This window comes from Bactrocera dorsalis, chromosome 5 (genome assembly GCF_023373825.1).
Source record: "Bactrocera dorsalis isolate Fly_Bdor chromosome 5, ASM2337382v1, whole genome shotgun sequence".
NCBI classification, from domain to species: Eukaryota; Metazoa; Arthropoda; class Insecta; order Diptera; family Tephritidae; genus Bactrocera; species Bactrocera dorsalis.
This window is the reverse complement of record NC_064307.1, coordinates 11,209,280-11,280,856: the sequence shown is the minus strand read 5'-3', so window position 1 is coordinate 11,280,856 and position 71,577 is coordinate 11,209,280. Positions and strand designations below refer to the sequence as shown.

The following is a 71,577-nucleotide window of genomic DNA, read 5'->3' as shown; positions in this document are numbered from 1 at the left end:
GGCAGCTGGACCATGGAATCCACAGTGGTTGAAGTGGGTTTTACCGCTGCTGATTTGCCACAAAATCAAAATATTGTCGAAATGGTACAAGATGCAGTCTCAGCAGCGTTACGTCGCAACAGCAACACAAACGTAACTGTAGTGCAATTACCCACAGTCTTTGGTTCCAACGAAGGTGAAGCTGCCACCGCGAATGGTGCCGAAGGTGTGGCAAATATGGATGCAACTGAGAGTACTGCTGCTGTTGATGCGGATGTGGATGCTGATGGCGATGCCGACGCTGCTGCTGCTGTTATTATAGAAGATGTTATTGATGATGCTTACGAAGGAGTTGCTGCTAATCTTAGCCTTGCTTCCGACACTACTGGCACTAGCTCTACTAATAATACCACATCATCTACTAACACAACATCTGATGCATCCACAACAGACATCTCGAGTGCATCAACAACAACAGGTACAAACACGGAGGAGAATCCTTCTCGTCGCCGCACCAATACACGAGTTTTGGCGGAAGTGGTGGAACAAATGCGCACTGTACAGACACGTCTCAATCCTTTCATACAGCAATTCTACGAATTGTTAAATAATGATCCAACATACGAGGAAGAGGTGTGTATTGTTTATAGTTTCTAATTAAAAATTAAATAAAATGCTATACTGATTACTTTATTATAGAATACAACCGATCGCGATAATGCACAGCGGCTTTACAATCGCGTTTCCGAGGCGCTACACTATATGTCGCATGCCCAGCATGCCATATCCGATTTGATGTTGGACGTTTCACAGCCAGCACCGCGTTTTCTCACTTGTCGCCCGATATTGGTTGAGCAAAGCGGTTATGTTAGTTCCAATAATTATTTATCAGCTGCTGCAGCGGCTGCTGCTGCCGCCGCCACTGGTAATAATCAACAGCGTCCTCGTTCGCGCACCACCTTTATATCACCACGTCGTGATCATGCTGTCACCATAACAACCCTTTCACCACCTACCACTGCAAGCGGTAATGCCAATAGTACAGCAAGTAGCAATACTGCTGTTACTACCGAAGCAGGCAACAATAGTGGTTATGTTAGTTCCAATAATTATTTATCCGCTGCTGCAGCAGCTGCCGCTAACGCCGCCACTGGTAATAATCAACATCGTTCACGTTCGCGCACCACCTTTATATCACCACGTCGGGATCATGCTATCACCATCCTCTCACCACCGACCACTGCAAGCGGTAATGCTAATAGTACAGCAGGTGGCAATACTGCTGTTGCTGCCGAAGCAGGCAGCAATAGTGGTGGTAGTAGTAGTGCTGGCAGCGTTGGCGCGGATGGTAGCGCCGATAATAATCGTAATAGCAACAGCACAACTGCAAGTGCAAGTGGCAGTGGCAGTGGTAGTTCCATTGATGATCCGGTTGATGAACCATTAACTAATCCGAATGCAACGAGTACAGCGGCAGCAGCGAATGCGGCCACGCAAAGCAACGGTAAGACTAAGTACAGTTTGGTTAAACGCAATATTTGGTATTATAGTGTACATTTTACATGCATTTTGCAATTATTATAGATGATAGTGCCATAGAGATAATGCTCCAACCAAGACGCGGATTGTATTTTGGCAGTAGGTTTTGTTTTTTGTTGTTTGTTCAGTTTTATATTTTTGATTTTGTTTTGAGTTAATGCATTTTCACTATTAGTATTTAAATTTTTTTTTTTATTGTTTTGGGACCATAAAATCGGTGTGTTTGTCGTGCTATTTTTTTTTATCAAAATAAAGCGAATAATATTGGGTTTGAAGCACGTATATAGGTTTGGTAAATAATGGTTTTTTCCATTTTTCGAATAGAAATCGGCACTTAATAGGCACTTTTAAATTTACTTTAATTTCGATTAATATTATATATACATATACATATATTTTACTATTACTTTGTGAGCTTTTTGAGAGTTTTATTTATTCGATTTTAAATCGATAAATTTTTAAAGGAAAAATAAAATAAAAAACACCTTTTTTATATAAATATGCATATTATTATTTTATTGACATATAAATAAAAAAATTTCAGTTTTTTTATCGTAAAAAGTGAAATGTGAAAACGGCTATTTGCGATTGGAAAAGTAAAGCTCACAAAATACCGATTATTTTCGACTAATTTTGAAACTCACACATCTTTTAATTGTTTATGCAATATTTTTGTTAATTATATGTTATTTTTTTATAACTTATTTAGCATCTAACTCTCGAAGTTACAAATTTCGTTTTAAAAAATTTTAACCAATATTCATGCATGGCGTTGCGTTTTGCACTAATCTCAATTAATAACAACTGTTCGTACCATTTTGGCCTTGAATTTACAGTTTTGTATTTTTCTGAAAAATTATGTAAAAACTGCGTTTTCTTTTGTAGATAACCCGCAGGTGCAAATGTCACGCCTAATCCAGGCTATGGTGAATTCCGCGCCCATTAACACCGAACTGCATGTGCAAATCCTACCACCCACCATATTAAGTGTGCCAGTAAATGCGCGTGGTGGGAACAATGGCAATGGTGAGCAGCAGCAACGTGCCACCGCTGCCACAACCGCAGACGCCACGGCAACAGCTGCTGCGAATAATAGCAACAACAATGCAAATGCCAATGCCACAGGTAGCAGCAGTGGCAGCGGTAGCAGTAGCGGCGCTAATGCCAACAATAATAACAGCAACAATGCAGCACCAGCCGCTGGTATCGTTCTGAATCCTAATAGCGGTTATCGTCCTGTTTCCGCTTCATTGGCAATTGGCACGCTGCCAACCACTTCCACACAAACACGTTCAACATCGCGCCCTCAATTGCAGATCGGCGGCCTACCGGCCAACGGTTGGAATGGTCGCTTTATACCAGCCAATATGATGTCGTCGTTCGATCGCTTCCTACCATGCAATAGTCACCACATTCGGGAGCCCGAGAACGGTAATAATAGCAACGCCGCTAATGCCAGTACCCCTTCGAATGGCAACGGCAACGCCAATGCAAATGCTTCCATGAATAATGCAACGCCGCACATAATAAGTGAGTACAAAGCAAAAGTGAAATGATATACTAAAAAGTGGTGGAAAGTGTATGTAGTTAACTACTAGCTTTTTCTTCTATTTTAATAAGATTTCTTTATTTCGCAAACTGGCTCACCTTAACATAGCTTTTGAGTTGGTTCTTTTGCCATTAGTAACAATAAACTATTTCCACCATTTTTCAAAACCTATTTCCCAAATGGAAATTTTTCTAACCTATTAGCCACGAATACGATCAATCCTCACTCTCTACGCGCATTTGCCGATCTCTTGCCAAATGTACGTTCCACACCGACAGTAGGCGGTGCGCCCTCAGGTACAACACGCACCAATGCACCCCCACCGCCACCGCCAATGCGTCCAGCCAACCATTTCTTCTCGTTGCGTAACTTAATATCAGGACAAAATCGCAATACTCCAACGGCACCAGCTGCGCCATCCACATCCGGCACCGCTGCAGCCGCCGCCGCCTCCTCCTCGGCTTCCTCCAGTGCTGCTAACACCGACAACTACCGGCAGAACTTGCGCACTCAGCTACTGAATTTCGTTAATCAGCGCATCTTCGGCGGTGGTCCAATCAACGAGGAGACCATGTCACCGGCGGTTAATCGCGCCGTCGACTGGTTTGGTGAATCACTGGAATTGTTGCCACAATATGAGAAGCCCGAGTATGATTCACGGCACTCGGTCGTGAAGCTTTTGCGACATATGTTGCCGCTATTCATCGAAATCGTGCGCGATGAGCAGAGCAATCTGGCGGCGTTCGAGCAGCGCATCAAACGTGCTTGCGAAGACTTCGTTAAACGTCTGTACAGCGTTCTATATGTGTGTGTGGGCCGCAATAATGCCCAACAATATTGGGTCCAATTGATGCGTTTACTCTGGGTGCCGACGCGGTCATGTAAGTTCTTTAGCCAGTAGCTGTCCGTCAAATTGAATAAAGTTTATTTTAATTTTATATATTTAATTTTAGACTTCCGAGGTGAAGCACTACGTTTCTTAAGCATGTACATTAATACAGTGAATCCATCCAACACGGACACAACTGATGTACAACAATATATTGTACATAGAGATGTACCCAGTGTGGCGCAAACAGATGCAGTAAGCTTCTCATTTCTCATTTATTTTCTTATACTCACCATAACTCACCAGGAGTCATTCGTAACTCCACCGCAACCTTTCAATTTACAGCCCCTGGAAACCGATGTCGAAATGGTCGAAGTGGCGTCTACATCCGAAGCAAACCCGCATAGTCAATTCTCAATAGACATCGATGACGATGACGACGATGTAGAACTCGAACTTGCGCCTGCCGAACCATTACCCAACGTTAGCGCCGGCTCCGAGCCGTGGCATAGAAATTTCCCCACTGACTGGTTGCCGATCATAACACGCGATCTACATACACAAAGTGCAGTAAGTAACCGTTAACTTTTATGCGACCATATCCATTAATGCATTTCGCTTGCAGAATCCGCCAAATCAGACACCGTTCTCGGATGCGTACATATCAGGCATGTCGGCCAAACGAAGGAAAATGATACAGAACAACAAACCGCCAACCGATATTAACGCACTCGTAGCACGCAGTGTGCGCAAAGCCATACAGACTGTGGGACCACGCGCGTCCACGACAGCCGCAGCGGAATCGCTAACGGCCGATGAAATCACAGAAGCAATCGCCAACGATGCGACGGTACACACTTCATTTAGGGATGCGGTGCGTACGAATGTGCGCGAACGCTTGCAGAAAGACACCAATTACAAAGCTGAGAAATTTCCGCATACCGCAAAGTTCGTTAACAAATAGAAATCATAGTTTGGTGCTTCGTAGGCAATGAGCATAAATAAACACACACACACACACTATATTTAAACATGAAAAGCAAAAGAAGAAGAAGAAGAGAAGGTGAAAAGCAAAAAAACATTAGCATGTATACGCGAATTACAAGTGACTCAAACGAAACTAAGTTATATAATAATAAATCTTAATGACAGTGACAATGAACGATGAGGCAATTAATAAGCAGTTGCTGGTACTTGTTATACAAAAACAAAAACGAAAACAAAAAAAAATAATTGATTGTATGTAACTATATTTTATTTTTATCATTTTTTATTTAAGTTTATGCGTTTACTTATTGATAAATTATGCATTCAGCGAAACAGGTGGAAAAGAGAACAGCCGTTAGTGGAAAACAAAACAAAAGAAAATACTAATTAAAAACACGAAAATTGTACTTTATACGATATTAATACATATATTATTAAAGAAAAACAAAAGATAAATTGAAACACTAAGATTTCACGCATATTGAGAACTAAGTTTAATTAAGGCAGACAACCCACATTTAGAGAAAGCAAAACAGACGCATAACAAACAACTATAACAAGATTCACACATTTATGTATAGTGCATATAAAAAATAAGGCAAATAAAATATAATCCAATGCACTTGTATGTGCAAATAAAGTTAATGTCTACCAAGTAATTTCAAAAAATTTCAGCATTAAAGCAAGAAGGGAAGTAGCCCAGAAGGTGCCACTTATATTTCAAAACAAAAACAATGTAACGAAAAGCGTGAATGAAAATTATCGCGACAGTTAAAGGCTGGTTTTCTTCTTTTCTACAAAAATCACAACTACATAACTGGAATGGTGGCGATTTTAATACGGCCAAAGACCTTCAACACAAAATTGTTTGGGAACTAAACAATCTTAATTTAGAAATTTGTATCTAGGAAACCGAGACAAACGGTTATATATATATATGTACATACTACTGTGATCAAATTGAAAGGTTAATTTTGTCCATTTCATCTCCTTCAAAGTAATCCCCTCCCGCTGCAATACACTTCTGCCAACTAATTTTCCAGCCATTATAGCACTTGGAAAAATCCTCCGTCGTGATGGCCATCTGAGCATTCTTCAATTCAACTTTTATTTTCTCAATTGAGTCAAAACGGTGTCCTCGGTGTGGTCATGTGAATTTGCTGAATTGTCAGTAGTTACGCGAAGGAAAATCAAGCGAATGCGGTGGTTGCGGCACGATATTAGTTGAAAACGTGAAATGATCACGAATAACCAATCCAGTATGAGATAATGCATTATCGCACTTCTTTGTTCAATGAAGAATTCACTTTTAGAGCCTCACAAAACGATTTATGCTGCTACTTAAGGTTTTTTCTTCGCAACAATACTGATATCTGCAAACGCTGATTGTGTATTATTTAAATAACTAAAAATGCTGGCTGCTGCGGCCTAAGGTATGCTATAATATTTTAAAATTTAATTAGTTCATTCCAAACTGTAGCTCATTAAAACATTCCCGCCTCATTTTTCAGCATAATATCATTAAGACTTATTCTAACGAAATTCCATCTAACAACTAGAGAAAAGTTATTTTATGACTTAATAAAATAAAGAAGCCCAAGGTAAGTCAAAAATTCTAATAGAAGTTTAACATTTAGAGGTACAATCGAAGTTTATATTTTTTGTTGTTGCTGTTGTAAAGGTTATCTAGTCCCCCTTCAGAATGCTAAGGTTCAGATAAGTTGTCATCGAGGTGCATGGGCATGCAAAGAGGTGTTTGGAGTCATGCTAGACATAGGCATGTAAATCATATACATATTGTATATAAATAAATATAAAATTTATATTAGTCACTTCTAACGTCACACCCTATCAAATATTTCACTTACAATTTCGAAAGCACGACTCCATATCAATCACGTTTTCGGCAAAATCCGCCTGCATTAAATAGTCATGTTATTGTTCAAAACGCTGTTTATGACGTGAATTCCTGAAGGTGTATCAGTACATATTTGTTCCCTATCATTTAACGTCTGCAAAACATTTAGTTATCCGCTAATTGATCAGCAAGCTTATCTCATTAGACCGAATCAGATGATACGATTTAACGTTCCCACGAACGTTGGTAGCCATAATTTTAAAACGGCTAAGGTCTGTAAACTCAACTGCATGCCTCCATATTACTTTAGTAATGTTTTATGCCACAATATTTAATTCTTTTACCTCTCGTTCGGGGGCTCTATTCTGTAACTCGATTCGAAAAACATTCCCCAAATCGTATTTTTGGTATTCGCTAACTCGATTTTCGCATAATTATAAGATATCTAGATTCGAAATTCAAATAAAACACATTTTCGAATCGAAATACAGAATAGGGGCCCTGAGACTCTCTTCACTTCACTAGCGATTTTCATCTATAACAATTTCATAATATGCATATAAGCGATATACATATTTGGCACACATTTTGTCGAAAATTTATTAGAAAACCGTCGGCATGTTTCTTTTCTCCGAAAAAAATTCGAAAAGAAAAAATTACGGACTACTTACATCCATAATTATTGATATGACTGCCATTTAACAAGAAAATTTTAACTTTTAGTCCCAACAAGCGGTATTTTAATGCTTTCAAAAATCAATCGCTCAAATAAGTTCAATAAATTATCTAGGAATCCATATCATAAATAGCTTAACATTTGCTTTACAAAGTCTCTCTAACATCTGCTGATGTCTCTCGATGGAGGCAATGCTATTATTCGCATCCAGCGGCTTTGACATAGTGCAATCAAAAAAGTTAGGCCTACGTTTAGGCGCAAAAATAGTGAAAACCTTTTCATAAAGACCTGAACAGAATATATTATGTAAGTTTGCCACCAAGTTTGTAAGATTCAGAAGAAAACATCGAAATTATACAGTGTTGGAAAAAATCATAGCAGCAAGCTGATTGTATTCGTGTCTTCAAATATTGCGTAAAGAACTAAAATAATATTTATTTAATTTTTGTTTTTTTATTATAGATAAGAGTATACTTCATTATAAGGAACAAAAGAATTTGTTTTAAATTTGAATTAAACAAAAAAAAGAAATACGTTTGATTTTCCCTTTCGAACAAAACACTTAAAACTAAGTAACACCGATTTTTTTTTATAAAATACATATTTAACTCATTTTTAATGGTGCAGCCTTAATTTTTTAAAACTGCATAGCACCTTCGAGGCATCGAAATAACCAGATTGGCACAAGTTTAAATATCAATTGCATACTATTCGTATTTCCCCATGTTTGACAGTTTTTATGGCGTGTTTAGGATCAAAGGCAGTATTTTTTGACCGTCTTACATATGTATATTTTTCCATCAGAACCGAACAAATTAATTTTAGTTTTATCAGACCCTAATACGTTATTCCAATTTTGATGGGTTATATGTCGCTCAATCTTTTTACGATATTATTTTTGCTTTAAAGCGGAACTTACCTAGCTGAACGTGGCGTAAAATCCCTCTCAATTAGTCTACGTATATTATATATTGTTCGGTTGAATCGTTTAATGAAAAATTATTGTTTTTTGACCTACGAATCGAAAGGTCCTCGAACTTCTGGGATGGAGCTCGCTTCCTTCCCCGTTTCTCCGTCTGTGTCTTTAAAATTGTACAGCAGAATCAGGCAACAGTTTCAGGCAAATATCGGTCAATGTGGGATTTAGCCAGACTACTGTCACAGATTTTATAAAACATTTACTTTTAATCGCATTCGGCAGACAAGTTCTTTTGGAAAAAATGATCTGGAAGGGTCTGATAGACGAATATTGTCCAAGACATCGCTGTAAATCCTCGTCAGATATTAAAAGGGACTTTACTGATGCGACAAAAGTGATGATGGATGTCTCAACGAATCGTCGTAGAAAGGCAGGATTCAAAAGACAGGTATGTATGGGCTAAAGAGAACGAAAATCGGTCAGTGGTTTACTGGCAGACGGTAATTTTCTCGGATGAGTCCAAATTTAATATATTTGGATCTGATGGTACCCACCATATATATAATATCTCAAAACCTGACAAAGAAATTTTTAAATTCCTAAAAGATAAACTTAGGCTTAACAATTGCTAGCTCCAAAACGGTTTTAGACTCATATTCCCTTTGACAAAGTTTTTATTTTTTTTTTTATTTATTTTTTATTATTACTATTTTATTTTGTTTTTATTTATTTCTAATTTCTTTATTATTTTTTTTTATAAATTTTTATTCTTTTTTTTTTAATTTTTGATTTTTTTTTTATTTACAAATACTTACCTTCAAATTTCAGTTTGTTTTTTAATTCTATACCACCATTTACTTTGTTTCGTCCCACTGTGAGTACATACCCACTTGTGTGCCCACAAAATTTATAAAAATAAAAGTATTTCACCAGCACCAGCCCTAGTTCATAGTATAAAAGCGCAAAACGTAATTGATAAATTCATTCATTAAATTTGTGGCATTTTACTTTTAATCGCATTCCAACACTATCACCGGCACATGATGTGATGACGACAGCAGAAGATTCCATTTCAGCTATATGTACATATGTGCACATATTGATGGTATTGACGTCCAACTCTAGGAATTCGGACTAATTTGGCTCAAGATGCAAATGGCCAAAATAGAAATTTACCAAATTCAATACCAATTTAATTACCACAATGGCGCCCGTATACCAATTGTTTATCACAACAACACCAGCAACATGAAAAGGGAAACAGCATTTGACCAAAAAGTTAGCCGGGCACTTAACGCCGCACGGAATTACATACATACATACATATATGAATAGGTATTAAGAGTATTCAAATGACTGGCGGTAAGAGAATGGTTCAAAGGTTGGAAAGCTTAATTAAATTAAATTAAATGGTATTTTGCATTACATACATACAAGTATGTGTGGAGATACATATGTATTTACCTATGTATAATATATATGTATATGTACTTGTATATTAATTTATTATCTTAATTCCAACTTTTCGGTGGCAATCCTTCAGAGAACTCATCCTATCGGGCTAGAGGCTAGGAACTTTCGTACCAATGTTTGTAGAAATATGTGTATATCCCCACATACGTACTTACTATTTGTTTTGATAAATTAGTTAGCATGAATATCAGGAATTTATACCCAACACACCATCATCACTAACAAATCAATTGACATGTTGTTGATGTCACTACTGCCCACATATTCATTCCCATCAAATATTTATCTCTAATGGCATACCTTAGCTGTCACCTACAACAATTTATGTGCATAACTACATACATACAAACATATGCCATACATATGTATGTTAATATAAAAATGTCAACACGGTTTGTATGATGAAGTGGCTCATTAAAATGAAATGTTATATTTAGCAATTGTGCCAAAAATTCAAAATAAGCAAAAGCCGTGGAATAATCAAACATGTTTATATATTTAAATTGAGAAAAAAATGTCACCAATTAAAAATAAATACATAGGCAGTTCTATAATATTTTAATAAAATATGCAAGCAGAAGAAAACAATCGCAGAAAATATGAGAGGGTTGGATATGAGGTGTGTGGATAAAAATAGCTTATCACGTAATTATTTTTATTTGCCGTTTGATTTAAAATAGGTATACATATGTATGTATATCCTCCAATTTACATACGTACTTGCGCTTGTAGAACCGTTTGTTCCAGAGTGGGATGATTATGAAATATGCTATTGGTTGGGACTTGGATACAGTAAAATACCATATCCAGGGCACTTTAACTAATTTAAAAAAATAAAAATAAAATAAAATAAAATAAGAATCATTTGTATACCAGTCTTCGTAATTAACGATATGACGATCGATGTCAAGCATAAAATAAACGAACCAAATTAAAGGCGTTAAAAAGCAGACCTACGTAGGTTATAAAAGGTGGGATTTGGCAATGCTAGTTTGGCAATCTGGCAACTCACAACTTTATCGTTAAGATTGACATTTTTGATGACATACATACTCTGACTGTTTTTGACCAGTACTAATTGTGTTGTTTACAGTAAGCTAAAATATTCATCTCGGCCAAAAAATAGAACTAAATCACTAACATTTTCGCGCGATTACGTTTTACAACTTTCGACGATGAACTTACCATAATTGATGTTTTGAAGATGAAGCACCTTCAAAGACCATTGTTTATCGATAGTATGGTGAATTCAATCGAGGTCGTTGATCAATCCAACACAAATTTCGTGAAGGTCGTCGACAATCATTTGTTCTTCCGGATGTTTAGCGTAAACTGTTATTGCTAGATCGTTATGTGAACTATCGTGAGATTGAGACAAATATGGGTGAAGATGCATCACTCTTCACCACGAAAATGCGACTTCTCACACATCGACTGAAAAAAACTGTATATTTGAGCACTCAAATCATCGATTCATCCACCGACTTTCGATTATTAATATTTGTTTTGGTGCTTTAATACCGAAATATGTATAAAACACAATGTACATAGTATCATATTCTTTTATAATTATTCCTTCCTGATTTACATAAGTAAAAATGTTTTTTGATACGAAATTTTACCATGGTAACCTTCAAACGATCAAAGAACCTGAACGATCAAGTAACCTGATTAAATTTTTTTTAAATACTTAATTTAAGGAAAATATTGGTTTTCCCATCAGATAATATTTAGCTTATATTGACAAAAATAAAAAAGTTTCGCGTATTTTAATAGTACAAATTATTATTCTGGCATTCAAAATTGGCCTGAGCTTATTATTATTTTTGCCTATAAGCCTTGAGTGAAACCGGTTTTCAGCGAATTTTGGTTTCGGCTCATTTTTGGAACGCTATTCGCTAGAATGTGGGACATTGCGTTACCAGAAATTATGCGTTTGATGAACGTAGGATCTTCAACTACTTTGTGAAGCATCCCTTTCGTTTATACACAAAACATTAACTAAATTGTGTTTGTATTAGGTCAAGCCTTTGCTAGTTTTCTGATGTCAACCAGTCGATTTTCAAGCACTATTTCTTTAATTTTTTCGATAGTATTGATATTAATAGAGATGGAAGGACGACTCGCATGATGCTGCCAATCACCAATTTCCAACGATTCCGTTCCCCTGGAAACAAAAAATCTCAAACGCACTCGTAGGTTAATTTTTCATTGGCAAAAATGCCAAGACGAACTTTATGGAGACCAAACATCATATGAACATAAAAGAGCTCAAATAAGTTAGTATTAATATGAAAATTTCATAAATGATTTTAAGGTATGCTGTTATCCTTATCGAAGCACTAATCAAAAGTTTATAAAGCATTGGTTGTAATAGCAGTTGTTGTCCAATTACAAAATGAAATTAAAATAACAACAACTTGATCAACACTTAACTGTGACTCAACTCAACAAGAAAAGCTTTGTTGGCAAGATTAATTGAATTGGGCGCTTGTTTTGCTCTCTTTTGTGACCTCCATGGGGCAACATGAGTAGCGCCTAATAGCGGAGGGAACACAAGATGTGCCTCAGTTATTGTGGCACGCGCTCACTTATGTCAGGGACATTGTGGTGAGTTGGTTCATTAGGTGGCGTGCTACATAAATGCACATTCACCGTTCTGATATTTTCAACCGTTGTACCCAATACTCGCTTTTTAGGAGTAAAGAAATTGTAAATTACTTTTCGCATTTAACACTCCTTAGGATACAGCGTTACTAAATATCTTCCTAGAACCCCAAACACCGATGTACTGCAGTGATCAAATTGAAAGGTGAATTTTGTCTATTTTATTTCTTTCAAAGAATTCCCTCTCGCTGCAACACTTATGCCAATGAATTTTTCAGCCATCCTAGCACTTGGAAAAATACTAAGTCGTGATGGCTATCAGAGCCTTCTTTTTATATCCACAATTGAGTCAAAACGGTGTCCTCGGAGTGGTCATGTGAATTTGTTGAATATCCAGAAGTTAGTACATCACTTCACCACCAAGGTAGATCAATAAGAAGGTTGCAACTTTTGACTTAGCACCATTAGATGGACGTTTTTAACTTAAAATTTAAAAGCTATTTTGTTTTTAGGTTAGGTTCGCGAAGCTCGTATTTATAGACCGACAACATACAGGAACTTTCATCAGCAATTAATTTTTGTATTGGCTTAGGTTCCGACTTTTTGACTTAAGATTTTCTGGTTAGTTGTCCAAAATTTGTGATAGGATAAAAGTAAACAGACATACGTTTTTTTCCTTTTTTTAAGTGAGTTATGTAGTATTATGTCTCGAACTTATAGATTGAAAGTTCAATAAAAGACGACTTCAGTATCTAGAACTCATTTTATATAGGTTATGTTCGATCTTTAAGTTTATATAAGCATATCACTCTTATAAGATCTATAGGTTCAGATTAGACTTAATCTTACGTTTAGAAGAGACCTTGAACATCGTTTTTTTATTTAAGTGGTGTAAGCATAGATTAATCTAAACATTTTATTCATTTATAGGTTATGTTTCCAAGTTCAATAACTAAAACTCATTTTTTATAGGTTATTGATACCACTTTTATCATCAGTACTCTAAGATCTTCACTTTAAAAGTTAAGTTAGAGACTTGAAAATCCACAATTCGGGTAAGAAGTTACTCTTAGTATCCTGGCAGTATGTCAACTCTTGCGCCTTGGGTTTAAACTATTCGGTGGAAGCTGAGGATCATTTCTTGCGTTTCTTTTTGTGTTTGCATGAAACTCGTGTTTCGTTTTTCGGCTTTTTTTGTAATTATATGAAAATCGTATTTGCCGTTATGCATCTCCTATGTATGGTTGCTTGAGCACACTCCTGCAAAAGATCGCTGCCATGCGTACGCAAGTCTGTCACTTGGCGACACCCAGTTAATTACTCATTATGCGCTCTCATTAAATTAAGCGTAAGGAATTTTCAAGTGCAGTGCTGAAATGATGACGGGCGCCTCGTCGCCAACATTTCTCGCTGTCAACACTATTTAGTATGAAAACATAACAATGTACATACAGCCATATGTATGTGGCTACAATGTACAAGTTATGCTGCATGCAGTAACAACAGCACTAACACGCTGGTAAATATTGTTTTGCACTAAAATGTAAAGGAACTTTACGGAATGCGTAAACGAAGGAATTCGCAAGCAGCAAAAGATTGGCTTCGCACCATGGGCAACGCACGCGGAGCGCAGAGGCGTTAAACAGTTGGCCAGTAAAGAATGATGCCAGCAGGAGGGACATATGTGTGTGCATGCCAAACCAACGGGTATATCCAGCAAGAATCTGTGCCCATTTTGGAAAATGTCCACACTCGCACAAAACACTGATTGCACACATATGCACAGGCATACACGCGAAGTAGTCTTCGGAAGAATGTTTTGATTCGTATGCATGTGGCCCATATGATGCACCCAAAAATATCGAAGGGAAAAGTACTACTTAGACGCACTTGCTGGCTTGCTGGCGGCAAAGTAGGCTGGCACGCTGGCAGGCGGTGAGGCTGCGCGGCCGTGTGACAGCAGGCATCACTCACATTCCATTCATTCGGCATTTGGAACGTTGAAGAACTGCTAAACGCGACTACTGACGCTCGTTATTTGGCGCCAATGAAATGTACGTTGTTATTTTTATTGTTGTCTTGCTTTTATTTTCGAAAATTCCTTAATTAATACGGCGAGTAACAAATAAAATACGTTAATTCCACCAAGTCGGCCACGAAATACGCTCAATTACCGCAAGGGGTAATGCTGCGTTGGTCGGTATTGATGGTGCAGTTGATATTTGGTCAAAACAATTGTGGCGACACAGGAGTACTTTCAGGAATTTTAATTCAAAAATCAAGAACTGGTATTTATAATTGCTACATTACTTACCAACCAGACAGACAGATGTGTACAGTTGAGTTGCTAAAAATGACAGTACCCGCGAAAGTTTTGGTAACTTAACGGTTTAGAGCGTTCTTTACTAGGTTTCTTAATTCAGTGACTACGCAGAGGTTTTTGATGCCCTTAGAAAAGCGACCATTAGTGCCGTAAATAAACAAATAAACTGAGAGCGAAAGCACATCAACTATACTCGAAACCTCTGTACTGGACCCTAAACAGCCACCAAATGCGATCTGGCTTTCTGCTCTTTCCTTAATGTTTTGCCGAACCTCAACAAAATAAGAATAGATTGATCGTGACTATCCAATAAGTTGAAGCAACTGTCATCGTTCAAGTAAATCAAAAAAACTTTAAGATTTTTGGCTACAAATACATATTCTTATACTCAACCGTCGACCCATTAACGCCATCCAGTCATTACTTATTCATCTCATGGGTCAAAATAGTAAGTACAAGAACTACTAGTGAAATTTAACATTAGTAGTCTCTATCGAAAAGGTTAAATGTCTCTTAACATGTAGCATCCACTGGCTCGCACAACTATTTTACAGTTTTAATCAAACGGATATTAAGAGTTTGGATGATTTCTTTTGTCGATCCTCACGATTTTTCCATTTTTTTCACCTTTCATGAGCACTTTTTGGGATGGCCCTTAGCTCCTTCAGTAAATTTTACATTATCTCTTCGATTGACTGAAAACGGGTTCCACGCAGCGGCAATTCCAGTTTTGGGAACAAGAAAAAATCACACGGGACAAAATCTGGTGAATACAGCGGTTGATCGATGGTATTCATTGCGTTTTTGACTTTAAATTCAGTGACCTGTACTAGCAAAATTACGGCCGTTTTCGTCGGATATTGGCACGCAAACGCCTTAATATGGCCAAAGAGAACTCCTTATTGTTCCTTCTGGAACAAATTTATGACGTAGCAAACCACTAATATAGACCAAAAATGAGCATCACCTTGATTTTTGAGCGGCTTTGGCGTGGCTTTTTTGGTTTCGAATCGTTTTTTCCCTTCCATATCGATGATTCTTGACTCGTTTGCATGTCAAACTCATAAGCCCATGTCTCATCAGCAGTTATAATGCTCTCAATAAATGTGAGATCGAAATTCGCACGATCAAGCATGTCCAAAGAGACTTGTTTACGGTACTCGTTTTGAAAAAAATTCAGGTTCATCGAGACGAGTCCAGCAAGAACGGAATTCATACCCAAAATATCCACCAAAATCATTTGAAAGGATTCGCGAGATATGTCGAGCTCTCTTGCCTTCTCTCTAACACTTCTATGACTATCTTCAAGAACCATATCTTTGACTTTTTTTTAATAGTTAACGATCTCTTGACCGTCTTTGAAGACTTGGTGCCACTCGTAGGCTTGTGTTTTTGAATCACCATAGGTATTTTCTTACATTCGAAACAATTGCACACACGAAGTTTGGTTAGAATTACAAAATTTGAGACAAATTATTTGTTCGATATTTTTATCCATTGTAATAATCGCAACGCACTACTGAGGTGTACCGACTTAAGCGGCTGCTGTAAACAAACTGGTTAACAGATCGGGCTCAAATTTGGCGTAGAAATTATGGACAGTGCTAAAAACTTAGCAAAATAAATTTTTTTTGAAATATTATATCATTTACCCGAGCAATTTAGTCAAAATTCTCAGTGCTTTTTTGTCACAAAGTATATCTCAGCTTTGAGGACAGGGGCATAAAACCTTAAAGTATATTGGATTCAGTTCCAGAGATATTTTAGGAGAATATGTAAACCGGAGCTCAGTCTCAGGTCTTTAAACTTGTAGTATTTTTTAAAATGTGCAACACTAGTGTGCCATCATTGCAATAACAATACTCATTTCTTAAGATTACTTAATTAGAAGAAATATACCAAATTTTGTAAAGAAATCTTGTAAAAAAGGGTTGTCCATATAAGAACTTGATTATGATCGAACAGTATATAAGGCGGCTATATCTTATAGATATCCGATACTTGTAAATAAAAGGGCTTGTGCAAAATTTCAGATCAATATCTCAAAAACTGTGTGACTAGTGCGCTTATTTATGGACATACATGGCTAAATGTACTCAGCGCGTCTCTCTGATCATTGATACTTATATTTACTTAATATGGGCCACGACGTTTCCTTCTGGGTGTTGCAAACTTCGTGACATACTTAACATAATATACCATGTTCAGGGCATAATTACAAACTACTTGTTGTCCTGCATTGGAAAAGTGCAGTGAAAGGAAAATTTGCCGTTATAATCAACTCGTCGGGCGTCGAATGACATGGCGTTTAAGATATAAAGCCTCCAGCAGCAATAAATTAGTTTTCTGGGAAAAGCCAATCACTCATGTAATGTAACACCTTTGAAGCGATAGTAATGAAATAAATAAGATAATCAGAGCAATGTAAGGCGTCTCGCCGTATAAAATACTTACATATGTAAGACTGCAGAGCGTGCGTACGTGCGTGTGAAAGTGTGCGCAAGCAAATTTTTAGGGACTTGCAACATCCCTACAATCGACTTGTTATCTACATTGCACCCATACATAACCACATATGCTTACAATTGAGCCCACTAATTCCCATGCAAACATGAATATGTCTCTTTAGCGCCATGCCGTGCTTGCGTACTTAATGTCAATTGCCACTTCAACTGCACTAAATCGCTGATAACGATTGCATGCCCAACGGCTTATAGGCGTACATATGTAGCCGCATTGGTATCGATGCAAGTATGGGCTCTATGTGCGTGTAGGTGTTGGTATGTATGTGCGGTGTCACATTCGTTGTGATTATCACGTTTTCTGTCACATTGTGTTCATTTTCTTTGGATTTAGGTATATTTATTTGCTCAGAGATAAGCCATGGGTAATTGATTGCTTGTAAATAATGTGTAAAGCCAGAAGTAAGGCAAAACCAAGAGCAAAAGAGCAAAATGCTAAGAAAAACACATGTGCAACGCATGCCAATGTTTTTGTTATTGTATTCTTAGATGCAATATTTATATGTTGACATTCAAGTCTAGTGTGTCTGATCAATTCGGTGTCACATTACAAACAATTATAAAATTGTAGCATTTCCTTTACGACGACAGCAACGCTATGGATATATTTAAGGCAAAGAAAACCTAATAAATAATATGCGTACACTGCGAAAAATATAGTATTATTTAATTATTAAATTTTTTTAGGATTTTTGGCTTCGTTTTTGTTGTGAAAAATTTTCGAGAGTTGGCAAAAATTTATTCGAGAAAAATGTGAATTAATTACAAACAATCGGAAGTCCGGAAATCATTATGCTGTGTTGGGGGAACCGATTTGATAATTTTTTAACACCACAACTTTATTGCTAAGATAACATGCTCACTTAATGCCACTGAAATATCTGATATGTTCATTGATATATTCGGCAGTACAAGGTAGGTTCACATTTACTTAGCTTTAACGCCCGACGGCGCCACTATTGCCAAAGAAACTTATTATCGCAAAACTCTTTTCTGTTAGATGGCTACAGTCAGAATTTGAGGAACATAAAAACGAGTAAGATTTGTCGGTGATTCGATGCTTTTTTTGCTTGGAAGGGAAATCATCATTGTTTCAGGAAAGGATTGTTAAAAGTTCAAATATTGTTAGACACGCCCAGTGCCGTGAAAATAGCTAGATTGTGTCACAAATGTCAATGATCTCATATTAGCAGACCAGAAAACGAATGCGATAGCTGTGTTAACAAGCATCTCAAAAGTCTGTGTTGGTACTATCCTGCATAAAATAATGGGCGAAAGAGCTTAAGACAGCCATGAATGCACTAGTACACACCATTGACCAAGGAACATTCGCAGTCGACACAGTGTACACCGTGGACTTGATTCCGCGAACCTGCTCCGAAGATGGAGAAGACTTCCCTATCTTCCGGAAAGGTAATGATCACCGTTTTCTGGGATTCACAGGGAATGATCCACAAGATTTACAACATCGACTACCTGGAGAAAACCGAAACGGAGGCAAGACCTATATTCCGCAACAGGAAACTGTTGCTCCATCCACCGTATCTTCTAAATTTAACTTCGTACTTTATCGTACGTGTGGTAATAGTTCTACGTTCTCTGAGTGCCAAGGGGTGTCATCAGCCTGATCATATATATACATATACATACATGTATGTATACAATCCTACGAGTATATCTATCTCAATTACCTTTAGGTGACACAAGCAACCGTTAGGTGGACAAAGCTATTATACTCTGTAGCAACATGTTGCGAGAGTATGCAAATTATTAGTGCTCACAGAGCGCATAGACTGAATTTAATTAATGACATTTATTCTTCATTTAGTTATGTATGCGGTCATCGGGAAATATCTATTCAATCAGCGGATTTTATATGAAAATAGGAAAGTACTGCGAGTTATGAGTCATCAGCTGTGAAATTTGACGAATCATAAAATCAGAGAAATCTTTGTATATTCCTTTAATGATAGGAGATCAAAAGAGTGTTTCGCGAAAAATATGCAAATTCTCTTAATCGCGATCTTACAGAGCCAGCCAAGTGGCTCATTGGATTGACCAAATGGAAACCAGTTCGTATATACTATACTGGTTCGTTCTGAAAATTTTGTTCCAAGACTACAGCGTTGTCTTGGACAATAATCTCTATCAAATTTGGTGGAGATATATCATTAACTAAAAACATTTTCCGAACACAAACTTGAAACTGCGATGTCTTGTCGGACCCGGTTGACCCTTCGTGTGAGACTTCCACGTAAAACTTGGGGTTAACAGTTTGTCCAGGAGGAACAAATTCATGGTGGACGATGCCTTTGATGTCAAAAAAAACAATGAGCATCGTTTTCACATTTGCTCATTCATCAGCGACCTCTTCCCGGCCCTCCAAAGGAGCCTGGTGCCACCGAAACACACCATGCATTTTCGGCCTGCATCACTCCCAGAAACACGTCGTGCGAAAATGTTTGTTCTGATTCTGCAGGTGCTCGGAGAAAGTCCTTTTACTTTCTGGACAAACCCTGTGTATGATATTTTACAGTATGTGCGACGTTTCCTTCAGAGTGTTACAATCTTCGCGACAAACTCAATATACACTATTCAAAGTATAATGAAAATAACGCAAAGAAAAGGAGCCAAGAAAGCCAGTGTTGGTTAACTATACCAAGTCATTGTCTGCTATATGTAAGTGTAGTATATAGGTATGTATGTATTTATACTCTAATATCTATTCTTGTATACTACTTATACGCTTCCATTGATCTTTTAACAGCAATAGCTAATCGAATATATCAGTTGAAAATGAGATTGCCACTTAAAACTTTAGCAGTGATCGGCAAAGAGGCAATAAAGCAACCGAACTGCCAATTAGAAGCAATAGCATGAAAAAAGTACAACCACAGCAACAACGACGACCAGCACTTTATTGCACAGAGCGATGCTGATTTATATGAGAATACTTTCTTCCGGATAGATTGCGTGTACAATTGTCTAATTACCGGATTAGATATGATGAGTTTATCGCAGTGACCGCTGATAAAAACTTTCCAGCCAGCATAAGACGGTAGGTGTGTGAGCACATCAAGAACCGAACCTGTAGCAACGAGCAACAGCAATTCAAAGAATTGCAGAAGCGCGCCACAAGTGTACGACAACAACAACAAAACACAAACTTGCGGCCGAGCCGAGCAATCGATCGCCTGCCACAGATTGATTCAAAAGTGCACTGCAAAAATGAAAGCAACAACAAAAAGCTCTCAAAGCTGTATGTATGTGTGTGTGTAATAAAAAGGCTGGCTGGAGCTGGGAGCTGGGAGCTGGACGCTACTAACAACGGGCAATTGAAAGCTACTTTCCATATATGTGTGAGTACGCCTATTCGCTGTATTGTCAGTGGCTGCAACAGTTGCGCTGTAAAAACAGTAGTTGTATGTCGTGGTGATAACACCGACCGACCGAATCAATACTGACGACGACCACCATCAACAACAACAACAACAATAGCACCAATACACGCACACCACAAACATAGCGGCGTCGAACCAAAACACTGCCAAACGCTGACAGCCACCATTCAAGAATCGATTCTGATCTTCACAACGACTATCCTCCATCGTCACAGTGAATTTGTTTCCCAGTCGTAATCGGATCGCGTTGGCAAACGGACGTCAATAGCGGAGCAACGATTTTCAATTGAACTCAACTGAATGAACTGAACCGAAGTGTGAGCTGAGTAGAAATTTAACGATCGTGGTGTGCGCGCATATCAGCTGAAAATAATAATACAATATAATAAATAAAATAATAAAAACAAAAACTGCAAAAGATCAGAAAAATATTTTAAAATTTATATATATACAAATATATATGTATGTACGTAATTATGATTTATATGTACATACTATATAATGAGGAAAAGATTAAATTTTGATATTTGCTCAGCGGCGAAACAAAGTACAAAGATCGCACAAAAATAACGGGTTTATTATAAGTAAAGAATATAAATGTAAACTGAGTGTAAAATTCTCAAAATAACATTTTAAAGAAAAGTACGAAAAAATACTTGTGGAAAAACCTCGCAAAAAAAAAATATTATAAGCGTGCTCGAAACGACTTGAAAACAACAAAAAATTAAACACAAAGCAAAAAAGTCGGCGAAAAATATTTTTTTAACGGTAATTCTTACAATTTCTACTGTAAAAGTAGATTAATGCAAGTGTTATATTGTTGTTGTGCACTGTGCGCTGTATGGATGTCAAATGTTAACGGTATATATTTGCATATTCATACAAAATAAATTTCCAACCGATTGTAGTGTAAATTGAAATTGAGTTCAGCGCGTTAGACGGACATAAATTGAAGGCATTACCTAAGCAAGAATAAAAGCAAAATAGTGAAGACATTACCCGAGTAAAACCAAAACAAAAAATAACAGTAAATATATAATTTTTGCAATTCCAAAACTGGAAAATAATAATTTACTAAAAAGTGATATTTTAAATTTTTTTTATAAAAAAAATCAAGTAAAAAAATTACGGCAAAAACTAGATTTTTTCTATCAACTACTTTTCACACATTAACTGTTAGCCGAAACTCACCACGGAAATTCCGCGCAATCGTGCATTAACACGTTGAAAAGCCGCAATCGTGCGAAAAACCCGCGACTTAAACGAAAACAGTTATCTATTGCCTGCAAACAGCTCGTCTAGGCGGAAGCCCCTGCCTCAGCGACAGAGTTTTAGTTGTTAGTTGCCTGTGCTTGTCCCGTAACACGCCGTGCTGCATGCCTTTAGATCCTTGCATGAACACACACCCACACACCTACATACATACATACATGCACACAAACATATAGAGAAGTAACAGTGCATGATAGTGAGCGACTGAGAACGCGCGCTAAGAGTCAAAAGTAAGAGTTAGCGTGAAGCCAGCGTACGCCTACAAGGCGACTTTAACGCGATAAAATACGCCAGTGATAATCACGCAAAGCCGGCACGTACACATACACACACATATGCAAATGCATATAAATAAACACACGCATACACATGCAAACGCACGCATGCGAATAAACACACAAACGTCCGTACGTACGTCGCTTTGCGAGCTTAACGGCGCATTGTTTTGCGATGAAAGTCACATTGATAAGCATTGACTGCAACAACAATAACAAATACGAGTAACATTTCAAAACAGCCGAGCAAAATATCAAAAAAAAAAATATTCAATTTGTGTTAGTAGATTGAAAAAGTAAAGCAGAAAAAAACAAAAACTAAGTTTTATAATTATTTGACTGTATAATCGGTCACTCGTCGCAGTGACAACGTGCAAAAACAAAACAAAAACAAAAATAAAAACGAATTGAAAACATTTTGAAAAACGCAAAAACCAGTTCAAAACATAAAAGCTACACATCTATCGTGCCAAAATGGCATCGTTTGTTTATGCAGTTTGGAGTATTACGAATGTCGCATCGGTGCATTGCGCCGTGCGGCCCGAGCTATCGCCCTGTACCTGTGAACCGATCTATGCCGACAACTATGTGGAGTTGTCGTGCGAGAAGGTGGACTCGTTCCATAAAATTGTCGATGCCCTGTCGAATAAATTTGAACCGGAAGTTAATATAAGCTTAAAAATATCACATTCACAACTTGAGGACTTGGAAATGCGCTCGTTTATGGAAATGAAATTAAAGTTGGTTAAATTGCGTTTACAATGGAATTCACTGAGGTGAGTTAGCGAAAAAATGTAAATTTAAAAGCAGATTAAGCAACTAAAAATGTATCTGCTAGAAAGTGTTATGTTCTATAATGGCTATTCATCGCTATACTATACTTCCTATTATGTCACCCCTTTGATTTGCTTCAACATGTATGCAGGTGTTTTTCATGTGATAAACACAATTTGTCCCTTCTTGTGTCTTCTTTTAAACAAAAGAAGTGAATATTTTAAAAAATTAAAAATGAGTTTAAAAAATTCAATTTGCCATTATCCATTAAAAAAAAAAATATAAAAAAAATTTCGAGGAAAAATTAGAGAAAATTGTGGTAAAAAAATATTTTCTTTTGCAAAAAATTTTTATAAACAAAACTGATTTTTTTTCTAATTTTAGCAACAATTTTCTTTAAGAAAATTTTTCAAAAAAAAAAATATATTTTTTTATCAAAATTTTATTTTGAAATTTTTTTTTACAAAAAAATAGATTTTTCTGAAAAATTTAATATTTTTGTTGATAAAAAAGTTTCTAAAAAATTTTTAATTTATATACATATACATATAATATTTTTTTTATTTTTCAACAAAGTAACCATCGCCAATCCCATACCGGCACATCCTTAGTTCTTTCGCATGGAACTCTTTCCTGCATCAGCCCATTATATTACTTAGGCCAAAAAACGATACAAAGAATCTTTTTTTTAACAGTTTAAGGAACATTTGTTTCACTTCATTAATTAGTGTTTGAGGGTTTAGCTTAACATTTTTCAACTTTTTTAATTTTTGCTAAAAATATAAAAGGGTTTTTTCTAATGGTCTAAAGAACATCCATGTAAATTTATATAGCTATATTATATCTTTAAGTCAGCCAAGTGAACTATAGTGTATTTAGCCTCAACAGAACGAAATGCACAAAATAGAAAACCGTCGCCATTGCTCCAAAGACACCAGAACTCCTGCTTCTCTAAAGCGCAATCCGTATTAAGGTTCATAAACGGAAGGTTGGTTAGGATAATGTGAAGCGCATGCTTACATCATTATCAAGCTATCAGTGTTCTAACTAAATTCCCAAGTGGAGTTAGACTATTTTCGACCAACAAAGAACTCTTCCACGTATTTACATATATTTATTACCGTCTGCAAGTTGTACTCCTTTTGAACCCACACAATCATGTCAATGCTTAATCCAGTTATTCATACATCTGTTATAACTCTCGGCTGAGATGGCTTTCAGTGCTTTCAGTGAAGGACTTTAATTGGCTTCAAATGACTCATGGCAGGTTCACTGAAGCGGAGTTTTTAGTTTCGAAAACAGAAAAAATTTGCATGGAGCCAAATCTATCAGATCCAGTGACTCAATCATGACTCTCGTTTCGTGTTTGGCCAAAATAGTTGAATCAACATCATGGAATGTGATTCCAAGTCTCTTCATACCCAAAACATTACTAAAAATGTGTTGAATCACATAACCAAAACAGATGTTGAGAACGTGAACCAGTCGATTTTCAATCACTATCTCTTTAATTCTTTCGGTGTTGTTCTCATTAACTAGGGTGGATGGGTGACTCGCATGAGATTGTGATACAGTTTTCATTGACTTCACGACCCTCACTGAATGCCTTGTGCCATTCTAATACTTGTGTTCGTGATAAAGTAGACTCCACACAACTCTTTTTCTTTCGAGTCAAATTTGATCAAAATATGCTCTCTATGATAGCAGAATTGTAATTTCTGTTGGAAAGAATTATTGGAGGAAGTAATTGAGGTAATAAAGATTTGTAGTTAGGATGGTGAAAGTAGTGGCAACCACATTGATATTAGGAATAATCATAGACCTTGCTAGCATCGATTGAGTTCTATTGCAAAATTTGGTTGTTGCCTTTATATGATTAGAATGCAACCTTCAGAAGCTTGCATTGAGCTTTAGCTAACATTTGATACAAAAATATACTAATTTTACTTTCCTTAACTAATTTTTTTTATTTTTCGGAAGTGTTTGCCTTTAATTTTAGTATTTTTGAGCTTCGACAAAAAGCCTATGAGATCGCCTACTTAACTGGTGCACCTTTTCGTGCTTTATAATTTACCAAGAATAATTACTACCTCCTCAGAAGGAATGAACTCATTCTCACGATGCATATGCCTGTATTCAAACACCTACACTCTTTTTACATATGCGGGAGTGCAAAAAAGAAACTACATTACATATGTATAAATACATAATGGGCATATCATTTAATTACGCTTTCAATCAAGTAATTAGTACCCACAAATGCTTTATAAGATATTCAAATAGTATGAACAATAGCAGCCTAGTATACGCAGTGTTCGTATAGTATTTCTTCGAAGCCATCTACTAAGAACCCTATACATCCATAGATATGTACAAGTACACGTGCATATGTAAAGCATTGTGATTTGCATGCGAGTATATGCCTTTTGCTCGCCCAATAGTAATCGCCGTGCTGTCTGCCGTGCATAAGTTGCACTTCGGAATCGAAATGAACTGTAAATGAATTTACAAAATAACAAATATTTAATTAGGAAATGCGCCGCCCAACCTCTTCGCAGTCCTCGTATGGAAAGTTGTTGACAATTTGATAATTTCATAAATATTTTCTTGCACTCTAATGTAGAACAAAGAGATTGTCGACGGAGGCTATAGGGTGGCTGTAGGAATGCGGCCGATGAGCTGAGTGATAAGATAATTTAATCAGGAGTACCTTTGAGGAAAAATAATATTCTGTCAGGAACATTTTATGGAAACTTTTATATTAGTAATTAGACTAATGGAGCTTACTAAGAGTATTTTGCAGGCGCATGTGAGGGTTTTTCAATATTTTATAGAGCAATATTTGCATAAACTCTTTAATTCACGCGCTTTTTATTTCATTGGATTCTCTTCTCAGGAATATGGATAACATTTTTAGGTATAGACTTAATACGTATGGAACTTTGGCGTCTATATTCAAAAATTATAGGAGCATTGCCATTTGGTTTGCTGTCACTGGAACATAAAAAAGCTTGAGAGCATCTCGATAAGTTTATAATAGAGAGATCGGTCAGTGAACGCCCACTTTTCGAGCCGCCCACAACTACTGGAACTCTCAAGTCTTCAATTTCGCGCCAATAATTGTTAATTTTTTATGAATCTGGTTGGTCGCTCTCTTTTTTTGCCTTATTGTATGCAGCCATAATTATATTAACCTAACATAAGCTAAGGGTAAATATTCGAAACCTTTTATATAACTTCCTGCTGATATAGCCTCTATATACATACATATGTAATTATTTATGTTCTTTTTTTTTACTTTTCTCAATAAAAGTATGCTTGTGTGTGCTTGCTCGAGCACCCGGCATAAACATGTGTTCTGGCATTTAGTACGAGGAGCGTGATCAGCAATTGCCGCTATCAATGGCTTCAAATGTCAACCAGCAACTTTTGCATTTAATCAGATTTTCTAGCGACAGTCACGTATGTATATATATTTCTCCTTATGCCTGCATGTCAATTGAAAAAAAATTATAACAAATAAATACAATAGTTACTATGTCGTGTTGTCATTGTCGTTGTTCGCTTTGACATATGCCGGGATGCTCCTGCCGAAGTTGTTAGTGCTGGTGTTGACATCGTGGGCAACAAAAAGCAAAACAGTAGGTGTATTTTGCTTTAAAAGCTACAAGTCTTGCTTATCAGTTCGCTTCTGTTTTAATTCATTTAATTTCACAAGAGTATAAATTAAAAATTGAAAATGAATTGGAATTAAACTCATTCTTGACTTAGTAATATCATTGCTTTTCAATCAACTGATCGTTTGGCTATAAGAGTACATATGCACGCAGGCACATATGTATGTATGTATGTATATACATATGTAGATGTAAAGGTATACTTTTATACAAAGTGTAATGGATTTTTTGGTAAAGCTCTCTTATGACAATTTTGTTGCCAAGCGCTCTTACAGCTGGGATTCTATAGGGGGAGTTACAAGCATAATTATGTGCAACCACTCTTTTTTTGCTGGGGGATTTTCATGATACATATTTCTAGAAGTGGGTTTTTATTTTAATAGAAAACACAGATCGACTAGTACCTTAATTTTTAACGCCTGCAGTTTGCTGTACAATACTTACTACATATAGAAGTAGTACATATGTTAGTGCGATTTCACAATTTCTAGGGATTACTGCAACAAATGAAATAAAAATTAAAAACATTAATCTTCTCAGATTGTTACATACTGCTACACTCATATGACGTAGACAAAGTGAAATAAACAAATCTGCCTTCTACTAGTACAAACTAAATCACACCAGACTATTAGTAGACTCTCAATTAAATATTTCACTTTACTAATACTTGAAATATTTACTTAATCTATCTGCAAAAAAAACGAGATTTAATTACGAGATATCACTTGTCTTAATCACTTTTCGTTTTCCGAGTGAAACTTTCATTTTATACAGATAATGTCTTAAACGCAAGTGTTGGAATACCTCAACGCGCAAGAATGCAAAAAACAAAGAAACAAAATAACATAGTAGAATTTACACAAAGCACAAAAACAAAATAATGTGTGTTTGTGTATATACGTATGTATGTGTAATCGAATTATTTCATTCGCCAACGACTCAATTCATTGGTGGCTTCAATCTTTGCTGTTGCCAGTAATTTATATCAATTGACCTATTGCCATAATATGCAACTGACCGGGCCAAAGCAGACAAAAGGAAATGTTATGAAGACAATAAGGAATACACATAACTTTGAGTAATACTCATAAAGTGTGTGTGTGTGTGTGTGTGGGATTGATGTCTTGTATATCATACTTGGAGTTAGTAGTCCGATATTGGTGAATGCGCTAAATAGGCTGGCATATGAAATCTAATTAATTACATTTAAGCAGCGTAACTAAATCGATATCGTAAATAAAACAATACAATGGTAATGAGACAGATGTACATGGAAATGAGTTGAATATAGTGTGTATGAATTTAAGTACACAAGAGTAATGGGTGGTTTAAATGAGCTTTGTATAGTAAGTTCTCACTGCAATATCATTATAACCTGAACAGGGTGTATTAAGTTTTCGTTAAAGGTTCTAACGCCCAAAAGGAAATATCGGAGGCCCTATAAAGTATACATATAAATAATCAGCTTGACGCGTTGAGTCGATTTAGCCACGTACGTATGCCAATATGATTATACGCGTACTAATTGGATTGGTTTTTGATATATCGATCTGAAATTTTGCACACGTCCTTTTCTCTCCAAGAAGCTGCTTATTTGTCGAAATGGCATATAAGGTCATCACTAAAGCATACGTATGTATATAGCTGCTATACAACTTGAACCATAAAAATCAAGTTCTTGTATGAAAAACTTTTTTATTCGACAAAATATATTCACAAAATTTGGCACAGAATATTGTCAAAGACAGAGCTACAAACTTCAAAATTTTTTTCAGATCAGACCACTGTGGCATATAGCTATGTACCATACAAACAGGCGGATAAATATATTTGTATGCTCTTTGGTGCTATGTATAAGAAATGCACCTGTGAAGAATATTATAGCCTTGAGGTAACTGAAGTTAGCATTTTTTCTTGTTTTCCTCTTATTTCGACAAAAATCTTTAAAGGTCGCCTTCAAGATAAGTTTATTTTGAGATGACGGGCACCTAATAACCATCAATCCATATTTCTATACACTTCTTATAGTTCCTGAGTGGGATTCTAAGTTCTTGAGAGAACTTGTTTTTATGACCTCAATTAATCAAATGTCGAGTCAAATTTATTAATGAAAATTTTTTTTTTCAATTCCATAGATATTAAAAACCTCTTTTTACTGTTATGCGAACACTCTTTTATAAAGTAGGCTAATATTAATTTTCAAAGTCCTTTCTCGACGAAGAAACACCAAACTCTATAACTTATTCCCGTCCTGCTATATGGTGCAGAGGCGTGGACGATTTCGACATCTGATGGTCGACGTTACGAGTTCTCAAGAGAAAGGCTCTGCGGAAGATTTACGTCCCTTTGGGGATTAGCAATGGCGAATACCGGTTGCGCTGGCTAGGTCATGTCTTCCGTATGGATGAAAACACTCCAGCTCTGAAAGTATTCGAGGAAGAACCCGCCAGGAGAAGCAGAGAAAGAGGAAGAATTTTCAGCACACTCATAAAAATCTTCGAGTTTTGTATTTGCTATAATCATTTTAATCTTTCGATAATCTTTTACGACACTAATGAAAAAAATATTGGTTACCTTCATTGATGAACGAAGCGACATAACTATACAAACACCAGCTTGTTAATTATAGATTATTAACTATAGATACTGGAAAATAATCACAGAACTAACGAAAACAGCGATTACTGCGGCACGGAGATGAATAACAATCTGAACGTGCCTCTGCAAAGGAAAAAATTCCTATCAACACGTTAGCTAAATTCTAACCACAATTCAACTGCCAGATATAGTTGAATTAGAAAAACAAGTGTCGCCCGTATTTTTACGAGAATGAGCAATGAAATTTTCCATATATTTTTGCAATTCAATTATCACTAATTAAAATGTTGACAAGCTCTGGTGTATCCCAAAATACAAATAAATGCCAAGTGATCTTCGCAGTAACCCAAAAAAGCCCTTTAGCTTTCTACACATACAGACGCGCCTAAATACTAAATTTATATCCATTTTGCATATGCGCTCCAAAAGTAACGAAGATACTTACAAATAGTCGTATATATGCACTATACAGTATGCGTCTGTACAATTGAGTTTGTGAACTTGATCAATATTTTAAATATTATAATTGTCACACGACCTATACTGGCCTCTTGATCATTGATTGAACGTAACAATAAAATTCAATTGAAGCAACTTCGTCATGCGTACTCTCCCGCTCGCCACAAACCCCGCAATGTTGACCCCAAACGCAAAGCAATGGGTAAATAGTTTGTAGCTTGCATAAACAGTAGACACCCAGTAGGAAAAGTGAAGGCCAAAACGGTAAATAATGGTACATTTTTATAGTATAATTCTATGAGCAGAGAGAGAGAGAGAGTTTATTGTATTTTTACTTTATTGATTAAAGAGTAATATATCTCAGATGAAATCAAAAATATAATTTTAAACCTCATTTTAGTTCCAGTTAGAGTATGCATTTCCTTACTCTATGTTATCTCTACAGAGACATTACTATAAGTATTCTATAAATTATTAGTAGTATATTGTCTTCTAAGAATCTTGCATTATTTTTCGACGAAATCATGTATACCGTGATGCCTCATTCCAGAAAGTGCACGAACAATGATTTTCACAGAATTAATTAAAATTAATAAACAATGTAATTAAACAATTAATTTCATATTATTTTATAAAGACTGAACTCAATTATAAATTTAAAAGGCTAACTGCTGTCACATCCTTATTTTCAATATATTCACTGTAAAATTGAATGGCTTAATCTAACACTCAATACCAATAAGGTTCATCTTTATCGATTTAACCTTTTTGAAATTAGGAATCATGTATCTTCATTATAGAGCACAGTTTTGGAATTTTCTGTATACTAAAAGCGTGAAAAATGAAGTATTAACTGAATATTATAGAGAAAAAATGTCAAACGACCGACTAATAAAATACAAAAATAATGTCAAAAACTGTCACTACTAAAAAATTAACTGTCAAATGTCATCTACTGTAAAGCATGTGCTGTCAAATGTCATATCTCGTTAGTAGTAAACACACTTACTGACAGCTCTTGTCAGAGATGAATTATGAAATACTATATGCCATATTTATCAGTTTACCAAATTTATTGAAAACTCTATGCACATTAAAATTTTTGTTGTTCCAATGGAATTTTTTATACAAGGTTTAATTTAAATAAACAATGTACGGGAATGATGCTTATTTGTGTTGTTTTTTTGTTTTTGTATCTCCTTATGTGTGTCAATATGAGAGTTCTGACGCATTACGAAGACGAGCGGTAAACATTGCGTAGTCGAATCAATTGGAAAACATTGTTTCACAGTCGTTAATGCGACGCTGTTTTTCGAAGAAATTTGGTGATTTTGGAACCAATCGTGCTTTCACTTTTCTTAGGCCCAGTGATCTTTCAAAATGGTTTTTACGCATCCTTCCGATATTCCAATGATGCCTGTAAGATGTTTGACAGTTAATCAGCGATTCTCCAGCACGTTTTTTTCTATTTTATTGACATGACCGTCCTGGACGTGATTCGTCGTCATCGCGCTGTCGACCCTCTTAGAATAATTTGTACCAATCAAACACACTTGCTCGCGAGAAACAATTGTCACCGAAGGCATTTCCTACATTCTGAACGTTTCGGCACCAGAAATTTGGTTCCGCACAAAAAATGTAATGAAACTTCTTTGTTATGTACTTCAGTAAGACAAACGTATACTAAACAATAATGACTATTTTGATGTGACATTTGGCACAGAGGTCACTAACAGTCATACCGACTTAGAAACAAAATATTTCGAAGAATGGGGTTTCGCACAAAATTTAAATTGTAAAGTCTTACTATTTTTATCCCACAGTAGCATCCATATACTTCTACAACTGTACTCCATATATATACTTATTCAGGGTGGTCAGAAACTGGGATCAAACCCCTAACTGTACTATATTCTTAAAGCCATATTTTGTTCATGCAGATTTTTATATTTTCTCTACACAATAAGCTGCCAAAAATATTTGAATGGCTTCAACTTACCAACATCGTCTTGAATTCGCATATTTATACCGACACCAATACATATCTCTTTACGCATATATAATACATACGTATGGAATAAATATGAAAAGTAAAAACAAGTAATCAAAACCATTAAATGGTCATAAACCGGCAACAAAAATATTTTATTATATTATTTTGGCGCCAGTCATAAAATTTAAATGCCTAATGTTCATTGACAATACCAAAAAGCAACAACAGCAACACTATTATACAGAGGAATTAATTTGTAGAAAAAATATCATGAAAATTTTTTCCACCATGAAGAATTAGGAAGAACTATTACCCCGCCGCTCATTGCTTATCTGCTAGAAAAGAAGTGTTCAGTTTATGACGTCTCTGGAGTACTCAGAGCACATGAACTAATAAAATGTATTTGATAGCACGCAACCGATCGTGCTTCTGTATAGATCTTATAACAGCGCCGATTCTGCTGACAGTGAGGGAAATTTTTTGTAGATTGCATTGTCATATATATCAATGTATATATGTATGTACATATGTCAACATATATATGCTTTTTCGAAAATCTGTGCAAATCGCATGAAATTCATGCGCTTATCTATATATACATATGTATGTATGTATGTGCAGTGTTCAGATTTTATTAGTCTATTAAAATAATTCACGCTTTCATTAGCTGCTAAAGTAATAAATCGTTTTGGAGATTTTTTCTCGTTGGCAAGTGCCTTTTGGTTTTAAAATCCCTCATTTTCCCATCATAAATCAAATGAAACGGTGATTTTTGCGAATTTTTGTTGTTTTGGAGCGAGTAAGAGAAAAATAATTTTATTCTTATTTTAAATGATTAAAAATAGCTTTTAACCTTTTTTACTATAAGCACGATTATAAGTATGGTGAATCCTTAATATATAAAAAACATTCTCTTCTTCTTAATTGGCGTAGACACCGCTTACGCGATTATAGCTGAGTCAACAACCGCGCGCCAGTCGTTTCTTCTCTTCGCTACGTGGCGCCAATTGGATATTCCAAGCGAGACCAGGTCCTTCTCCACCTGGTCCTTCCAACGGAGCGGAGGTCTTCCTCTTCCTCTGCTTCCCGCGGCGGGTACTGCGTCGAATACTTTCAGAGCTGGAGTGTTTTCATCCATCCGGACAACATGACCTAGCCAGCGTAGCCGCTGTCTTTTAATTCGCTGAACTATGTCAATGACGTCGTGTATCTCGTACAGCTCATCGTTCCATCGAATGCGATACTCGCCGTGGCCAACGCGCAAAGGACCATAAATCTTTCGCCGAACTTTTCTCTCGAAAACTCGCAACGTCGACTCATCGGTTGTTGTCATCGTCCAAGCCTCTGCACCATATAGCAGGACGGGTATTATGAGCGACTTATAGAGTTTGGCTTTTGTTCGTCGAGAGAGGACTTTGCTTCTCAATTGCCTACTCAGTCCGAAGTAGCACCTGTTGGCAAGAGTTATGCTGCGATGGATTTCCAGGCTGACGTTGTTGGTGGTGTTAATACTGGTTCCTAAATAGACGAAATTATCTACAACAAAGAATTACCAACGCTGCTTTTCACGTCAATGGACGTTTGCGACACGTTCCACTAGATTTCTCGGTATTTTTCAACATTTTTGAGTAATTCAGTCTTCAAACAAAGCATTTAAATATGCACTAAAAAATACTCTTTAAACGAATTTTCTACAGTGTTTTCTATTCTAAAAATAAAAATTCAAAAAGCGACGTTTTCCTGGGCTCTAAATGTACAGATCTCTTTAAGTTTGCTATGTAGTTTATTACGCTCAGAAGGAAACGTCGGAGATCCTATAAAATAAGTATAAATATATGACGAGCTGAGTCCATTTAGCCAGGTCCGTCTGGCTGTATATACGTGAACTTGTACAAGATCCTTAAAAAATATATTAATTCAAAGAAAAGTAGTTCACGAAGACATAAAGGTGTGGATCTTTATTTGCGATTATAAATTATTGATGTTGTACTTTCAGCGACCCCCGAAATGAACTTGGAAAACTATATAAACGATTTTTTTCGATCGCAGAAATATTAAAGCAATTAAAGTTTAAGCTCATTCCAGATAACGGTAAATCAAGCTAGGTTGGGTTAATCTGGTACGCCAATGAGCCACGCATAGATCAGTTTTGGTTCTTTGCGATTGCAAATGGAGTTCAGTTGTTAGGTCGATGAGGAGTGGTCATCCTTAAGAATGCCTGCGTTTGACGCGAGTATTAAAATACCCTGAGGCCTCACTATCGATACCTCCTCCAGTATATCATACCGTTTGAACCCCAGATCCTTACAACGTAGTCTTGTCAATGTGAGACAAGTGCACAAGAAATGCTCCATTCTTGATCACGTTTTCGAATTTTAGCCGTAAACCATTCTTGTCAATCTCGCACACTATTTCATTACCCTCGGTGCCTTTGTGGCCTGGCACCCAGTAGAAGTAAAGTTACGTGGAAAATTTTTTTTTTACTTTAAATAACTACTCTGTTACTACCAATAGATGTATAATCAATATATTTGAAGTCTAACCAATAAAGCAATTATAGTTTAAAGCTACAAAGCAATTACCAACTGCGAATTGCAATTTATCAATTATCTACAACTTAACTTCCTGACCATTAGCAAATAGCAACAAAACACATGGTAGTCCAAAGGAATCTTGTCTAAATTGAAAATAGATTGTCACATGCTCGAATAGTCAGCCTTACGCGTATAAATAAATTGCTTGTCGATATTTTCCAAAGCAATGGCCAGCTAAAAATAGAAGCTATCCAGTAGACAGCCGTTCATCATCTTCAACGATAACGGAATTCATGGAATGTGCAGCACTTTGACGCAACTTAGAACACGCACACTGAAACCAGTTAGCGTTGACGTGCATGTGTGTATGTGTGTGTTTATTGGTGATTAGACGCGAGGATACTCCAATCAATTGTCAAAACAGCCCATCAGCAAGCGAGTCAGACATTATCATTATGAATAGCACATTGCAATCACGATTGTAATCGCGATCGCACTCCTTATTAAGCGCAGCAGCACGCCTTGTGCTGCGCCAATGGCGCCAAAACATTGCGGAAAAAAGTTCTCTGCTGACCATTCCCAGATGAATAATGCAATGTATGCGAGCATTCCTAACAACATGGACGCGTGTTTGAGTGCATATAGACATACATGTATGTGGCATGTGCATATTGCCAGAGCATCCATCAAGCATTTGATAATGCACTGCACTAAGTGGACACTAACTCACACACATGCCCTGTTGGAAATTCTACAACAACACATATTATTTAAATTAAAGTAGCCGCCGTTTACATGAAGTATTCGCAAGCGAGCCAGCAACAAAATCCAACAAGTGCCGGCAAAAGTTAGTTCAAATTTCCTACAGGGTCGGCGTTCGCTTGCATCGCGTGCGTATGCCAGTAGCAACGAGCAGGCGCCACTGGAATTTCTTGCAACAATTTAATTAATTCAGTTATAAGCAATGATAGAGGAGGTTGGATTGCTGTTCTGCAGCCTATCATTAAGTGGGCTTCACCAAACAAACATTCAATGGGAGCTAAGGCTCTGGTGGCTGCTTGTTACAACCAGTTTTGTGTGAGCCTTATTGCTGGCTGTTGTGATGGTTTACATGGTGCTGTTCTGCGCATGCGCGCCAACTTGCGTGTAAAGAAAGTGTTGGCTGGATATCTCACAGCAGTGGAGGAAATTAGAATTTCTAATATCAGACAAATGGTCGTTAATTGTGATGTGGATCTATTTTTAGTGACGTCGTTTGTCACAAGTGGCGCCCAAGCCAAGTGTGTCATGTTGACAGATTGACAGGTGCGAAGTGGGAAGGAAGTCGATGCATTCCATTCTGTTCGATAGCTTTTCTTGTTTGTCCTTGGGATTTTTTTATTGGCTATTAGATAGAATAGTTTGGACTTTTTATAAGTTAATTGGTTTGAGGTAATTATATTTAAGTATGTCGATAAAGAAGAGTTGATCTCTGAAAAATAGCAAAATTTAAGTGTTCCTTTTCATAAAACACAATTCGTTATGTTCTCATGGAAGAATAGTTGGATAGAGTAGAATTCCAAGAAATTCAAAGAAAGCCGCGCCACAGAATTGGTTTACACAAGCTCGTTACGGTCAAAAATATATATGAAATATGTAGTCTCATAGATAATACTTGTAGATTCTAATGGAAGCTTTAATTAACAAAATGGCAGCTTCCAGCAAATTTTATAAAAAAAAAATCGATTTTTTGAAGCCCGTAAACCCACGTAATCCCTTAAAATTGAACAATCAATCGGTGTCTTTCGTGAAAATGCTGCTTTTATTTTCTATAAAATGCAGAGAAGAAATGAATCCGATTCTCGCACTCGGAAGATTGCCTCTTGGCTCGTCCGTCACAATGTCATGAACCACAGATTTTGAGAAATTTAACATCGGGCCAATTAAACGAATACTTGGTTGACGGTCTGAGTTCAAAACTTTGCGCACCCGAGTCACATTGTCGGTGTTAGTCGAAGTCGCAGGTCTCCCAGCACGGTCTTCATCAGCGACCTCTTCCCGGCCCTCCAAAAAGGCCTGATGCCACCGAAACACAACACTTCTTGCTAAAGCAACACCTGGATAAGCCTGCTTGATCATATCAAATAGGCTTTTTAGCAGATTTACCGAGTTTTACACAGAATTTAATCGCGTACATCTGCATTGCTTGCACGACTCACAGAAAAACGTCGCGCCAAAATGTTTGCCCTGACTCGGACACAACTGACCAGCTGGTTCGTTAGCTAAGAACACCCTCTACCGAATCCACTCGATGCCCGCAAGCTCCAAAGTACAGTCACGGCGGAAGAAAATCAGTCCTATTACTTTCCGGACAAACACTGTTGCTCGATTTATACTGAGCTGAAAAAATGTAAGTCGTTCAAGGCGCCCACAAAAATACCGAAATCCTTTGAGAACTTATAACTCATATACAAGGTCTGTCGCAAAAGAAACAGGACTGTTAAAAAAACAACAAAAAATTAATATTTTTCAAAAGTTATATTTTTTTATTCAAAGTAGTTTCCTTGTGCTTCGATACAACGTTTAGCCCGGTCAATTAGCATTTCCAATGAGAGTTTAAGGCCATTTTTCGGAATGCTCTTGATAATACCGGTCGTCGCCTTTTGGATAGCTGAAATGTCCTGAAAGCAGTGTCCTTTCATGGGCAAATGAAGTTTTCCAAATAAGATCAAGAGATCAAAATTTTTATGTCATGTACTCACCAATAGGTGGCGCTACCAAAAATAGTTATATTTAAAAAGTTCTGTTTCTTTTGCGACAGACCTTGTAGTATTAGAGCAAATAATGCAACGGTTATTCTTAAGAATGCTTGCAATGGCTGTCTAATTTATCAGGTCCTGTTTATTCTTTTAGTAGAATGCTTCTTTGACTTACCCGACACCCTCTTAGATTTCTATTTCCATACGCCTGATCATGAGAGAAAGTCATGCCTGCAAGGTTCATTGACCATCTATTTGCTACATCATGTTTTGGCATCCAATTACTGCAAAATATTTTGCTTTGTTCTAAATGCTTAGACGACACGCCGTTAAACTTTTAATTATTATAAATATGATTTTTTACGTTTTTTGGTGTGCTAAATATTTTTGTTTTTATTGCATATTGATAATATATTTTTATATATTATGATTCAAAGGACATTCAGTGCGCGTGTCTCCCATAAAACTGTTTATTCTTTGCATTTTATTTTCATTGCATCACTGCAAAAGATTGCAATTTGAGACAAGGGCATCCGTAAACAATATTGTGAATGAAACTCATTATGCTCTGTGTCAGACTATGTCCGCTTCTCATATACAGTAGATGGCTAAAAAACAGAAACACCTAAAAAGTTTAAAATTGAAGGCGGAATTTTTGAAAAATTCAAGAGTATGATAGCTGCAATTATTTGTTGAATGAGTGACGTCTGTCAGTTTGTCAGAGCGAAAGGCTTTCGTGTCTGCGTAAACTAATTTATATCGAGCCAATAACTACTATTAGAACAAAAAACTTTCCTTTTAACTTGAAAAAACAAGGGAATCGATGGATTCTCTTTAAAATTGGCATAATTCTTTGAAAAGACGTGGCAAATCAAAGCAAAGTTTTGATGAAAACAATAGACTATAACTGCAAATCGTTTGTCTAGCTTACTCTTGAAGCACCAACTACTTTACAAATTTTCTGTAACAAATATTCTACGGGTTTTGGTCGAACCTTTTCACCGATTTTGGTGAAGTTTCCCGACATATAAAAAGCCTCGCCGACTTTGATTGCACCCGAACGAAGAAAAAAACTGTGTAACAGGAATGAACCCAAGATTTTTTCAGCCACGAACTGTCAACTCGACAGCATACGAGTATCTCTAAATCATTTCGAGAATCTTTGTTTCACTAAAATAACACCAAAAATAAACTCGAGAGTTTGGACCTGCCAAACGATGAGTGAATCTGGATTAAAAATAACAGATTTAACTTCAGCTCTCATGTGAACCCACAACTCGCCGATAGGTACTCTAAATTTGAATGCTAAAATCCACAAAAGAACCGTTATTATTACTTTCAAAGATTACTATTTTATTGAGATTTTCTTTAATGTATTTAAAATGAAAGAAATATATGAATACAGTTCAAAAATGAAAAGTATTATCAGTATCAGCAAAAGTTGAAGTCGCAAAATATGTACTTCCAAACACATGCTCCAATTTGCTGCACGCATACTGTATTCCCTGGCAGCAGCATATAAAAGTGGCTATGCAAAACAAAATTCATCTGGGAATGCGTCAACATAAGACAATTACCCCAGATTTTTATCTTTTCGAAGCCAAAAAACATATTTATGTGCATTTATGTATGTATGTACATATGTAGTACGAGTATACTTAAATGTTTGCTAAGCTGATCTGCGAACTGTTAGTGGACGTCAATACGCTCAATACAATTTCACAGTTGAAAGCAATTGCTACAATCGTATTGATGAATTACACAACAACAATAAAAATAATAATAATAATACAGCAACAATGTTCCAAAAATATAACAGCAACAACAATAATTATGTAGAATATGTATGCAAGAAAACGGCCGAAGAAATGTGACGAAGAAATTGAAATATGCAAATTTGATAAGAAAGTAAACGCACAACTACAAAGCCAGCGACAACAGCGACAACGGCGGCAGCTGCAGCATCCGTGAAGCGCTCCTGACTAGGGCTCGGCGTGGATGGTGGGGACTGTGGCTGTTGCCGCGCGTTGCTGACGGTGTGTTGTCTGATTGATAATTCAAAACAAATCCAAATATGTATATATACACTGGTATATAACACTATGTACATGTACGTAGCTATATAGTATGTAATATACACTTACATACATCCATGTAAAATGTACTGATATTGTTATTGTTTTTTGTAAATTTTGCTGTTGATGCATTGTCGCTCGACGTCGGAAGCTTTCCATTCATACATGTATTCTTCCACCATTTTCTCTACGCCTCACTGCTTATATTAAAAATAACAATAATAATCGTGCAAAAAAAATAAAAAAAACAACAACTCATGTTTCTACTTCGTCTTTTCATCATCCACTTTGCTTACCTATTTTTAGATCGGTGCCTGAGTTACCTTTTCGAGGGTTATCAAACGTGGAGTATCTGAGTATAGGCGACAATGAACTCGAAGAGATCCCTAAGCACATGCTGAATCACATGCCGATCGTGAAAACATTCGATATGGGACGCTGTCGCATACGTTCGGTACTGCACGATGACCTCAAGGGCACACAAATGGTGGTGAATCTCTTTTTGCCGAGCAACAATATAAAACGTTTGGATAAGGGCGCATTTCCGACCAGTCTGGTCACGTTGCATCTCGGGCGCAATCAAATCGAGAATCTCAATAGCACGTTGCGGCATCTGGACAAATTGGAATCGTTGTTTATAAATATGAATCGAATTAGCAGTTTGGATGATGAATTGCCGGAATCGAATCGTTTGAAATTGATTATGGCACAGAATAATCGTTTGGAACGCTTGCCGGAGAGCATGCGCTACATGCACAAGTTGGAGAATCTACATGTACAACACAATCTCATACGCACATTTGATGGCATCTTCAAGCATGCGCGTAATTTGAATGAATTCCACGCTTTCAACAATGAGATCGAGTATTTGCGTCAAGACGACTTTCTGGAGTGTAAAATGCTGGAGGACATTGACTTCTCGGTTAATCACATCAAGTCATTGAATAGTTCATTGCTGCCACTGAGTCGTTTGTATCGCGCCAATATTTCCTACAATGAAATCGAGGAGTTCTCCATGAATGAGATACGCGGTTTGGTCATGTTGCGTAATCTAATTTTGAACAACAATAGAATCAAGCGCCTCACCGGTCACCAGGAGAACAACATTGACCAGAATTCGTACTTGTTCGAGTTGTATTTGGATCACAATGAATTGAAGTCTTTGGATGGCGCTCTAATGGGTTTGAATAGCTTACGCATACTAAGTCTGTCCTACAATCAACTGGAACGTATTTTACCGGAGGACTTTATCGGTTTGGCTAAGCTGGAGCTGTTAGATTTGTCGCACAATCAACTATTGACGCTGAAGGAAATGGAAAGGGTGAGTAGATCGGAATCAAATAACATATTATTCGGGACTATATATGTACATATACATATATATATACTAAATATTAATCTGACGGAAAGAGTCGATTTAGTCTAAGTATATGTCCGTTTGTATATGAGCGCACTAGTCCGTCAGTTTTTAAGATATCGAAATTTTGTTAGCCTCCCTAAGAAGCTGTTCATTTGTCGAAATTGCCGATATCGGACCAACATGACATACAGCTGCCGTACAAACTGAACCTTGTATAGAAAGCTTTGTTATTTGGCAAGATATCTGCACGAAATTTGTCATGCATCATTGTTCGAGGCAACGATACATTTTTCGAAAAATTCCTTTCAGATCGGATTTCCATAACATAAGGTTAATTCTTTAAATACCTCCAGACTTATAGATGTTCACTAATATTTTCAGACATTCCTTCCGAACCTCAAAATCTTAAAGGCCGCCTACAATAACATAACCCGACTGGAGAAGGACTTCCATGGCCTACCCGTACTGTGTCAAGCCAACCTAACCAGCAATCAAATATCGTCGATATCCTCGGAGTTAGTTTCGCAAACGAGATGCATGACCCACAACGTACCCGGCAAATTGGAGTTATATTTAAATGGTAAGTCACGCTATAATATCACAGAACTTTCAAAATTTTACTAACCTCTTTCTATACACCAACAGACAATCCAATACTTTGTGACAGTCGTCTCAACGAACTCTGCCCCATCATGCTGAAGCAAGAGACACGCATTCGTGGCAAATCACAATGCTTCGAAATTGACCAAGAAATCTGCACCGTGTTGCCAATGCTGTTCGTCAATAAATATCCACTGATTATACCAACGCAGTTGAGTCAACAAGTGCTGGCCAATGCCAAGCCGGTCGTTATAGTGCCACTACTCAATCCACCATTGAATAACGGTGATGAAGTGTTGCCACCTTTAATTGCACCGATTATAAAACCGATACTAATCGCACCATTGCCACCACTGGCGACGACTACACCTTCAACAACAACAACAACCACTGCTACCACCACCCTCACAACCACAGCTGAAACTCACACTGGCGAGCAAGTAGCTACGCTGGAAGCGCCCACATCCACTTTGGAAACAAATGAAACTGGCGGCATCGAAGATCTAACTGCAGGAGTGGGCAATATCAATCCGGGTGAAGGCATTAATGTCAACGCCAACAACACAATAACGGCAGCACCGAACACAACCAAAGACAAGCCGAATGCAGTTGACTTCAACAACAACACCATGGAGACACACGCTGCTGAAGGAGATGTCACAGTTGATGAGAAAGCACCCGCCGCAGCTGGTGATAGCGTAAGTGGAATACAAGCTACGGCCGCGGCACATGAGGGAACACTACTGACGGCACATGATATCTCGGAATTGACTAAAATCGTTGGAGCACCAGCAGTTGTGGCACCGCCGCCAACTGTGCTCGACGAAGTGTTGGTCGGCAAGCCATTGCCGCCAGAGACGGCATCGTTGGCGCCACCAACTGAGTACGCAACTGTTGAATATATACCGAATTTGGATGAATTCCTACCGGGAAATCGTCCGCCACCGAATGTACTCGAAGAGGATTCGAATTCGAATTCGGTGCATGAAGAATTCCCATCGGTCGTGTTGGCCGATCTCGATAATGCACCGCAAAGTCTACTAACACCGGATGAACCACCCGAAAATCCGTAAATGTTAGTCACACACACACACACACACACAACATATTATATTACATCTACATTATTAAAATTTAAGTTTTCAATTCCCCTCCCTCCCACTCTCTCTCTCTCTATCTCTCTCTCTCTCTGTCTATCTAACTATCTCTCCTACTATTGTGCTGTCTACTATGTCCCACTTCAGGTTAATTATAAATTAATTTAATTTTGATTACCGCATTTAGTTTTAGTAGTTGTTAGTTGCAATTAATATTATTATAACGGTTTGTTTCAAATACGCATATAAATACCCACACATGCACATCCGAAATCCATATCACGCACGCACACAAACAAACACACATACGCACGCACTCATATACAATTTAAATAAGCTCAATTTGCACTTACACACTCACAGCCACATACACATACACACATACGCAGTGCAAACACGACCATTTTCTATTTTTATTTTAATGTTAAAAATATTACAAGATTTAAGTTATTATTTTTTTAATTTTAAGTTACTGTTCCACTTGACGTAGCGATTAAATGTGAAGTAATAAATGTAAAAGAAGAAAGAAAAACACAAAAACAAAAACAAAACGAAACAAAATATGCAAATAGGTAGTTCCAAAAGTGTAATAGTGAATTAACACGAAATATGTATGTTATGTAAATGTTGATTTATTGTGACTAAAAATTACATAAGTTTAAATTTGTGATTATGCCAAAATTTATTCACTTCTATATACATATGTATACAATATATATACTCATGTGTTTGTATGTATGTATTTAGTGATGGTTTACGTACACCTTCATATGTATGTATGTTTATGAAATCTACTTCTGGTAAATATAAACGATTAGAAATTCATTATTTTATTGAGCAGAAATAAAACTTATAAGTCAAACATTAATTTATGCTTCTTCTTATTTTGAAGAGAATTTGGTGAGGGTTTGACCGGTGACAGTAGAAAATATGAATTGAGTAAGGCTTCAGCGATACCATCTGATCAAATATGACTCAGACTGGTCCATTTAAGCTGCGCTCGCAAGCCGAATAAATGATTTCTAGAATGGCACGACATTTTTTCTCGTTTATATGAAATTTGATCTCCATATGTCAATTATTATATGTTTGACAACTGTTTGTTTACGTTGCGAAGAGATTGGTTGCCAATTTTTGGAGTGACATTGTGTATATCAAATGAAATCACGACCTCGGAATCATTGAAAATGTTGTAGGAATGTTTTGGGGAGTCTACTTTATCACGAGCACAAATATTTGAGTGGCACAAAGCATTCAGTGAGGGTCATGAAGTCAACGAAAACTTGTCTCGCGCAAATCGTCCAACCATCCATCTCTGTTAATGACGATAACATTGAAAATGTTAAAGGAACATTGGTTGAAGATCTGTCATAGATCGACTCACATACTTACATAGTTTAGTTAATGTTTTGGGTATAAAGCGTAACCATTTAGGCCGGGTCTAATTTGATTTATGGACTTGAAATTATTATACACAGTTAATGGCATTTCCAGGAATTATTTATTTACATAAATGTATATTTTTTTTTACATAAGACATTTAAAACTTTTACAATGATATTCTATGAGCGCAAGCGGGAAATGGTTTTCTAAACATAAACAAAAACAAAAACAAATATATTTTTGTTATTATTTACATATGTAGGTATGCATTAGAAATAGGATAACCTGCTCAGAAGCGAATATTTATAATTGAGGTATTTCTATAACAGCTGTTTGTTGATTGATTTAAATCACGTTTGCTATTTCCCTTTTTTTAGAATATTTACGTTAATTTTTTTATTCTCTTTTTTTATGTTGCTTTGATAAATGAAACCCTTCCAATTATAGTGCGACAAAACGCGTGCGCGCTATAAATTGACTCTTAAGTAAACGCATTGCATTGCAGGCGATTAGTTTAAAGTAAAAATGCACAAGTGCGTAAATAAATAATACAAACATAAATATAAAAATATAAATATTATTTGAAGGAGTGTGAAAAGTAAACAAAGCGAAAAATTCAATACTTTCTTATAATTAGAGAAAATAATTCGTTTTATTTACAAAATTTAATTAACTAAAAATTCAATTTTTAATCCAGAATCTGATCTTTTAATCATAAAATATAAATCGCTCGAATGTGTAAGCTTGCAATGAAAATGATAAAGTAGAGCTCAAACTATTATAACACAAGTTCTACAATGTCAAAAACAAATTTTTTTCTTTTAATAGTAAACTTGAAATTAACATTTTTATTTATTTAATGTTTCGCATTTTATACGCCGATTTATATCTTTTTTGATAGTGCTTCCTTAGAATAAGATTAGTTTACTATTTCTTACGTTTTTTTTAATTTATTTAATTTCTTTAATTTTTTTTTTGTTGTTTGGTTCTAATTTGAAATAATAATTCACATCTATATTTTGTTAACAAACAGCTTTGACACGCCAGCAGGCGGGCTAAGGCTTACCTTACTATCATGCCACAGATGTCGCTGTCAAATCAAGTCATAATTAAGCTGCCAGTATAAAAAAAAATTTTGTTACTTGCATATTATTTCCAGCAAGTCCTATCTACCGAAATTACAATAAACTAAACAAATGAAATTAAAACATACACACCTTGCAACTTATAAGCCCTGGAAATATGAAAATTTGGGTTAAATTTGTCATTTCCAACCTAAGAAACTCAAAGAATCATTAAGCACTGGTCGCGCTCATGGTCAATGAACGAGTCAATTAATCGACAGTTGGCTTGAACAGTAATTTATAATGCTTAAATTTAAATCTAGTTATAGAAAAGAAGATGTGCGAGGAAAGCGAAAACCTGATTTATTTCGCATTCTTAAAATAGCTAATGCCAATAATTCCATTGGAACAAAAGCATTCACATCTGGCATCACTTCTTATTTGTTATCATGCAACCCTTTTGTTATTGTGTAAATAAATCAAAAATAATAAAATCTTAAATATTGAATTAAAGCTATTTTTCATTATTTCATATAAAATATACGTGAATAAGCAATAAAAATAGTGTTAATAGTTAAAAAAAAAGTATATAGTATAAATGTGAGACTCAGTATAAGCTTAGAACTAGCACACCAAAAATTGTTAAATCTAGGAACTTTGGTAACAAATTTGTTGGAAACTGTAATCCTGCGGCAGAAAAAGACAATTTTGCCAAAACATATTAACCCCAAATTAGGGTCCTGGGGGCGATATATTAACAGCTTAAAATTGGTATAATCCATAATATGTTTACATAGTGAAATTGTAAAAAATATAAATCTCAAAGCTTTATTAAGTTTGTTTAACTAATAATTTTAATAAACACTTTAGTGATAATATGAATGCAGTTATCGCGCTCTGCCACTTCTGCGAGGCACATGGCCCTAGTGCTATATTTTGTACGCAAACATTGCGAGATACAAAACTTGAAGAACTGCAGCTAAATCAACAACATGTAGAAAATAAACTTTGTTCTGCATGCAATTCCCTAGGACAAACCAATGGCATGTACAGCAAAGATAATGAAAGTGGCGCTACTTTTTTAAGCACACAGACAGCTGCATTGCCGGATGTACAATTGCTGATTAAACAGGCAGCTGTGCGAAGCCTCAGCTGTGAAATTAATTCCAACAAAGACGGGGGTTTTGTATTCTTTGGCGACTCTTCAAGGGGACATGTATTAAGTCACACATTTCAAGTTAATGATTTACAGGTAAATATTTCATTGTAATATACGTATATTTTTCATAAAAACTACTTTTGGATTTATAGGCACGCGGATTCTATCAACTCTTCTCGATAATTGTTCTTATGAAGGATAAGTACTTTCTCCTAAACACAAAACCCTTTCTAGCAGAACACCTGCGCAAAATATCCGCCGACATACAAGCATCTGCTAAGAAAATTAACGATGAAACAAAGGAACTGCCGCGTCAACGGCGCCTATCCAGTGCCCAAGTTTTGGTACAGACGCCACGCTCTTTAGTAGAATTAACTGGAGAAGAGAATATTTTTGCATTCTTACATTCACATTTTTCGTGGATATTGTTGGCCAGCTCACGATTCCTTACGGAACATGTAACTTTCGGCAATTTGCCGTGGTTACCACCACAAAGCAGTGACCGTCCACCGCAACAGCGTTTGACCTATAACATAACACTGCCAATGTTACAAAAGTACGAGGAAACAATTAATGATCCGGAGCGTGAAGAGTTTTATTCACTAAGACATGTGAAGGAAGTCGTGCGACGAGAATTCAACACAATCGTTTACTGTGCTTTAACTGGCATAAAAGTATATAAAATATAATAATATAAAATAAATAATATTTCTTTTTAATTTACAGATAATTGTTCGCGGTAGCTCAGATCGCACGTTAAATTTCATGTTGTGTTTGAAAAAACTACTTCCAGAACCAATGCACAATCTCATGCGTATTGATGCCCAGCATCAGCATTCTATTAGTTCTGATTATAAAATAATCTCTGTGTCAAACGAAATAGCAGTGCCTATGGCATGTAGCTCTGTGTATCGTGTAGACTTTTTGGAAGATTCTGCTGATGGTCAGAAAGTTTGTGTAAAATGGCCAGGGGAATTGCCAAGAAAATGTATTTTAAATCAAAATATTTTACATGTTGACATTTATATTACTATAGCTCTTATTTTGCAGGCCCCGACTTGATGGTAAAATTAATGAAGGCAGTGGACGAGAAACGTTTTACACCGCTGGTATTAAATAAGCAAACAAGAGTTTTAATGGAAGAGTGGAAAAAGTTCGTACATTCGCATTGTTGCATTAACAATCAGCACTTAACATTGAATTATTTTTTTTGTTTTTTGCCTTATAGCAAAGTCATATGTCTAAATCAGGCAAAATCGTCCAATGGTCAAGCGAAACTAAGAAAAGTTTTAGGCGTGCAACCTCAGGACCAGCCGCTTATAAATTATTGGAGTGGACATTTGCAATAAGATCGCATGTATATAAATGTAGAAACTTGCGATAAATAAACATCGGTGTAAAGCGCACACGACTATATCAAAGCAATAATAAGAATTAAAGCTCATATATATAACATTACACTTTAAGTCAATTTGATATCTTATACAAAATTTGCGAATATACTTTACAAAGTAATAATGGTTGTAATTTTAATAATCTCCGATAATAAATTCAGTACTTTTTTAGCACAAAATGGTTTAACTTGGTGTGTTTGGATATATTCTAATTTGTTGGTACATAGGTGTCCCCAATTATTTAACTGTAACTGTCATTCCTCAAACCACGAACTAAACAAATGTACACGTTAATGAATTTTTTGGATTTACTTTTACGCGAACAATATTTTTAATTGGCTGAGCACTTTTTATGAAAACACACATATTTTACTTTGAAAAAACATTAAAGTAATTAATTTTTTATTTGTATTACTGATACAGCGCAGGATGTCATGCACTCTAAATGTATAACCATTGTCACAAACAAGAATTGCGTGGTTGTACACAATCTAATAACTAACGTAGAAACGTGCAAAATCGATTGTTTACTTCTTGTAACCGCAGCTGGAACGACGACCACGAGCACGCTCAAATTTGCGACCCTTTGATCGGACATATGGTCGGGTGTGAGAGTGGGGCACACCAGGAGCCTTGCCGAAGTGCTTGCAGGCTGTGCGTGCTGTACGTTTACCTTGCAACAGCAATGTATTCTTTCCAGTTGGCGATTTAAGTGCCAATTGATCGAAAGTCAATACTTTACCACCAGCCTTAATGATACGCTCGCGAGCTGTTTGTGAGACATGTAAAGCACAAATCGTCATTTTAGGTACTTTCAAAAGACGAATGTCATTGGTAATGCTACCAACAACAACAATGGTAGCTTCGGGTTGATCCGCTTTCTTGAAGAAACGGCTGACACGCTGCAACGACATTGGTGGGCGGTTAATTCTGCTCATAAACAGACGCTTCAACACGATGCGATTGAACTTCTTGTTGGTACGACGCTGCAGGAAGCGGTACAGCTATAGAGGAATAAAAATATGATGGTTACTTTAATATGATTACAATACCATAGAGTCCAAACAGTTTAACTAACGACACGTACAACACTTTATTTATGTATTATGGTAGAATACTCGTACGTATAGTTAATTATACAGTCAATTAATTGGTTAAATACTTACCTTAACAAGAAGACGCAAGTAAACATCTTGAGATTTGGGCTCAGTTCTACGAACTTTGCGATCGTATTTGTGGCTGATATCGATACCCTGAAATGGTGCACAGAAAATACTTTCATTACATTTTGCCGTTTTTTAAATTCTGTGAGTTTTCAATACATCGTATAGTTGCAAAATTAGAATAAACAACGATGTTTGAAAATAAATAATTATTGGAAAAATTTGGTTTAGGTCTTACCATTGTGGTGACCGGAAAAAGAAAGAGACAAGCGACAAAAAAGTAGTGTAATTGGTAATACTGGCTTATTTTTGACAGTTGTCAATTTGACACTTCCCATGCTTTGTTTAATGAACACTAAAAAATAACAAAGCTGTTGTATTACCATTTGCAACCCTGCGGAAAAAATTATTTCGCTTAATATTCAAAACTTTTAAAGGAAACACCTTTATTGGATATAATGTATTAAGTTTATTTATTGAATTTGTTTAGTTATATGTTTTACTTATATAAACGAGTAAAATTAAGATGTTTATGCTATCACTGGATATGGTCTAAACTTTCCTCTTTTTCATAATTTTCATGAATAATACCATACCTGAAATTTGAATAAATTAGAACAAATAAATACAGCAAACCTAATGATTTAACATACCAATAAATACTGTAATAACGAACGCAAACATCAGCCACATCCAACATTTCCATGCATTCCGTGAATGTTCAGCTAATTTTTCCGTTTCTTTATTCAATGAATTAATGTTGCGATCAGCCATATTTGTAGATCTTGAAGCTATTTCAGTATCCTTCTTTATTATCCGATTTGCAGTCTCTGTCTGCTCTTTCAGATTTCGCGTTAGCGACAGCATATGCTCAGTAATTTTTTCTTGAGCTTCATTATAATATTTAACCGCTTCATTCATGTTATCATTTGTTACGTTATCATCTGGTTTTCGTCGGCGAAGTGAATCTTCTGTGGATAATACAAAAATACGAGTACTATACTAAGAATGTTCAACACTTTTACCAATTTTGAACCTACCATTTAGTAACTCTTTTCGTATATCTGCATAATGTTTCGAACTTTGGAGTTGCTGCATTTCTTTTATTGCATCCTCACCCGCTTCATATGCAGGGCGTAGTTTAGATCGTAGGCTCTTTACAGGTGGTGGACTATCTATGTAATTCGTAAGAATCTTCAAAGCCTGTAGTCGTTTTGTATAATCTTCAATTTTCATATTACTACTTAAACTGAAAAGGTAATGCAATTATCATAATGTTCAATCCAATAACTATTGCACTAACTCGTCAAATTCCTTGAGTTCCTCTATCATTGTATCCAAAGATTTTATAAACTTTTTCAAACGCCAATAATTTGCTTCGTCCTTTGATAGCTCTTCGCAATTGGTCAGAAGTGTTCTAATATTTACATTTAGTTTAGTAGCCATAATATAAAACTTTTGCACATAAAAACACGTATAAACAATTAATAGAAAACTGAAACGTCATATAGGCAGTGCACTCTATTGACAGTTATTATCAACAGAGTTGTCCATTTCCTTTTAATATGTCCAAAAAGTGTGTAATATCATGCAAAAAATTATTAAATAATAATGTGATTTCTATTACGTTAAAACAGTAGAACAGTAGAAAAGCTAAATTTGTTTACATTCTCTAATTTTATATTTAATAATTTCATAAATAGTACAATTTACTAGAAACAAGTTACTCTCTCTACATGTCAGACTGAACATACTGCGCTACAGATTGCATTGCTGAACGCGTATTCACTACATAAAAATCATAATTGAAGGAAAATTTGCGGAAAAGTGAACTAAACGCACAATCACACAACAAAGGAGAAAAAATTATAAATTCCAATCAGTTTTTGATAAAAAACTATTACCAATCCGCACAGAAAAAAGCATTTAGTTAATTAATTGTTTCACTACCGTCTATTATATCGATTTCGTGTGGGATAATCTCAGTTCCCCGCCAGTAGCAAAATGCAAGCAATTAAGTGCGTCGTGGTAGGCGATGGTGCGGTGGGTAAGACTTGCTTACTTATCAGCTACACAACAAATGCCTTTCCTGGTGAATATATCCCCACTGTGTTCGATAATTACTCGGCAAATGTAATGGTTGATGCCAAACCCATTAATCTTGGACTTTGGGATACTGCCGGACAGGAAGATTACGATCGGCTACGTCCATTATCCTATCCACAAACTGATGTTTTTCTTATCTGCTTTTCTTTGGTGAATCCAGCGTCATTTGAGAATGTGCGTGCTAAGTGGTATCCGGAAGTGCGTCATCATTGCCCTAACACGCCCATTATATTGGTGGGTACTAAATTGGACTTGCGCGACGATAAAAACACTATTGAGAAACTGCGTGACAAAAAACTTGCACCTATAACTTATCCTCAAGGATTATCTATGGCCAAAGAAATTGGTGCTGTCAAATATTTGGAATGTTCGGCACTCACGCAAAAAGGTTTAAAAACAGTATTTGATGAAGCCATACGCTCCGTCCTTTGTCCAGTGCTGCAGCCCAAATCGAAACGTAAATGTACGTTACTCTAATTTGCCGCTACATCAAGCCGTGCGTCGCATAGTGGACGTCGGAAACCGAGCGACAGCCAAAATAATTGAAGTTTAATCGGGAAAACGCCCATCGCATGTAAACAATTTAATCGAAAACAAAGAGAAAAATCAAAATAACCAAAAATAAATTAATATAATACATTTGAAACGTTTGGAGCGATATACAGCCGTTCGTGTTGTGATGAATGCGTAATGTAACATCGTCTATTAAAAACTATTGCTCCCAACAAAATCCCACAGACAGCCGAGTTTTTGATGTTAAATGTTGTCAATATCGTCTATAAAATTTCTTTACTAATCTTAAATAGAAAAGCTATTGCTTGTGCTTGTACAAATGACAGATCGAACAGACATTTGTTTCCAAATAATGCCATATATCTATCTTGGCGTCAATGCACAATCGGAGCGAATGACTAATTGCATTAATTTTATTATTTAGGCTATAATTGCGGGAGCTAAATAAATAATCGCGATAGTGACTATTCTCTTAGAAATAGTCAAATAGCAGTTTCATATACTAAGGATGAAAAAGGAAATATGTATAGTTTATATTACCATTTTTTCTTGAATATTTGTGAAAATTATCTCAACATTTTTCGTGCTTATTTAGTATTATGTGTAACTTTTGTTGCTTCATTGAAAATAAATTTAAATTCTCTTTTCTTGAACATTGATTTAAAACTAAAAGTTTTGATGTCAGTTAAAAAATAAAAACGCAAAGGCTATAATCCAATTGCTCTGGAATACGTAGAATAGATATTGGTTACAAACAATGAAAACGATTAATCTTTTATATTATAAAAGTGCTTTTTTAATTAAAATTATATAAAATAAAATGTGTAAATCAAAAATTAATGGATTGAACAGTGTTAGAAAGGAAATTAAACCAAAACAGAAAATGATTCATGAATAACTAAAAACATATGTATGTAATTGAATTCAAAATGGAAATGTGTTAGTACAGTTCATATAGAATAATAGGCATTCATGTTTATCTACTAATAGTTGCCGTAAACCAAATGTTAGCCAACTAACCAAAAATGAACTACGATTGAAAAATGATGAAAGTTTATAGAACTCACATGCGGATATACAAAACTAATAAAATGTTTGCAAATTGTATGTATAATCTATTGTAGTTGTATTTAATACCAAAATATATATGCAGATGCTCATATGGTATCAGAAAATCACAAGTGGTTGAATTTCCATGCTTGTGTACAATTTGTAATGCGTTTAAATAATTATGTATTTCTATGCGTAAGTTTAAGTACGAATCATCGATACATATTCAGACAACTAACTATATACATGCAGATAAGTAAATCTTATGATTACTACAACTGAAAAATTAATTGAAGTTAGTTTCATTACATATTGATGGAATTAATAATACTAATTGAATGTGTGTCTCTGATAAAAAATAAATAAATTAAAAATTCGTAAAATAACTTTAATAGTTTTATTTAATAATGAGAATGATTATGATTATATTTATAAAAGGTTATACTTGAGTTACAAATTGCAGTCGGTCGAAGTTTTATGTTTCCCTGATAACGCTATAACGGTCATCCTGTGAACGCGCTGCGCTGGTTAAATATCACAATATACATGTAGTATATATGCTTCCATATTTATGTTTGTGATATAATGCTAAGAAATTGTGTTTAATGCCTTGTGCCGTTGTAGGAGAGTGTCAGTTCGTATTCATTCAGCAAAGTAAATCTAAACAAAAAAGTCTAAAAATAAAATCTACGTAGATATTAATAAGACGAAAAAAAAAAAAATAAATTGAAGCGTATTAATATATGTATGTACAATTGTATGTATGTATATATGCAATAATTTTTCTGTTTGCATTTACAGGCAGATTCATACGTATGTATGTACATATATGTATGTAACTAACGCCTCTTTCTGTATTTTGATCTTTATTATTTTTTACTGCATATTTCTACGTAACTATGTATAACATATGATGACATATTTGTATGTACATACATACGTATGAATAAAAATTCATAAGCACAAAATTGATACAAATACAGTACTATATACATACATACATATTTATGTACATAGAGGAAGTTAAATAATATGAGACACATTTGCTTATCTCAACCCCATTAGACCATCGCGACAACTATGTGATTGTTCTGGAACTGTTTGCGTGGCTTTATTCCAGTAATTTTTGTTTGTAGGATTTCTAAATTTCATACATATGTAGTAGTCGGCACACAAAATATTGCTGACCTTTGCAGTACAATAAAATATGTATATGTTTATCTCTTGGTATAAAAAAATTGTATAATAAAAAACAAACTTTTCATAGTTGTATTTGGCATTTATTACAAGAATTATTAAACTTGTGAAGCCAAATGCTCATTCTTAAATATTCATATAAATATTTGAATTATACACTTTTTCAAAGCATCTTTACACTAAATATGTAAATGTTAGAAGAAATTATAGTACATCTAATGAACATTTTTGGCACATTTAAGTAACATAAAGTAATTTGGAGTCCAGCGGGTTTAAACGTATATTAATAGTTTGTGCCGGTTAAACTTATAATTTATGTTAATGAGTTTAGATTATTACGAGTTACAAAAGGCAAGTGTTAACATATGAAAACTTGTATACTAATATAGTACTACTATTAGGTATTAAACATTGATTCTTTCAATTCGAGATAGATAATTTGTTCCTTGCGACATTAAGAATTCTCAAAAATATTTAATTTAGAATTCATCATGACGCGCTAACGCCTCGCCAAAATCAGTCGCTTGAGAACCAACGAACACGTCATATTTTTCCAAAATTTCTTCCTTAGTTAGTTTTTCATCATCATCAGTATCCGCCTCAAATACCAGATGTTTTGCTTCACTCTCGGCGTGATCAAAATCTTTCGGTACGATCCAAGTGCGTACCTCCTCACGGTCCAAAAAGCCATCACCATTTATATCACGAAATTTAGCAAAACCCTCCCTTTCACTTTTAACCCATTCAGGTTCTTCATCGTTTGGTTCAGAATTACGGTACATGTCGGCAATGTATTCATCTACACTAATTTTCCCATCTCCGTCGGTATCAATGTCCTCAATTGTTTCCGTTAGTACTACATCTTTCATGGTGGGGTGATCTTCTGGATGTAAAAATGCGGTGAACTCTTCACGTGTTAGTTTATCGTCTAAGTCTTTATCAGCAACTCCCCAACGCCGACGATCTCGTTTTAGCAAGCGTTTGAACGACATGCTATGTTCATCGTTCTCAATTTCTTCTTTGTCCATGGTATCCAAAAAGCCATAAACATTATCCCGGTAAACCTCCCAGCTGATTGTATCATTGTTGTCTGGATTATGCATTTTCCACGTACGGTTAACATCTTCGTCTATGTAACGACGTTGTGTATATTCAATCCATCGTTTGAGCTCCGAAAGTGTTACAAATCCATCCTTGTCATCATCAATTCGATCAACGATGAGTCCTAAACGTCGTTTACTCTCTTCCGGCGGTAGTTGATCAAATGATTTTGCTTCATCTTCACCCAAGAAGGCTTCATGATCATACTGTTTGTTGTGATGACCACCTTCAAAATGTTTCTCACCATCTGAATCATGATCTAATGGACTGTGTGGTATGTCACCATCAATATTTTCCTCATCATCTGGTTTGGGAATACCATATGCCAAGAAAACTACATTTAAAAGTAGAAGCAGAGCAAATGATAAACGAAGCACCACCATCCTTATATCAATCCCGATGTCTTATCAGAAAACTTGTATTATTATTAAATAATGTGTAAGAAGTTTCTCCGCGAAGAAAACTATTAGAATCAACAAGCGTTGCGATAATAATGCAATATGTTTTTAATTGCTTTTTATTAAATCAATTTTGGTCAACGGATACGTGTACTTAGAGAACAGTGTTGTTCGTTTCTAAATGTGTAAAACATCCCTTTTATAACTAGTATAATTTTAGAAAAATATTTGTATTTTTACAATTAAAGTAAGATAACTTGTTGGAAAAGGGGTAATTTTTTGTAATTATTATTAAACAAGTTCTAGTTCTAAAATTAAAAATAGTGGTTCCGTTTATCGAAATATCTTAATCGTACAAACTTGTTTTTTGCAACCTTGCAACATTTTTCTTACCCATATGGGAATTACTACACAAAGCTGAACTGTACGGAATTTTATGAAAGCGGCGCGGCACTGTCATTCAATTTTGAAAACGGCGTTTTTGGTTTTGTTGTTGCGGTTCTTTCTTCATGTGAAAAATCTATTTTCCTTTGATATATTGTCAAGTTATAATTACCGGAAAAGTAAAATTTAAGGATAACTGAGTTAAATGCGTGATTAACCATATTCTTGTATATGTGAAAAGTAAAACAGACTTTTATTTAATAGAAAATTAAATAGTACCCTTGCATCTATACCTTGATTATATATGTATAAATATATACTTACATTATTTAATAATTGTTTGTTATCTTTGCAGTAGATCAGAAAATATGACCACCGAATCTGCGCTTCCGCTACCTCGCTTGCCTGTACCGGATATTCGTGCCGAAGTAGCGTTCCAACACTCACAGAAACAAAACCAGAGGACACAGGAATATCGACTTCGCCCACCGAAGTTAAGATTGGCAAATCGCAGCCACTTATCAACGTGTATGTCCACAACAGCGCATGCTATTTCATTCCGTGGTGAATCTGATGGCAATTGTAATGCATTACCCGAATTAGATGCCAATGCGTTGAGCGGTTCATATGATCGCTCAATGAACGAAACTTATTTTGAACAATGTTTTACGCGCCTTGCGAAAATTGGCGAAGGCTCATTTGGCGAAGTTTTCAAAGTCCGTTCTAATGAAGATGGACGCATGTACGCGATAAAAATGTCAAAAGAACTATATCGTAGTGAGCATTATCGACAAGAGCGACTGGAGGAGGTGCGTCGTTATGAGCAATTTTCTGGTCATGCAAATTTTGTGCAATTTTACCGCGCGTGGGAACAAAACGACCGTTTATACATGCAAATGGAACTATGTCGTGAAAGTTTGGACAGATATTTAGTACGTCGTCGACATATACCTGAAGAAACAATTTGGAATATTTTACTAGACTTGTTACTTGCATTAAAGAATCTTCATGACAGAAATCTCATTCATTTGGATATTAAATTAGATAATGTTCTAATAGGCGATGACGACAGTTGTAAATTGGCCGATTTTGGTTTGGTTATTGATGTAGATAGAGTAAGTATAAAAATTTATATAAACGTTCATGTTTAGCTTTACCAAATATGTTTTGTTTGTTTTTATTATTGTTGAATAATTTTTGTAACTAAAAATATTATAATTTGTTATATTATAGGCCAACCGTCATCAAGCAACAGAAGGAGACTCTCGTTACATGGCGCCGGAAATTCTACAGGGAAAATTTTCGAAAGCCGCTGATATTTTTAGTCTGGGAGTTGCAATGCTTGAATTGTCTTGTTATTTGGAATTGCCACACAATGGACCATTATGGCAACAATTACGTAGTGGAGTTTTACCGCAAGATTTTATGAAAAGTATGCATTTCAAGCAAAAAAAAAATTAATTAATAATAATAATTCATTTTATTTAGACATATCACCGGAACTAGAAGTTCTCATAAGACAAATGATGTCGCCAGATCCAGACTCCCGACCAACCGTGGACCACCTTTTAAGTCATAAAAAGCTAGTTTGCCTAATGGAACGTAGAGATCGATGGAAGCTATTAATAAAAATGGTAAATATATAAAAGTTTAAACTCTTGCAAGTAAAGTGTTTCTTGATACACGATTATAATTCCTACAAATTGCAAGAGTATACAACTTTAGCTACAATCAATCTCTATACTACCATACTAGTTATAAATAATTATACAATATTTATTTATTTACAGAAACAAACAATACGGCGTTCTCGCAGAGTGGCGTGGTCAAAATTGTGTAATTTGAAGCACATAATTTTTAATTTCGTCACAGCTATTCTTAGTGCTTACATGCACCGCGATGCGACCAGTAATGAACACAAGCTGAATGGTTCTCCGCTACAACAGCATCTTAGAGATAAGCGACCACCTATGATCTCCCTGCGCTTACATGCATCAACACCTACCGTAGGAAATGTGCGAAATACTCCAATCGAATTTTTACCAGGGGAAAATTGTTTGCATTTATCTCAGCAAAGCACACCTATTACCTTTTCGACGCATAATAAAATTGTAAACTCAACACCTGTAAATCACAACAACCACAGTTTCCGCTCACGCAAGGATTTAACCAAGACGAGTTTTAAGTAAATATTTAGTATACCGTAATTGAGTTGAAATTGTATTGTTTTTCGTTTTTGTTTACAATGTTACAGAACGGTGGAGAACGAGTGTGGTATCGAAAATTTTAATGACATTCAATCTTCACCAAACGGTATAAGTCGACCAAATAGTTTCCTCAATTTAGAGGACTTGGAACAGAACTCACAACCTTTTGTCTCATTGGATAAATCGAGTCTTCAAGAGTGCCGAAAGAAACTCTTTACGAAAATGGATAATTAACCAACTACTAGATATCTAGAGAAATCTGCTTTGGTAATAATTGAAAATTTACGCCAAATTCGTAAGAGTTTAAATTAATATAATATTAATATATTATTACATAACAATAATAATAATAGCATACAAGCTTCAAGAAAAACGTATGCTTTTTTACGTTAGATGTAAGCAGAATTACGTAAATTCTACGCAGGAGCACACACGTATTTACCATCTGTAATAAGTGCTATTTGCTCAAAAAAGTTAACTGAAAATTTAATTGAAATAATATCTGTTTTGTTGTAGTCTGGTAGGAATGTAAGTTATATTTTCGGCGATGCATATGTGATATGTTAATACAATATACTTTATACATACATACAAACTTATATAAAAACTATTATATACGAAATGCACAATGCATATTTTGTTGATTTTTATGAATCATATACATATAGATGGATAGAAGTAGGTGCCTGTTAATTTTTATCTGCAATGCAAAACTCCTTTAGCCAAATTAAGAATGAATTTTGAAAACAAATCAAAAATAAATAGATAAATGCAAAAGGAAAATTTAAAGTGTTTTGTACATTTTAGTCATGAAGAGCTCTTCTCTCGAAAAATCGTAGCGTCGACTCATCAGATATCATCGTCCATGCCTCTGCACCATATAGCAGTACGGGGATGAATATGACTTGTAGGATTTGGTCTTTGTTCGTCGAGAAAGGACTTTTCAATTGCCTACTCAGTCCGAAATAGCACTTGCTGGCAAGAGTTATTCTCCGTTGGATTTCGAGGCTGACGTTGTTGTTGCTGTTAAGGCTGGTTCCACGATGGATGAAAATATCTACGACTGTCAACAGTGACGTGGGAGCCAAGTCGCGAGTGCGTTGGTTCTTCACCTCCGTATTTGAATAGCTCGGCCGGCAATGCATCGGTCCCCGCGGCTTTGTTGTTCTTCAGACGGGTAATTGCAATTCGAACTACTTCATGGAACGTCCGCTCCATCGCCATCGATTGAAAAATCCGAAGCTGTTGTATCGTTTTCACTGGGGGCTTTTTTTGCGTGGCAGGTCCCAAACCGTGCGCCAAACCCTGGGGAGAGCTGGTTCGCCTTCTCACTTTAGCTCACCTTCAAACGGATGTGCCTTGGCAATAGAACAGTTGGATAGCCAAACTCACACCAACTCAGACCAGAGGGAGAGAAGACCTAGAAGGGAAACAATGATATAGAAGTGAAAACCAACGTATACCAGAATATAAACTTTGACTGATGGAACCAGATTCCAAACAAACACATTTTAACATAACTAAAAAAGAATCAACAAGAAATTATGTAACAATTTCATAACTTCGAATCGATAGCTGCATATCTGTACATACATATTTAATATATATGTACATATAAAACCAGAAATGGTCAAAAAAAGCCCTAAACGTTAACTGTTTTAAGCCATTCAGCTGTAATTAAAAAAAAAAAAAACAACGACCACTAAGCCATGCACCTATATACTTACATATAAACTCGAAAAATAACACCAAATGCTCGTTCACCTTATAAAACATGTACAATATATACATACTCGTATAAACACATCCATATGTAAGCACATACATACGTGTGTATGGGAACGTATATATTACATATTAAATGACTCATTTGCTGACTGAAAATTCACTTTCACTGGTTATAAGGTGCTTAACCCTCGTCTCAAATCTGGTGGAGGTATATACAACCTTACAAACACGTAGCGACAGTGACAGTTACAACTGGGATACAAAACGTATGTGTGTTTGTATATACAAATTGAAACTTACATACGTTTTTATGAAGTGCATAAGTCGACTTTTAAGCGCCAAGCCATTTTGTCTCGCCTTATGGCATAACATAATGCATGACTATTGCTCGTATGACAAATGTGACGGCGGCCTGAATGCGGCACAGCCGAATGGGGTGTGAAGCAACAAAGTGTAGTGAAGTGAAGTAGGACAAAATTGTTGTGCCTGCATGCGATCATTCTGGCGGCGATAGACGGAAAACCCCTATGAGCACTTGATGATAAGTTCACGCACATAAATTTATGCAAAAACTCGGTAGCACTTTTTTCGAGTGTTTGTGACTGTGTGCGTGTACGCGTTGCTCTGCTTAAATGCGTCCGTGTATGTACATATGTATGTGTGTGTGTATGTATTCGTAGTCGCACAACTCGCACACGTACTGAAGTCGTGAACTGTGTCAATTAGCTGTGAGTTTGTTTACTTACCGCTGACGGTTGCCGGATATCGCTGTGGCCGCCCGCTTGGCCGTATGCAGAAAATTCATTTCATTTTCGTTGGTATTTGGTATTTGCAATTACAATAAATTACCTGCATATCTGCGTCACAATCATAATTAAAATGCATGGTGTACAATACTGATGAAAATGCCGAAGAAATACGCATTCGATTTTGTAGGTAAATACACGAATACGCAGGTGTATGTGTGTGTGTGTGTATGTGTATAACGCTGTTAATTACCAACTCACCCATTCCTGCTGTGACTCATTACAAGCGATTATATTGGATGGTTCGAGTTGCATAAGCAGGAAATTTTGTCTTGTCGTTTGGACTTACCGAATAATTAACAGTGCTTGGGTGAAGCTACTTAAAATGTAGACCTGAAAAATAGAGCATTGTTGCTAATTGAATTGATTTGACATTCTAGTTACGAGTTTATGGGTTATCAAACTGAATATGAGCACTGACGAATCGATTTTTTTCTGATTGTTTGAGTAAAATTTGAGAATAATTGGCACTCACTACTACTATAAAAAATTTTAAATTTTCAAATATTGGAAATTTTATTCAGAAAAAATCTAACACAAATACTAAGTCTAGCATGTAACTTTTCTGATCTAAAAACAATTAAAATCGGTCAGTACTTTTCGATTTTGTAGGTACCTTCTTCTAGACCGTTTTCTCCATTGCGAAACGGAAGTTATTCTTACTCTACTTGTATTGACCCCTTAGAGAGTGTGGGCTGTTAATTGTTCGGATGATTGACTACATAAGTTCATGCAATGAGTTCTACTTTCATCATACGAAGCTTTCCCATAGCGGGACCCTCTGCAAAGTTCCTTATATAGACTTCTTTTTTTTTTACTGACATAGATACCACTTATGCGGTTATAGCCGTGTTAAGGGGTCAGTAGAATAATCTTTTTTCAAAATTTTTTTTGCATTTTCTGTTCATTATACCCTTAGAATTAATGTAGAAACCCACTTTACCATTGGAAGTTTTCGAAAAAGGCCCAAAAATATTAATACCCCTGGACGTTCGGAGCGCTCGGAATGCACAACTCAAACTTTAAACGAATTTTTCTCAAAACACACTTTTTTGAACTGGCGGACATGATTCCGATCGAACTACTCAACCGATTTGCTTAATTTTTTTAAATGTTCACAAAACGCCTGGCTATCGTCCCTACTAGATTCATAATTTTTTATAATTTATTGATAATGTTATGACAAAATTTATGTAAAAAAACATGAGGAAAAATTAAAAAAAAAGAAAAGTTAATTACTTTTTTATTTATCAACATTTTTCATGATTCTAATAGGGACGATAACCATTTACCTACTTTTTAATAATAAATTGGGTTTTGTGTTTCAGATGATCCAAACGTGAGAAATCGCATCCGCCAGTGAAAAAACTCATCTCATTCATCCAGGCATATCTCCGACAGATGTCATCAAAAAATTCCGAAAAAATTTGTTTATACACTCCACGATATACCTCATTATATGGAAGGAAGGTTTTATTGTAGAATAAAAATTTCTATGAAAAAAATGTCAAAAAAAAAATAGGTCAGATTACCCTAGGGGTCAGCCTTAACCACAGTGCGCCAGTAGTTCTTCTTTTCGCAATATGGCGCCAATTGGTGTTGCCTTATATAGACGTCTCCTCAAAATTTTTTATGGATCGTGCCAGTACATTTTGGTTAGTGTTTTTGGTATGAAGCGTTTCAATGCTAGATTTGTAACAAAAGCATTTTTTCAACAATTTTTTTCTCATGTAAAAAATGAAATACTTTAGTAGAATTTTTTATTGTTACAAATAAATACTATTAACAAAGAAATTCTGAAATTTTTGAAAAAAAAATATTTTAATCTCGGCCATTACCACGACATTTCCGTTGACCGCTCGGAAAAAGGTGCGCCCGCGTTGGAAGGATAACTTCTTCCAGGATCATCTAAAGTAAAAAAGACGTGTTTTAGTTAAAACCTTAACTTAGAACTTGAACGAAGGAAAAAAACTGAAAATTGGATTTTTGGTAGACATTTTTAAAAAAATCTGAAAATTTCGCTAATATTTTTTTTTTTCAAATAGTTGAAATCGAAAAATATCCTTCGTTGAATTCTTTAAGAATTGTATAGTATATAAAGGACCTGTGTAAAATTTCATGAAGATCGGCTGAGTCTTCCCAATCGCAGTTTCACGAAAAACGCGTTTAAAGTCGGCACACTAGCTTAATTAGCATAACTAGTCTATAGTGCACAAGTTCTCAAGGCCGTATCTTCGAAACTATTACTCGGATCAAAGTTGAGGACAATATTTTAGAGGTATAGAATTTAACAGGCCAATAAAAAATTGATTTTTTGAAACCCGTAAACCCCTGTAACCCCTTAACACCAACCGATCCATCTCTTGAATATTTATATCCAACCTTCGACGTTTTTTCATTTCACAGAAGAGAAGAAAAAGCTGAAATTCAAAAGACTTCAGCAACGAACTTCCTTTCAAAACGCATATGTACATATGTATGTATGTGTTCAGAGGCATTTCGTTAAATTAAATAAAATTGTGAAATTTTTCTTAATCATTCATCTCACAAACTATTTACAAACACTTAGTACACTTGCGAAGAAAACCTAAAAAGCAATAATAAGCAAGATTTTCGAAAATTAATAGCTTCAATAGAAATAAAAATCGTTAACTTTGAGTGAATATGCATATGTGCGTTTATACGTACATACAATATATACATCATAGATGCATAAACGCATATACGGATACATATGTACATATGGAGATTTGCATACACATTTAGTCGCCGTCTATAATTTTTTCACTTTCATTTCGGTCAAGATTTTGTTCGCTTATGCAAATTGATTTGCTATACAATATGGGTTCGCACACACACACACATAATAAACACACACCTTCTCAGACTCTTTACTACGTATGTGTTTATTTATAGGTATGTGTAATAGATTTGGCGTTTGGTCGAGATGAAAGGCCAACGTCAAGAGTCAAAGCTTGCAGTCAGTTTGCGCAGCTGATGTGTAACAGAAAAAAGTATCAACAACAACAATAGCAGATGTGAATGCCGGCCATTCACATGTTTAACGGTATTGTATGTATGTTTGTTTTTTTTTGTATTTTTATATATGTACAGTTTATTCACATCGGTATTATATATGGTATATGTATATCCATATTAAATGTCTACTTTTATTTGTCAGTAATTTTGCCGGTTGCAAACACACAAGTTTATAATACTATATATTATCCGACACATATTTTATATGTATGAATAATACAATATACATATCAATTTCAATATTTTTTAAATTATTTATAGTGTTATTTATACATATACATATGTATGTATGCGTTTGAGCAGCCCTGTTATGTGGCTTTAATACCAACAATAAAAATTATGAAAAAATGGCAGACTAACTTTTCAAAATTTCGCAACAAATACGAGCTTCTCCAAATCACTTTCTATCATCACACACACACACTCATGGTCATTTTCTTGCACCTCTGTTGGTTGGCTGTTTTGATTGGCTTAGCTGTCAGCTCGTTATGCAATTTTCTCTTGGTGATTAATGCGTATTTGCGCCGCTACGCAGAGTTGCCTTCGCATACAAGAAATAATTAATTTAGTCAGCATTTTGAAATTCTATTCACACATCTCAAATATTAACATATAAATATATATAAACATATGAAGATAAATATATTTTATGTATAAAAAAAAAAATATTTGTGTGTGTATATTAAACTCTTTAGTCATTGCTTTTGTATCTGTTGGCACTTCATCATCGATTACATAAATTCATTATTACACTTTTCATTTAAATATCACTTCATTTCCAACACGTGTGTGTTTTCACATTTTCTTTGAAAATTAATGCTTGAAGGCGCACATGTTCGTAAATACAAACACAATTCTTTAATTAGTTTTCACCTTTCACACGTCTGTTTCATTTTGTTTTCATTAATGAACTTTGCATAATTAGTGTGAGCACTTTTTTTGATTTGCAGAAGTCTTCATGGCCTTCAATAAGGTTCCGTGTGGTGAAACAAATGTAAAAATATTGACCATTTGACTTCCTTAGAAATAGTACTGACATGACTAAGAAGTTGAGTCTGAGAGTGACAGTGTCTGTGAAAATATCGTATATGTATTTATGTATATTTAAAATTATTACTAAGATAATAGGAATAAGACTTGGTTCAAGCTTATACCCAAATTAGACTGTTTTCTCTACCGTTCGGACGTGGCTTTATATCATCTGATCAAATTTGACTCGGACAGCTCGATAAAAGCATTTTTTTCTAAATGTATACAGATTTTTTATGCTCGCGTGAAGTTTGATCTCCATATTCAAGTCTATTTTACACATTTGGCGATTTTTGCCATGGAAAAATATTTAACAACTAGTTTGGTTAAAATTTTGTGCATAAAATAGAATCATGGGGTGTAAAAGGTGTCAGGCCTCTGATTAAGCAGTTACATTCATGGGGCTATATCCAATTTCTACTCTTGCGGCCTCGCTACGCATCCTGGAAACGTAAGTAACCCTTCTGTAAGATGAGGTAGGTAACTCGTGGCTAAAAGAGAGGAAGCTTCAGCGGAGCCACTTTCACATATTAGCTTTAAGGGTTCACTGAAGTCTAACAACAATATCTATTCACCAGAATTGCGGCTGCGAGTAGGTGTTGGCCTTGAAGCAAGCTTCTCGCTATATAAATGTGTATAAAACATTGTACTACTCGCTTAGCGAGGCTGTGCGTTGGATTTGGGACACTCCACATAGAAATCACTCCCAATGTATAAAAAACAACAGCCTCGGTTGAAAGACCCCACTTCTGTTGACGACCACAGCAAACGTAATAAGAACTATGATTAAAGGGCATGCACCTGGAATGTCCGGTCAGTAATTTATGAAGAGGAGAGGAAAACATCCACTCCGTTGGAAAGACCAGGTGGAGAAGGACCTGACTTCGCTTGTAATCTTCAATTGGCGCATCCTTGCGAAAAGAAAAAAACGACTGGCGCGCTGTTAGTAACCATAAGCGATTTTAACGCCAGTAAAGAAGAAAAAGAAATTGTGAAGATGCCCAGCTAGTTTATGTCCCCGTTAAAGTAAATGTTGACATCACCGCCGTCCCAGAAATGCGATGGACGGGATAAAAACGGAGGTTCTTGTAGCATTTACTACAGGGGCCATATAAAGGGGCGCAAATTCGGTGTGGTGGGAGAAAGATTCAGTCGTCAAGTCTTGGTACTAACTAGCCAAAATCAGCATTAGAGCAAAATTTACCAACATAACACTAATTGGCACCCACTCCCCCACGGAAGAGAAGGACGATATGACGAAATTATATTGGCATCTTTGGTACAACAGCCGGAATTTAACCTCAATGGCGAAAGCTTTTCAAATGGGTTGAGACTGATCGACTTCGTCCTTGACGTGTATACGTTCCGAGGATCTAACATCAACACGGACCACTACGTGCGAAAAACGCACGTCAACAAACACAAGGAAGGCGTTGAGAAACTACTACCACAACCAACAGCGAAACGGGTTTCCAGTCAACTTGCACTTGGTATAAAGGTTCTTCAAGCTCTTTACGGATAGCTAGCTCGCAATGTTATGATCGACCACAACACGAGCATCTATCAAATGCTGAGAGTTGAAGAAAGAAGAGAGACGAATATGCAGACAAAACATTAAAGACGTGAGTATGAAGAGCTGGAGAAGCTGGTCGACAGGGATAATGCTCAAAAGTTCTACAATAGCATACTCTCCTCTTGCATATTGGAATTATGGAGGGAACACTTCTTCAGCCTTCTGAACGGCAGTGAAAGTGTAACATCTGGAGATGGCGAACCCTGACTCCCCAATCGATGACGATGTAATAGATTTTCCATTGCCCGATTATGGTGAAGTTAGAATAGCAATTACTCGCCTGAAGTACAAAACAGCGGCAGGCGCCGATGGATTACCGGCCTAGCTATTTAAATACGGCGGCGAAAAACTGACAAGGTGGATGCCTCAGCTTCTTTACAAGATATGGTCGGATGAAAGCAGTGTGCTCCACTCAATCTGCGCCAATTACCGTGTAATAAGCCTCCTTAATATCGCATATAAGATCTTATCGAGTGTAGTGTGTGAAAGACTGAAGCCATTAGTGTGGCCAAAAAGGAATTGGCTCTATGCCGTTATGTCTGAATTTGAGCAACACCAAAAGCTCCGTCAGGTTCGGGAACGACCAAGCGAGGTTTCCGACAAGGAGACTCCCTATCGTAAAACTTCTTCGGGCTTAAGTCCCAGCAAAACGGGACGACTTGTAAATGTTATAGAACTAGTATTGAATGATATGTGTTTACGCCCTTAGTCCTGCGTGATCAGTCATATTTAAAAGGTGTAAGTTCTTAAATGCATAATTAATAGTTAGTTTAACTATAGTGAGTTAGTTAAAAGAAGTTTTTACTTTTTTCGATTTTTCCTTCCTAAACAGAATTTAGTGAATGGATCCTACTGCTGTTAACCTTTTAAGTTAACAAATTTAATAGTTTATTTTGATTTATTACACAGAGAAAAAAGCGTAAAAGCGTTATCTCCATATACTTACAGATTTGTATGTACATTTGGACATGCAAAAAGAAATTGAAAAGTATTGAAAGCAAAAATGTGCTCTTATTGATGTTTATAGTAACGCGTTAATGATTGCTTTTAATGTGCGCTTAGAGCTTAAGAGTGTCTCGCTTGGCCAAATGTAAGTTAATGACAGCGGCTTGCAAACTAATGGAATTTTCAGGTGCTAAAACATATTATTGCGGCGCATTTTATTGTATTAATTTTGTTTTTTCTTTAAATTTTTTGTTTACTGCCGGCAAAGCGCCTTGAGTAAGCGGCAAATGATAGTGAAAGCCAAGGCAATTTCAACCGTTGAAATGCGAATAATTTGCCATAAAAAGAAAAACACATCAAAAAACAACAACCACACACACACACACAAAAAGCCACCAACTTATGCTCGAATTAATCATTTAGTTGTGTAAATACTTACTTTGGTGAGATGGGCCGAAAAGTTATTTTGAGCTTTCTTTAAACGGTCATTAATTTTCGTGAAGCGGAAATCCACTGTCAATATTCGTATTCCATTTTTCCGAACCATTTGACACCCTCTCTCCATATATGTACATATATTCAAACTGGATGTGTTATATTCTTTATGAAAGCCTTAATTAAAATAACTTTTTCAAAGGACAGTGGTTACAGATTGTTTTATTAAGGTTTAAACTGAAGTAAATTCTAACTACTCTTATCGTAGGGTTAGTAGAAAATGTCTTTAATTTAATGTAGAGAACTCTTTACACTGCGCAGGATCTAAATTCATTAACTTGTTCTTTGTTGTTCATTTTTTTTAAGCCGCACGCTTCGTCTTCCATTTTATTTTTCGCATAATAAATTTGTTTTATAATATCCATTCGATGTTCTGAATTGATATTAAGTACTTATAGCACTCTCTGTTTATCTAGACAACATCAATGATGGTAGAAGCTCAGTCAATAAGCTTGCAGAAGTAAAAGAGTCCTGAGAATATAGAGTAGTAATACTTATACCAAGACTTGTTTCTAACAATTCTCATTCCATTCTTGCCATTATTATACTCTGAGGGTATATTAAGTTTGTCACGAATTTTGTAATACTTAAAAGGATACGTTGGGGACCTTATAGAGTATAACAGTCTTACTGTTTTTCAACCAAAACAACCTCGACTGTATAGAAAAATATGAAAAAACTAATACATATTAAAAAAAAGTTTGTTCTTGTGCTTCATAAAAAACAAAATTAAAAAGTCTTTGGAGCGGTTTGGTATTGGTTTTATAATCCCCACTGACTATTAACTATTTTTTAAACATGTGTTTATTTAATATTTGGCAACGTATTTCGCTTTCTTAAAAAGAAATTGAAAGTGAATTCGCTGGATTGCAACACGAGCAACATTTGTGTATTGTGAATGTCCATTATTTCGATAGGGGCCATTGTCAACGATATCGCCGTCGGGACGTGTGAAGCATTTAGCTTTTGAATGTCACATGCATGCGCGCTAAATGTAAGCTGCGTTTGTGTGAGTCGCACACGCATGTGACCTCGTGGCACACTGTTGAAGTAAACAAAACGCTGAATTGAAGGCAAAAACAAAATATAATAATAACGAAGAAAATTATAAAAGTTTTATTTACAATAAAGTATTCATGCCAACATCATTACACACACATGCGTGTGCACACCTGTGCGCATATTTAAATGCAGCATTCACTTGCGATAACAGTAAAAGCGTATATGTGTACGCATCTCTGGCGTGGAGTCTTTGGTAACTGCGAAATATTGACGAAATGGGCACATCCGTGCACTTCCTATGTCCGCTTGTCCGCATTAAAATAATAATAACAATAATATAACTGTCATTGTTAACTTTGTTATACTTTTATTGTTTGCTATACATACATACATATGTATATTATGCTTACATATGTACTTAAGTGCGTGTTTTTGTGTGTTTTGTTATTAATTCCGCCTGTCTGTATATTTGCTTATTTTATTGCACAATAACGGTTGTAGTTGACAATGTGATTATGTGATTGTTAAATCGGGCAATTTACCGTTATAATTACACTATTTAAATTTAAAATATTTGTACCTTTTTGTTGACACTTTTTTCGTAATATTTTGATTACTTCTTTTGTTGTTGTATAGTTTTTGCAACGACCTTTGTTAATTTGTTTGGCCTAATTGTACAGTTAGCGCTTTCTGTGTAACCTTTTAGTGTTATAAAATTTATACTGCTGATTATATCAGATCCAATGTACTCAAGGACAGTGCTTGTGGTCATAAGATATATAGCTATGTATATTGAGTAGTAGGTTAGATGGATAACAACTTTCATTATCACATCAATTAGTAAAGTCTTATTCGAAGACTTTTTGCTTAAGTATAGTCATGTCTTTATTAACTTTGTTAAAAATTTTGCCTCAGTTTTACTTTGTTAAAAGGCGTAAATTTATTCTAAAATTTTGTTGAAAAATAACTAAATAAGTTCCAGAAGTTTTAATTTGCTTCACTTCTTGATTGTACTTGCAAATAGCCTCCGAAAAATGTTAAGTTAGAGATGTATTTTCTAATAGGATGTTGATTATTATTCAAAACTTTTGCACTAAAAATGATTTTTTAATCCCGATGTTCAATCCCGTTCAATCCCGATGTTGATTGATTGATAAACGAGGAATGCACCGCGACCTTGGGTCTATTGTGGCCTCTCCTAAATCACATAGCCCTAGCGTATTGATAAAATAAAATATGCTACTGGGTGCTAGCAAGGCGATATGATCCCTATTTGAAAATATGGATCCAAAGGCCTTTAACTTGCGTCTGTATTGGAGTTCTGATTTTCAGGCTCCCTGTCGCAAAACCGGCAATTTACGCAAGAAGCTAGATCCATGTTGTGTAAGGACTTCTTCAGCTAGCAGTAGCCAGTATAAATTGCGACTAATTGCCTGATATTACCCCTAGATTTGTATATTTAAGCCTGCTGAGGTTATAACCCCCCATTAACAAGCAATGCCAGTTGCCAATACCTTTCTCTGGCTACTCCTTTATAGCATATTAGTGAATGCTACGGAGTGGGCGAGCTTATCAGCCATTTCGTTCCCGGTTATACATTTGCGACCGGACACCGAGAAGAGGTGCACTTGGTTACGTTCCGTTACGCTATTCAGCCGTTCTCTGCACTCCTGCAGAGCCATTCAATCTCATAGGAGGAGATTGCTTTAAGTGCCGCTTGATTATCGCTAAGTATATACGTTATACGTTTGTTGCGATAGTTGCGTTGGAGGTTTACCTCTATTCACCGACTTATGGCAAAGACTTCTGCCTTAAAAATGCTCGGAAATCTTTCCATAGGTATGGAGAGTTTGGTCCTACGACTCCTGCGCTGATTTTTTGAAACTTGAACCCCTGAAACTTAAAGAGCAATTTAACTTATTTCAAAACTCACTGCTTTCTCATAAATTGTATTATATATGTATATCTACATACAAAGATCCTCGATAGAACTATAGCATATACTAATCTTCTATTTCGCAATTGAAAAACCATATTTGTTCACACTACCAAAACTGAAAGAAAAGCACATAGTGAAAATAAAGATAAAGTGAATTCAAATAGAATTATCAGTTTGTCTAAAAGTGTAACACTACCTAAAATAAAAGTAAAAGTAAAAAAATGTTCTGTAACAAACGATGCGATGAACACAAAAAAACGACAAAAAGTCAACGAGTCTGCCACCCGCTTATTGTTCCTTCTTTCTTTTCACTCATTTATGTTGTACACGAGTCAGCTCGTTAGCACTTATCGCGCACCATTTATATATGTGTGTGTACAACGGCCCTGACCTACAAATACAGAGGAAAAGAAAAGGCGTGTGTTGTTCTGCTACGCTTCTCGCTGCTCATTGCTCATTGCTCCAAACGAAAGACTTAAGGCACGAACTCGACGATAAAAGTATGCCATGTAGGGAGACAAGCGACATTCGGATAGAACGCAGCACGTTTAATGAATAACAGTATTACTAAAATTACGTCACTTTGTGAAATGAAAGCGAAATCGCACACACACAAACACAGAGGCTATTAAATAAGCTTTTTGGTGTTTTAGTGGTCAATTTCAAAGCGGTCCGTGGTTGGGAGAGGGAAAGTGATAAATTATTGTGTCGTGGAATGCGCAACACAACAGTATCTCACAGATCAAATATACAAAATACCTATACATAAATATGCATATGCAAATGTCTTGACGGCTCTAGATTAACTAATTCGCTTTTTCGTCAGGAATTTATGTTTCTCATAAAAAATAAAAAAACCTTAGGCATGATCACATACTCGTATTTGGTACAAATGTTACAAAATAAAATGATTCAACTTTATTTTGTCTTCAGCGGTAAAACATGACAAAAAAACGAAGAAACAGCAAAAAAACTTCAACGAAATATAACAACAGTAAAGCACCTAAATAAAATGGCAAACAAAGATAGCGAACGCCAAAACACCGTGACGCCGCATTACGTTGTTCCTTGTACAATATTTTTCGCTGCTTTGTTATTGTTGTTGCTATAATGTGTTGAAAAAATGCTTTTTTGCGTGGTGCCACCTTAAAACGGGAATTATAAAGAAGAATTCCGACAACGCCAACACAAGTGAAAGTGATTTCGAAAAAGACAGATACAAATAACACCAAGATTCACTAATCCCGTTGTTGGTTTTTGTTTTTGCTCGTTTTTTTGCACATATGCTATGTAAATATATGTACACACAGTCGTTGTATGTGTATGTGTGAATTATTGACAAGACAGTGGAAAGTCGTTGGCGATGGCGCAGTGTTGTTGTTGTTTTAATTTTGTATTGTATATCTCTTAAGTTGCCTGAATTGTGGTGATGGCGGTGCGGAAGAATGGTACGGGCCTGGCATGGCTTAGCACCGCTTATGCAACATTGCGTGTTTGGGTGCGTTATTGTGACTTGTTAACGAACCAAAAATAAATTTCTGTATACTTAAGTAATTTTCGGTTGATATTCGCAAGTTTACAAATTTTTCGAATTGGAAGTCTATGAGTTGTTGTCAAGGTACAAAATCGACATATGTTATGCGGAAAGTTTTAGGGAAGATAGTTTCGGAAGTATATCTAAATTTAGGTTAAAAATATTCTTTCAACTTCTCTTCTTTCACAAAATCATGTTATTACTAAATTTTTATCCGACCAAGAGCTGCCGATTCAGTTGTATTCCTACCT

General features: G+C 35.8%; 8 protein-coding genes across 23 annotated transcripts in view; 5 read left to right on the top strand and 3 right to left on the bottom strand.

Annotated features, from left to right (window-relative positions):
* Positions 1-5,523, top strand: part of LOC105231449 (large proline-rich protein BAG6) — a 7,390-nt gene extending 1,867 nt beyond the window's left edge. For 2 of the 7 annotated variants that reach the window (XM_029552437.2, XM_029552436.2), the window contains exons 6-13: positions 1-612; positions 679-1,483; positions 1,564-1,617; positions 2,404-3,048; positions 3,271-3,948; positions 4,021-4,151; positions 4,203-4,466; positions 4,522-5,523. The exon at positions 1-612 is cut by the window's left edge and continues 36 nt beyond it. In XM_029552437.2, the coding sequence (XP_029408297.2) occupies positions 1-612; positions 679-1,483; positions 1,564-1,617; positions 2,404-3,048; positions 3,271-3,948; positions 4,021-4,151; positions 4,203-4,466; positions 4,522-4,860 (3,528 nt within the window). In that variant the 3' untranslated portion in view covers positions 4,861-5,523. The remainder of the gene's footprint in view (positions 613-678; positions 1,484-1,563; positions 1,618-2,403; positions 3,049-3,270; positions 3,949-4,020; positions 4,152-4,202; positions 4,467-4,521) is intronic. The other 5 variants (XM_049457427.1, XM_011212758.4, XM_011212756.4 and 2 more) reach the window with 5 other exon arrangements.
* Positions 5,524-20,812: 15,289 nt separating this feature from the next.
* Positions 20,813-42,985, top strand: LOC105231448 (probable serine/threonine-protein kinase DDB_G0278509). Of its 8 annotated transcripts, none has more exons than XM_049457441.1 (5): positions 20,813-20,979; positions 22,497-22,985; positions 39,367-40,381; positions 40,802-41,000; positions 41,066-42,985. In XM_049457441.1, exons 2-5 carry the CDS (start codon positions 22,684-22,686, stop codon positions 42,091-42,093), a joined length of 2,544 nt encoding a protein of 847 aa, XP_049313398.1. In that variant the 5' UTR covers positions 20,813-20,979; positions 22,497-22,683; the 3' UTR covers positions 42,094-42,985. The 8 variants fall into 8 exon arrangements, with proteins under 8 accessions (XP_049313398.1, XP_049313392.1, XP_049313391.1 ...); XM_049457435.1 differs by having other exon boundaries at positions 22,452-22,985; XM_049457434.1 differs by having other exon boundaries at positions 20,813-21,430.
* Positions 42,986-45,000: 2,015 nt separating this feature from the next.
* On the top strand, positions 45,001-47,304 carry LOC105231446 (folliculin). 2 transcript variants are annotated; one of them, XM_049457445.1, is made up of 6 exons: positions 45,001-45,335; positions 45,435-45,816; positions 45,876-46,397; positions 46,450-46,711; positions 46,774-46,876; positions 46,952-47,304. In XM_049457445.1, the coding sequence occupies exons 2-6, from the start codon at positions 45,442-45,444 to the stop codon at positions 47,070-47,072; spliced, it is 1,383 nt and encodes a 460-aa protein (XP_049313402.1). In that variant the 5' UTR covers positions 45,001-45,335; positions 45,435-45,441; the 3' UTR covers positions 47,073-47,304. The 2 variants fall into 2 exon arrangements, with proteins under 2 accessions (XP_049313402.1, XP_019847723.2); XM_019992164.3 differs by having other exon boundaries at positions 45,001-45,368.
* A 180-nt stretch (positions 47,305-47,484) lies between these two features.
* Positions 47,485-48,567, bottom strand: LOC105231447 (60S ribosomal protein L18). Its single transcript, XM_011212753.4, has 3 exons — positions 48,519-48,567; positions 48,284-48,370; positions 47,485-48,121 (listed from the first exon to the last, which is right to left on the bottom strand). The coding sequence occupies exons 1-3, from the start codon at positions 48,519-48,521 to the stop codon at positions 47,645-47,647; spliced, it is 567 nt and encodes a 188-aa protein (XP_011211055.1). The 5' UTR covers positions 48,522-48,567; the 3' UTR covers positions 47,485-47,644.
* Positions 48,568-48,725: 158 nt separating this feature from the next.
* LOC105231443 (vesicle transport protein USE1) lies at positions 48,726-49,802 on the bottom strand. Its single transcript, XM_011212748.4, has 4 exons — positions 49,584-49,802; positions 49,321-49,529; positions 48,934-49,251; positions 48,726-48,876 (listed from the first exon to the last, which is right to left on the bottom strand). The coding sequence occupies exons 1-4, from the start codon at positions 49,724-49,726 to the stop codon at positions 48,833-48,835; spliced, it is 714 nt and encodes a 237-aa protein (XP_011211050.2). The 5' UTR covers positions 49,727-49,802; the 3' UTR covers positions 48,726-48,832.
* A 16-nt stretch (positions 49,803-49,818) lies between these two features.
* On the top strand, positions 49,819-52,335 carry LOC105231445 (ras-related protein Rac1). The gene has a single exon (XM_011212750.4). It carries the CDS (start codon positions 50,285-50,287, stop codon positions 50,861-50,863), a length of 579 nt encoding a protein of 192 aa, XP_011211052.1. The 5' UTR covers positions 49,819-50,284; the 3' UTR covers positions 50,864-52,335.
* Positions 52,336-53,207: 872 nt separating this feature from the next.
* On the bottom strand, positions 53,208-54,819 carry LOC105231442 (calumenin-B). The gene has a single exon (XM_011212747.4). The coding sequence runs from the start codon at positions 54,628-54,630 to the stop codon at positions 53,626-53,628; it is 1,005 nt and encodes a 334-aa protein (XP_011211049.1). The 5' UTR covers positions 54,631-54,819; the 3' UTR covers positions 53,208-53,625.
* A 289-nt stretch (positions 54,820-55,108) lies between these two features.
* On the top strand, positions 55,109-58,019 carry LOC105231441 (membrane-associated tyrosine- and threonine-specific cdc2-inhibitory kinase). 2 transcript variants are annotated; one of them, XM_011212745.4, is made up of 6 exons: positions 55,109-55,269; positions 55,385-56,144; positions 56,263-56,461; positions 56,518-56,663; positions 56,820-57,214; positions 57,284-58,019. In XM_011212745.4, the coding sequence occupies exons 2-6, from the start codon at positions 55,398-55,400 to the stop codon at positions 57,468-57,470; spliced, it is 1,674 nt and encodes a 557-aa protein (XP_011211047.1). In that variant the 5' UTR covers positions 55,109-55,269; positions 55,385-55,397; the 3' UTR covers positions 57,471-58,019. The 2 variants fall into 2 exon arrangements, with proteins under 2 accessions (XP_011211047.1, XP_011211048.1); XM_011212746.4 differs by having other exon boundaries at positions 55,113-55,269; positions 55,388-56,144.
* Positions 58,020-71,577: the final 13,558 nt, after the last annotated feature.

Bases quoted from the DNA above. Each gene is read 5' to 3' on its own strand.
- LOC105231448 (XM_049457441.1), top strand. From the start codon at position 22,684: ATGGCATCGTTTGTTTATGCAGTTTGGAGTATTACGAATGTCGCATCG. The intron at 40,382-40,801 runs GTGAGTAGATCG...TAATATTTTCAG, and splicing joins CGCTGAAGGAAATGGAAAGG to ACATTCCTTCCGAACCTCAA. The intron at 41,001-41,065 runs GTAAGTCACGCT...ATACACCAACAG, and splicing joins ATTGGAGTTATATTTAAATG to ACAATCCAATACTTTGTGAC.
- LOC105231446 (XM_049457445.1), top strand. From the start codon at position 45,442: ATGAATGCAGTTATCGCGCTCTGCCACTTCTGCGAGGCACATGGCCCT. The intron at 46,398-46,449 runs GTATATAAAATA...TTTAATTTACAG, and splicing joins GTGCTTTAACTGGCATAAAA to ATAATTGTTCGCGGTAGCTC. The intron at 46,877-46,951 runs GTTCGTACATTC...TTTGCCTTATAG, and splicing joins TTAATGGAAGAGTGGAAAAA to CAAAGTCATATGTCTAAATC.
- LOC105231447 (XM_011212753.4), bottom strand. The intron at 48,122-48,283 runs GTAAGTATTTAA...ATTCCTCTATAG, and splicing joins ACTTGCGTCTTCTTGTTAAG to CTGTACCGCTTCCTGCAGCG.
- LOC105231443 (XM_011212748.4), bottom strand. From the start codon at position 49,726: ATGGCTACTAAACTAAATGTAAATATTAGAACACTTCTGACCAATTGC. The intron at 49,530-49,583 runs GTTAGTGCAATA...TTACCTTTTCAG, and splicing joins GAACTCAAGGAATTTGACGA to TTTAAGTAGTAATATGAAAA. The intron at 49,252-49,320 runs GTAGGTTCAAAA...TATTATCCACAG, and splicing joins ACGAAAAGAGTTACTAAATG to AAGATTCACTTCGCCGACGA.
- LOC105231445 (XM_011212750.4), top strand. From the start codon at position 50,285: ATGCAAGCAATTAAGTGCGTCGTGGTAGGCGATGGTGCGGTGGGTAAG.
- LOC105231442 (XM_011212747.4), bottom strand. From the start codon at position 54,630: ATGGTGGTGCTTCGTTTATCATTTGCTCTGCTTCTACTTTTAAATGTA.
- LOC105231441 (XM_011212745.4), top strand. From the start codon at position 55,398: ATGACCACCGAATCTGCGCTTCCGCTACCTCGCTTGCCTGTACCGGAT. The intron at 56,145-56,262 runs GTAAGTATAAAA...GTTATATTATAG, and splicing joins TGGTTATTGATGTAGATAGA to GCCAACCGTCATCAAGCAAC. The intron at 56,462-56,517 runs GTATGCATTTCA...CATTTTATTTAG, and splicing joins ACCGCAAGATTTTATGAAAA to ACATATCACCGGAACTAGAA.